This window comes from Lithobates pipiens, unplaced genomic scaffold (genome assembly GCF_037356315.1).
Source record: "Lithobates pipiens isolate NorthernLeopardFrog02 unplaced genomic scaffold, aLitPip1_a1.2 Scaffold_8, whole genome shotgun sequence".
Lineage (NCBI taxonomy): Eukaryota > Metazoa > Chordata > Amphibia > Anura > Ranidae > Lithobates > Lithobates pipiens.
Genome location: NW_027507903.1, coordinates 52,877,367 through 52,949,455, shown reverse-complemented (window position 1 = coordinate 52,949,455; position 72,089 = coordinate 52,877,367). Strand labels below are relative to the sequence as shown.

General features: G+C 42.8%; 4 long non-coding RNA genes across 4 annotated transcripts; 2 read left to right on the top strand and 2 right to left on the bottom strand.

Moving 5' to 3' along the window:
- Window positions 1–29,453: 29,453 nt before the first annotated feature.
- Window positions 29,454–31,218, bottom strand: LOC143960441 (uncharacterized). The gene is made up of 4 exons (XR_013270313.1): window positions 30,376–31,218; window positions 30,089–30,253; window positions 29,805–29,947; window positions 29,454–29,587 (listed from the first exon to the last, which is right to left on the bottom strand). It is a non-coding gene; the product is annotated as an uncharacterized LOC143960441 (long non-coding RNA).
- A 3,958-nt stretch (window positions 31,219–35,176) lies between these two features.
- On the bottom strand, window positions 35,177–36,016 carry LOC143964477 (uncharacterized). Its single transcript, XR_013271146.1, has 3 exons — window positions 35,831–36,016; window positions 35,547–35,689; window positions 35,177–35,329 (listed from the first exon to the last, which is right to left on the bottom strand). It is a non-coding gene; the product is annotated as an uncharacterized LOC143964477 (long non-coding RNA).
- A 3,659-nt stretch (window positions 36,017–39,675) lies between these two features.
- LOC143960395 (uncharacterized) lies at window positions 39,676–40,804 on the top strand. The gene is made up of 4 exons (XR_013270309.1): window positions 39,676–39,863; window positions 39,986–40,150; window positions 40,292–40,434; window positions 40,652–40,804. It is a non-coding gene; the product is annotated as an uncharacterized LOC143960395 (long non-coding RNA).
- Window positions 40,805–45,416: 4,612 nt separating this feature from the next.
- On the top strand, window positions 45,417–46,545 carry LOC143960294 (uncharacterized). Its single transcript, XR_013270293.1, has 4 exons — window positions 45,417–45,604; window positions 45,727–45,891; window positions 46,033–46,175; window positions 46,393–46,545. It is a non-coding gene; the product is annotated as an uncharacterized LOC143960294 (long non-coding RNA).
- Window positions 46,546–72,089: the final 25,544 nt, after the last annotated feature.

Sequence of the window (72,089 nt, the reverse complement as noted above, 5' to 3'; positions counted from 1 at the left end):
GCAGCTGGGGCAGGGACATTTGTCTGCTATAATCGGACGTGGATGTACCACTAGCAGAGTTCCCGGAAGCACTTGGCTGTGACACACCTAATTCTACACCTTCATTCCTCTCAGAGCAGGTTTCAGAGAGGACTGAAGGTCTAGTGGGGTTGGAGATGCCAGCTGATGAGGAGCAAGGAGAGGTCCGCTTTGTTCTTTGGTGTGGGTCTTTGAGGTATGCTTGCCAACGAGCTGCATGGCAGGTCAACATATGTCTGGTCAAGCATGTGGTGCCCAAGCGGCTGATGTTTTGGCCACGTGAGATACGCTTGAGACATATGTTGCAAATAGCAGCGGTGCGATCTGATGCACTCGTCTCAAAAAAGGCCCACACCAAAGAACTTTTAGAATAACGCGCAGAGGAAGCGCTCTGCGCAGAGGAAGCGCTCTGCGCAGGCGGAGCTCTACGGTGTGATTCAGTCGGTGTGCTGCCCCTAAGCTGGCCCCCGGAGGGCATCCTGCCTCGTTGGACATGTGCCTCCTCCTCCTCCTCCTCCTCCTCCCTCCTTCCAGGCACCCATGTGGAGTCAGTGCCCTCATCATCCCCTCCCTCTTCATCGCTGTAGCAAACCTGGCAGTATGCTGCAGCTTGTGGAACATGACTGCCAGATTGCTGTCCTTCTTGAGCATCCCCTCTCTCTGTGCTCACGCTACTGCCTTCCTCTAGCTGAGTGTCATCATCAGAGCCCACCAAACACTGGGCATCCTCCTGGAGCATGTACCCAACACTGTGCTCAAAGAGTTCAGGAGACTCCTCAGGAGGACGTGGTGGGTCTAGGGAAGGAGTCTCTGATGATGACATTGAGAGAAGGGACGACGATGTGTTGGCAGCTGCTTTTCTACTACCCTGAGACTGGGTGAGAGAGGATGAGGAGGATGAAGAGGGCTTGGTCATCCACTCTACCAAGTCGTTGGCATGTTGCGGTTCAACATGTCCAGCTGCAGAAAAGAAGGACAAGCATGTCCCATGGCCACGTGCTGATGACAATGCACCGCGTCCACGACCAGCACTGTTGTCTCTAGACACAGAGCCTGCTTGCCCTCTTTTATCGGCTCGCGCCTGTCTGCCTCTCCTTGCTGGCCTTCCAGACATGGTAATGGCCTGAAGGGAGTTGGGTAAAACAGTAGTTGGGTAGTTTATATTGTGCTGGAGGCACACAACACCCACTAACTCCTGCAGATGCCTTTTTTATAGAACAGCAGAGTTAAAGGGGTATATACAGATGTATACTGTGCTGTGCTGGAAGCACACACAACTTCCAATAACTCCAGCAGATGTCAATCGGGCCCAAATAGAGAACAGCTATGTAGGTGGATAATAGCGGTATGTACTGGGTACAGAGCAGGCACACAGCACGCACTATCTCCTGAGTGACACTACTGACTGCAAGCTCTATTGTTAAAGATGGACCACTAGCTATATAGGTGAGGTGAATATCACGGTGTATACTGCGGTCAGGGCACGCAGACAATAACCAGAAAACAGCAGAGTTAAAGGGGTATATACAGATGTATACTGTGCTGTGCTGGAAGCACACACAACTTCCAATAACTCCAGCAGATGTCAATCGGGCCCAAATAGAGAACAGCTATGTAGGTGGATAATAGCGGTATGTACTGGGTACAGAGCAGGCACACAGCACGCACTATCTCCTGAGTGACACTACTGACTGCAAGCTCTATTGTTAAAGATGGACCACTAGCTATATAGGTGAGGTGAATATCACGGTGTATACTGCGGTCAGGGCACGCAGATAATAACCAGAAAACAGCAGAGTTAAAGGGGTATATACAGATGTATACTGTGCTGTGCTGGAGGCACACACAACTTCCAATAACTCCAGCAAATGACAATCGGGCTCAAATAGAGAACAGCTATGTAGGTGGATATAGTGGTATGTACTGGGTACAGAGCACGCAGACAGCACGCACTAACACTACTGACTGCAAGCTCTATTATTAAAGCTAGATCACTAGCTATATAGGTGAGGTGAATATAGTGGTGTATACTGCGGTCAGGGCACAGACAGTAACCACTACACAAGAGCAAAATAGTAAATCAGCGAAAAACGATTGGTGTGTAACTGTGTTGAAGGTACACAGAACACCCACTGCTTCAGATGCTAACAAACACTACACGAGGCCGCCTGAAAGGCGGCTTTATATAGTGTGGGGCGTGCACTACACAGTCTGAGCTATGATTGGCCACAGGCAGGATGCCTGTGGCCAACCATTGCTCTCCTCGCTACTGGCGCTGCGATTGGCCAAGCATGCGGGGTCACAGTGCATGCTTGGCCAATTGTGAGACAGCAATGCATTGCGCCATCGCAGTGCATTGTGGGCCACACGAATTTTGCCGCGAACGGCCCAAACGTTCGGAATTCGGCGAACGCACGAACGACCGATGTTCGAGTCGAACATGCGTTCGACTCGAACACGAAGCTCATCCCTAATAGAGAGCACTGGCATCAGCAGCGTGACATAAAGCACTAACACCAGCACCGTGATATACAGCACTGACAGCAGCAGCGTGATAGAGAGCACTGACATCAGCAGCATGACATAAAGCACTAACACCAGCACCGTGATATACAGCACTGACAGCAGCACCGTGATATACAGCACTGACAGCAGCAGCGTGACATAAAGCACTAACACCAGCACCGTGATATACAGCACTGACAGCAGCACCATGATAGAGAGCACTGACATCAGCAGCGTGACATAAAGCAATGACACCTGCACCGTGATAGAGTGATCTGACACAAGCACCGTGATAGAGAGCACTGACATCAGCAGCGTGACATAAAGCAATGACACCTGCACCGTGATAGAGTGATCTGACACCAGCACCGTGATGGAGAGCACTGACATCAGCAGCGTGACATACAGCAATGACACCTGCACCGTGATAGAGTGATCTGACACCAGCACCGTGATATACAGCACTGACACGTGCACCGTAAGCAGCCCCAGGAGTAAGTCAGCATAGCACAGGGATGGTGGGAGCCCCTCATAATGAGCATAGCACAGGGATGGTGGGAGCCCCTCATAATGAGCATAGCACAGGGATGGTGGGAGCCCCTCATAATATGCACAGCAGAGGTACAGCCCCAGGAGGAAGTCAGCACAGCACAGGGATGGTGGGAGCCCCTCATAATAAGCAGCCCCAGGAGGAAGTCAGCATAGCACAGGGATGGTGGGAGCCCCTCATAATGAGCATAGCACAGGGATGGTGGGAGCCCCTCATAATGAGCATAGCACAGGATGGTGGGAGCCCCTCATAATGAGCATAGCACAGGGATGGTGGGAGCCCCTCATAATGAGCATAGCACATGGATGGTGGGAGCCCCTCATAATATGCACAGCAGAGGTACAGCCCCAGAAGGAAGTCAGCACAGCAAAGGGATGGTGGGAGCCCCTCATAATAAGCAGCCCCAGGAGGAAGTCATCACAGCACAGGGATGGTGAACTTTACAAACCTACAGGTCATATTTGCAGCCACAAAATAATTACTAGCTGTGCACATATAGTCCCACCACATGGCCAATGACATATCACATGTATGAGGTGAATCTGGGATCGACAACTACAAGCATTCTTTTTTTATATGTGAAATTCTGAAAATTCAGGACTCTTGAGACAATGGAGGTGAGGGAAGGTCAGGGTAGGCAAAGAAGAGGGTGCAGGAGAGGATCACTAGCACCAGCACCGTGGTATATAGAGCACTGACACCTGCACCGTGATAGAGTGATCTGACACCAGCACCGTGATAGAGAGCACTGACATCATCAGCGTGACATAAAGCACTGACACCCGCACCATGATATACAGCACTGACACCTGCACCGTAAGCAGCCCCAGGAGGAAGTCAGCACAGCACAGGGATGGTGGGAGCCCCTCATAATGAGCATAGCACAGGATGGTGGGAGCCCCTCATAATGAGCATAGCACAGGGATGGTGGGAGCCCCTCATAATGAGCATAGCACAGGGATGGTGGGAGCCCCTCATAATATGCACAGCAGAGGTACAGCCCCAGGAGGAAGTCAGCACAGCAAAGGGATGGTGGGAGCCCCTCATAATAAGCAGCCCCAGGAGGAAGTCATCACAGCACAGGGATGGTGAACTTTACAAACCTACAGGTCATATTTGCAGTCACAAAATAATTACTAGCTGTGCACATATAGTCCCACCACATGGCCAATGACATATCACATGTATGAGGTGAATCTGGGATCGACAACTACAAGCATTCTTTTTTTATATGTGAAATTCTGAAAATTCAGGACTCTTGAGACAATGGAGGTGAGGGAAGGTCAGGGTAGGCAAAGAAGAGGGTGCAGGAGAGGATCACTAGCACCAGCACCGTGATATAGAGCACTGACACCTGCACCGTGATAGAGTGATCTGACACCAGCACCGTGATAGAGAGCACTGACATCAGCAGTGTGACATAAAGCACTGACACCAGCACCGTGATATACAGCACTGACACCTGCACCGTAAGCAGCCCCAGGAGGAAGTCAGCACAGGGATGCTGGGAGCCCCTCATAATGAGCATAGCACAGGATGGTGGGAGCCCCTCATAATATGCACAGCAGAGGGTGCAGAAGAGTAAGGCTGAGTGATCCACTCAACCAATTCTGGTGCTTCCTTTGACGTAATCGCACGCACCTTCTGCAATTTCCCACTTTGGCTCAAGCCTGTTACTCCTGCCCTACCCCTACCACCACTGCGGGAGGGCCTGCCTCTTCCTCTGCCTGTCATTTTTTAAATGACCCTGTGACAAAACTCTCTACAGAAGTGCAGTATGTATGTGGAAGAAGGTATATAACACCCCGCTTCAATCTATTGTTTTTGGGGGCCACTGGTCTATCACACCAGTTACAATACTTTTTTTTGGATTGCGCTTGTCACTCTTTGTAATATCGCTGCAGAACCGCTCAGCAGTCACAATGCTGGACAGTGGAAACGCACTATACTATGCTTTCTATATGTGCAAGTATTTTATACGTGTATTACACAACTATATGCTGCACACCAAATAGTACACCTATACCAGTCCTTAAGGACCTTTGTGGAACTAGTAGGTTGTGATTAGCAGACTGTACCTCACTGAACCCTATATACTCTAGTACGCTATACCTTAGCAGTCCTTATAAGGACCTTTGTGGAACTAGTAGGTTGTGATTAGCAGACTGTACCTCAGTCCCTATACTGATAAAGGACTGCTGCAGAATAGGGCAGCAGTCAGCAGTCAGCAGTAGTGCACCTCAACCCTATGTATTGTGGACCTATACCAGTCCTTATAGAATGGCAGACTGTACCTCACTCAACCCTATGTACTGTAGTACCCTCTGCCTTACCAGTCCTTATAAGGACCTTTGTGGAACAAGTAGGTTGTGACTGATTAGCAGACTGTACGTCAGTCCCTATACTGATGAAGGACTGCTGCAGTATAGGGCAGCGGTCAGCAGTAGGGCACCTCAGCCCTATATATTGTGGACCTATACCAGTCCTTAAGGATTAGCAGACTGTACATCACTCAACCCTATATACTGTAGTACGCTATACCTTACCAGTCCTTATAAGGACCTTTGTGGAACTAGTAGGTTGTGATTAGCAGATTGTACCTCAGTCCCTATACTCATAAAGGACTACTGCAGCAGAAGGGCAGCAGTCAGCAGTAGTTCACCTCAACCCTATATATTGTGGACCTATACCAGTCCTTAAGGATTAGCAGACTGTACCTCACTTAACCCCATATACTCTAGAACGCTATACCTTACCAGTCCTTATAAGGACCTTTGTGGAACTAGTAGGTTGTGATTAGCAGACTGTACCTCAGTCCCTATACTGATAAAGGACTGCTGCAGAATAGGGCAGCAGTCAGCAGTAGTGCACCTCAACCCTATATATTGTGGACCTATACCAGTCCTTAAGGATTAGCAGACTGTACCTCACTCAACCCTATATACTCTAGTACGCTATACCTTACCAGTCCTTATAAGGACCTTTGTGGAACTAGTAGGTTGTGATTAGCAGACTGTACCTCACTCAACCCTATATACTCTAGTACGCTATACCTTACCGTCCTTAGAAGGACCTTTGTAGAACTAGTAGGTTGTGATTAGCAGACTGTACCTCAGTCCCTATACTCATAAAGGACTACTGCAGCAGAAGGGCAGCAGTCAGCAGTAGTGCACCTCAACCCTATATATTGTGGACCTATACCAGTCCTTAAGGATTAGCAGACTGTACCTCACTCAACCCTATATACTCTAGTACGCTATACCTTACCAGTCCTTACAAGGACCTTTGTGGAACTAGTAGGTTGTGATTAGCAGACTGTACCTCAGTCCCTATACTGATAAAGGACTGCTGCAGAATAGGGCAGCAGTCAGCAGTAGTGCACCTCAACCCTATATATTGTGGACCTATACCAGTCCTTAAGGATTAGCAGACTGTACCTCACTCAACCCTATATACTCTAGTACGCTATACCTTACCAGTCCTTAGAAGGACCTTTGTGGAACTAGTAGGTTGTGATTAGCAGACTGTACCTCAGTCCCTATACTCATAAAGGACTACTGCAGCAGAAGGGCAGCAGTCAAGTATAATATTCTTTCTATATTTGGAAGAAAGAATATTATACGTGTGCAAGCCTATTACTATACCAGTCCTGAAAAGGACTTTTGTGGACCTAATAGTAACAGCTCATGATTAAACTGACTGTCCCTCTCTGCAACACACAGTGTCCTATCTGTCCCTCTCTCAGCACTGACAAAAGACAATCTGCTGCAACAATGACTTGAATAGCAGTGCCTCAAACCTATATCCTGAACTACACCTATACCATACCAGTCCTTAAAAGAACTTTTGTGGACCTAATAGCTAGCGATTTGGGTCACTGCAGTCTCTCCCTGCTCCACACAGCAACCTCTCCCTATAGTGACATACGAAAGAATGTAAAATGGCCGCCGGATCGGGTCTATTTATACGTTAGGGGGAATGTCTAAGTGTCCATGTGCTGTAACGTCTCAATTGGCTGTCCTGTACCCCTTGATGGATGTGTCATCATAGGTCAAAGTTCTTTTACACAGTAAACACGTAAGTCTGCCGGGCAAACAGCGGCAATAGTCCGCCGATCGGGCGGCCTGCGAACAGCCGAAATTTGCCACGAACCGACCGCCGGGCAAACAGTTCGGCCATCCCTATTCAGGACACAGGTCTACAGGATCACTAACACAGATCCCAATGGGAGCTAGAGCATAGATTGCCCAGGGCGCGGAGTCTAAGAGCCAGCAGGTGTTCGCCACAGCCTCCAGTGGTGAGGATGGACTTTGCTGCAGTCTGGCTCCAGGTCGCGGCCCCTAGGGTCTCACAGCTCACGCTCACAGTAGACTACAGGAGAAGGAAGCAGCAGGCTGGAACGACAAGGATAGTAAGGGGATACGGCAGAGGTCAGGGCAACTAGCAGACAGGAACAACAGAATACACGTCAAAGGTTCAGGGTCACAGGCAGACAGGGATGGTCGTGGACATGCAAAAGGTCAAGGTCACAAGCAGACAGGAATCGTTGAGAACACGCCAAGGTCGGTAACAGAGTCAAACGTAGAGCACACGGCAAGCAGGAAACAGGACGCCAAACACCCAATGATACACAATGGTTGATCAGCACCGCTGGCTTGCAGTGCACAGGTTAATATAGGGTTCCCTGATAGGGCCTGGGGTGGAGCCATGCTTAGAGGAGAGGTTATAAAAACCACCAGGTGGAAGTGGCTGGCCTCTTAGTCAGAACACATGAGGGGAAGTAAGCAAACAGAGGAAGATCACTGCATAACCATGACAGTTCCCTCCCTCTTACGAGGCCTCCCCCTCCCCCGCCTGGGTCCAGGCTTAAAGGGAAACTCCAGATGGAACCTCCTCAACAGACGAGGAGCAAAGACCTCAGATGCAGGGATCCAAGACCTCTCCTCAGGGCCAAATGCTTTACAATGTACGAGGTACTGAAGAATGCCTTTACGGAGCCCGGAATCCAAAACTTGACTATCCGCATATTTTAGATTATCCTCAGAGACCGGAACCGAGGTGGGGGGGGGGGGTGAGAGGACTAAAGGCTTTTTAGGAATGGCTAAGGGCATGAGAAGATCAGGAGTCTGAGCAGGGTCCCCCAGACCCTTAAAAATGAGATGGACATCCAGCACAGGACCACCAGACTGGGCAGAGGTCAGTGGATCCCTGAGGTCAGGTTGGTTAGAAGGTGACATGTCACAAGAGTCAAGCTGGATAGCTGAAACACAAACAGAATGCAGAGAGCCCTGAGAAAAAAATTGAAAACCCCACCTGGCTGAATGAGGCAGTCTATCCAAAGGATGAATTGAGCCTCTTAAACGGGTTTGAATGGACATAGTAGCAGTAGGGTGAGGCCAGGTTACAGAAGGTCCTGAACAAGAAGCAGGAAGCTCATTGAGCATGGGCTGGACTGGCATAACTGGTGAAGAGGCCGACTGAATAGTATTGTCAGGTGTAGCAACCATCTAAATCGCATCACATGGCATAGCGACTGTGGAACTTGAAGACAAGTTAGCCGGACACAATCCGACGCCGGCCACAATCCGACGCCGGCCACATTGCACCTATGGAAAGTGCCATGTCTATGCAATCACGAGATTACAGACGTGGGGTTCATTTGCGAGCGTTTAGCCCACCTTGCGCCGCTTTGTGAAGCGCCAAGTAGCTTCCGCCCATTCATAGTATATATTTCTACGGCCGGGTGGTTTGATTGACATCTGAGATGATGTAATTTCCTGTTTTCTCTCTCCAATTGCACCCAGGAGAGAGGAACCAGGAAGTATGAGGAGACATCGCTGGAGAGGACAATACACTGCAAGGTAAGTAAGGGGGGGTTTGATGTGAGGCTGCTGCAACTTGGTAACACATTCTGCTGCAACTTGGTGAGACATTCTACTGTAACTTGGTGACAAATTCTGCTGCAACTTGGGGACACATTCTGCTCTAACTTGGTGACACATTCTGCTGCAACTTGGTGACACATTCTGCTGCAACTTGGTGACACATTCTGCTGCAGCTTGGTAACACATGCTGCTGCAACTTGGTGACACATTCCGAGATGCCGAGATGCTGCAATTGGTGGTGACACATGCTGCTGCAATTTGGTGGGATGCATGCTGCTGCAATTTGGTGGTGGCACATGCTGCTGCAATTGACACATGCTGCTGCAATTTGAAGGTGACACATGCTGCTGAAATTTGATGGTGACACATGCTGCTGCAATTTGAAGGTGACACATGCTGCAGAAATTTGGTGGTGACACATGCTGCTGCAATTTGGTGGTGACACACACTATTGCAATTTGAAGATAACACATGCTGCTGCAATTTGATAGTGACACATAATGCTGCAATTTGTAGGTGACACGTGCTGCTGCAATTGATAGTGACACATGCTGCTGAAATTGATGGTGACACATGCTGCTGAAACTGACGGTGACACATGCTGCTGCAATTTGGTGACACATTCTGCTCTAACTTGGTGACACATGCTGCTGCAACTTGGTGACACATGCTGCTGCAACTTGGTGACACATGCTGCTGCAACTTGGTGACACATTCTGCTGCAACTTGGTGACACATTCTGCTGCAGCTTGGTAGCACATGTTGCTGCAACTTGGTGACACATTCCGAGATGCTGCAATTGGTGGTGACACATGCTGCTGCAATTTGGTGGGATGCATGCTGCTGCAATTTGGTGGTGGCACATGCTGCTGCAATTGACACATGCTGCTGCAATTTGAAGGTGACACATGCTGCTGAAATTTGATGGTGACACATGCTGCTGCAATTTGAAGGTGACACATGCTGCAGAAATTTGGTGGTGACACATGCTGCTGCAATTTGGTGGTGACACACACTACTGCAATTTGAAGATAACACATGCTGCTGCAATTTGATAGTGACACATAATGCTGCAATTTGTAGGTGACACGTGCTGCTGCAATTGATGGTGACACATGCTGCTACAATTGATGTTGACACATGCTGCTGCAATTGATGGTGACACATGCTGCTGCAATTTGATGGTGACACATGCTGCTGCAATTTGGTGATGGCACATACTGCTGCAATTGATGGTGACACAGGCTGCATTTGGTGGGACACAGGCTGCATGTAAGGAGGGACTCCACTGGGAACACCTGATGGAATCTGGTGGCAGGCGACATGGCTAGTGACACGCTCAGGGCTCCCACTGATTCTGCATTATGGTGAGTTGAATGATTTAATTTTATATTACAATGTTATAATAGAAATAATGCGCTTCAATCATCCTGACACCATAACAACCATGGTGCCGGGATGAATAAGTGCTAACACCAGGTGTTTGAAATATCTTTATCTACTTTATCTTTTAGAATACACATATTTCTATTGTTGTGTAGGATTTGTGCCTGCTGTCCCTCCATCCCTCTCACCCCACTCCCTCTGTCCCTCGTTCATCTCAGACACTAACCACACCACCTTAGAGCCACACCCACTATTTATCTGAAACCACGCCAGTTTTCACCAGGTGGGAGGGGTCAAAAAGGAAGGGCGGGGTCTAGCGCCCCCATCCTAAAACTTCACGAGACTCCACTGCTAGACTTGGAATAGTGATAGGGACAGTAAAGAAGGTCCTATACAACACCAGTATGATGGGCCCGGCTTCCCTGCCTCAATGATATCTATAGCAGCTGAAGTGTGGCAGTATATAGGCCCCTATTACTTTTAGTTTACATCCCCCTGTCCACTTGATGTCCTATACCTTTTCCAATAAGTATAGAATTTTAGCAATGAAAACTATGGGGAAACTAACCCCCCACCCCAACCAATACCCTCTGGGCAATGTACTACACTGTTTACTTGCTCTATTGTTTTGTAACCAGTCATTGGAATCCATTCTATCGGGTATAAGACTTCTCACTACAATATAAGTCACTGATTAAAATGTATGATCTGTACTGTAGAAGGCTAAATACTCTGCTGAATTCTTGTTAATGTTACAGATATTAACTGCTGAGACTGTACCGCTGTTTATGTGAGTTCTGTTCAAAATAAATAAACTTTATGTTACCCAGGATGGAAGTCTGGAGCAGCATTTGTCAATCTTTTCTCTGACAAGGCATCCTTTAAATTCTACACAATCCTGAGGCACCCCATTGTAATAAACTAAACTAATAGTTCTACATATTGCAACATCATCCACACACATAGGACACTCAGCATTAGAGGGGATTTATTATCACAAAGCAAATATACCTTTGCACACTGGTACTGACTAGTATTCCGGCATTTCTCTCTTCCCTCAGTTTCTTTCCCTTATTCAGCTAATCTGACCCTAGACTTGATCCACCTGCTGGCCTGTATACAATTTTTGGGTAATTGGGGCAATTTTTTGACATTTTGCCAGGGCACCCCTGAAGAACTCAGAATGCACCCCAGTGTGCTATGGCACCCTGGTTGAAAAAGGCTGTTCTAGTGCATTGGAGAATAATTTTTATTATTCCAGATTTCCAAATAGTAGAAGGTATAGCATCCAAATAGCATTTTAATTTTGACCTAAGATTGTTTACTGGGGTTGAAACAGTGGCAGAACAGAATTATAAATCAATTTGGGGATGGATGGAAAATCTCAGTTTTGTAGAAATATGGGGGTTAGAACACTTTATTTGTTAGGGTGGTTTTTCTGTGCCAGTTCAGAGTGAAGACAGGCTAGCAAACCTGTCTACTTGTCACTACATACATGTATAGGGCAATCTGGAGTATTTGGAAATGGAACTTCTGGATTTCCTCTTTCGCTCCATGAAACTTTTTAAGATGTAGGGTGTTCCCCCAATCACAGGGAGTCCTGGGCTGTATGTTAACCCTACAATTCCACATTACCTCTACTTAACTTGCCTTTTGCCAAGAACCAACCCAAAGGCTGTAAAGCACAAGCAGTTTTTTGAAGGATAAATGTAGTGTTTTGTAATAGAACATATTGTTGAGGCAAAATTACAATCTTGAAATGAAATAAATAATAATAATTTAGCAGTATAAGCAGCATCTTAGGACTCTGGGCCCAAGCTAGCCTTGTTGCCCTTCAGTTATGACCTTTGTGACTTTGTGCTATGGTAGTGACTTATACGCTTGTGGCATTTCAGATTGTGTATAGACCCAATGGGTATTTCTAAAATCAAAGCCACCCTTGTTTGCGCTTCCTGCTGCAGTTCAATTGGGGTGAAAATGCCAGGTATTGGTTACATAATTATTCTGTCAACTTCACCCAGCTTCCTTAATTTCCCACATATTAAATTATACCCAAACACACCTTATAAAACAAGAAACCACAGGGTCAGGATAGCCCCAAGTGAACAAAAAAAAATATTTCTACTTTAAATTCAAGTCTGCATATTCCCTGGGGACAGGAGCTGTAAACTCATGTTATTCCTAATGAACTGAGTTTTCTTATCATTAAGGTCTAAGCTTTTTATTTATTTATTTTTATCTATATTAATTGGCCCGATAATTAGATAGCCAGAGGCTGATGTTACCTTTTCAATGGAAAATCCGATTTTATTGAGGTAAATTGGTCCAAGTCTTCTTCCGGGAAAGGCTTATGTCCATGTCACTCACAATAAGGTTGAAGCCAGTTACTTCGGACTAAGAGATGGTAATACCCCAGAGCTCCTATGCAGCTTGTTAATATGCCAACACAAAACACACTGGCTTGCAAATAACACTATTTAACCTTTCTCTATTTGTAATAACCATAGCTTATGTATTGTGTTACATTTGATCGTTCAGAAAATGAGAGCATGTTTTTCAATGTCTTTCTCTATATTAAGGGAGAGCCACCCCCTCCTGCAGGCTCTAGCATGCCGCAAACAAACAGACAAGCGAAAAGTCTATAATTGGATGCTGAATCTGCGTCAGAAAAGACTTTTGCTTAATGAAATCCTACAAACCAAAAGAAAAAGCCTCTGTGCTAGTTTAACTCTTCACTGGTTTTGTTATATTAAAATAATACAAAGCAGGAAATTAAGATACAGTCCATAAAAACATCAACTATATCTTTTTATTAGGGCAAGGGTACATTGCTTATATTAGCAGATGTGGTGTCAAAGCTATAAATATAACATATTTATAGAGTGGTAAGGTCCCTTCTGAAAAATATTGTTAAAAAAAAAAAATTGCTAATAGCACCATATTTATAAATTACATTGTACCATGAAGCTGATATACTCATTTTGTAAAGTAATTGTTCCCTTACCTTTGTGCATAAGGTGAAGCTGAGTTAACTGCAATCACCCAATCTGCAATATGATTTTTGTAATTTATATTACTCATTACTGGATATTTAAATACATACAGTACTTTCAATACAGTGTATCTAAACCTAAGGACAATTCTTAGATGTGGGGGCTGCATTTGTTTTCTTTTTTTCAAGTGTCTTGGGCAGAAAGACTGCTTGAGATAACCTTTCAGTGTACACGGGGCAGCCCTGGATTTCTGGGAGAATCAGTAACTATTTTTTGCATTTGTCTAACAGATACAAACATACAGGCATACCCCACTTTTAAGTACACAATGGGGTTTATTACTAAAGCTGGAAAGTGCAAAATCAGGCTCACTTCTGCATAGAAACCAATGAGCTTCTAACCCCAGCTTGTTGAATTAAGCTTTGGTAATAAAACCTGAAAGCTCATTGGTTTCTATGCAGAAGTGAGCCTGATTTTGCACTTTCCAGCTTTAGTAAATGAACCTCATTGTGTACTTAAAAGTGGGGTATGCCTGTATTCATTTATATATTTAACAGAGCAAAGGGAGTAAATAATAGCAATTCATTGTCAGGGTTTATATACTCTTTAAAGTGATTGTAATGTCTAGTTTTTTTTGTTTTTTTTAAAATAACAGACACGTTATACTTACTTATACTTACCTTCTCTGTTGCAGTGGTTTTGCACAGGGCAGCCTGGATCCTCCTCTTTTTGGGTCACTGTTCACTGGTCCTGGCCCCTCCCTCCTGTCAAGTGCCCCCACAGCAAGCAGCCTGCTATGGGGGCACCCGAGCCATGCTGCAGCTCCGTGTGTTATACGGAGCTGCCGTTCAGCCCTGTCCTCTCTATCTCCTGATTGGCTAACTGACTTTGATTGACAGCTGTGGGAGTCAATGGCACAGCTGCTGTGTCTGAGCCAATCAGGAGGCAGAGTCCCGGATGGCCGAGGGATTTTGAACATTGCTGGACAGAGATGGGGCTCAGATAATTATTGAGGGGTGGGGAGGCTGCTACACACAGAAGGTTTTTTTTATCTTAAGATAAAAAACCTCCTGCTTTTACAACTCCTTTAAACAAAGTGACATCCTGTCCAAATTTAGTAAACCAATCCCTAAGTGTGCAGGATTTTTATTAAAACTAAGTACAAGGGCTGTACTGAAAGTATTACAAATGTGGACACTTTTTTTAATAATGCCAAAATGGCAGGGGGGAGTGATCATGGATTGGATATCGGTAATTTCCACCCAATCCCACATAAGAAATTTCTCAGCCAAAACTGATTTGTAGTTAGGAATGGCTTAAAACATTGATCTGAGACATTTTCACTTAGGGGTGTACTCACTTTTGTTGCCAGCGGTTTAGACATTAATGGCTGTGTGTTGAGTTTTTTTGAGAGGACGGACAATTTACACTGTTATACAAGCTGTACACTTACTACTTTACATTGTAGCAAAGTGTCATTTCTTCAGTGTTGTCACATGAAAAGGTATAATAAAATATTTGCAAGAATGTGAGTTGTGTACTCATTTTTGCGAGATACTGTATATATATATATATATATATATATATACACACACACACACACAATAGTTCATACGTGAATCCTATAAACAATGTATATAAAGTGGTCTGTTCTGGTTTCAGGACCGGGGTAGCCCCGTGAGGGGTCCCGGTCACGGGGTGTTCGACATCCCGCAGCATGTTCCTGTCAGAAGCCCCGTTAGACCCGACTGGTCTGGGGTAGGGATCTGTCTGCTCCCGAGTCTCGGGACCTGCCGGTCTGAGGCGCTATAACTGAGGGAGAATTCAGAGTGTCTGGGTGTGCTCTCAGCTTGCAGGGGCACCACAGCCCGTGCAAGTGACAGGGGGAGGTCTCTTCGGAGGAGGGCCGACAAGTGGCATCCTGAGAAGTGCCTGGTTACTGTGTTGGGAGGGACATTGACGAGGCCACACTTTTCCAGTACCACAAAGAAGCGGAAACGTTCCAGGTACAGTCGGAAAAAGGTTCCTGTTTATCTTTGGTTGATTGTTCAAGTTTGAGTCAACGTGCTGACTGCCATGACCTCTGGCTAGAAGTCTGTTCAGCCTTGAAGTACCCAGCCGCGAGTGGCTACTCTCTGGGTGGAAACAGAGACTTTGTTAGACCTGCAGTTCAAGGTACCTGAGTTCTTCACCCGTGCCCTCTGTTCCCAAAGAGTCTGTGTTTTGTGAGAGTTCTACTGCAAAATAAAACCTTTTGAAAGCACTTTATCTTGTCAGTGTACAAGTTTTTGGGTATCAACCCTGGGAACCCCTAGACGCGGAAGAGCAGGCCAGAAAACGGTAACCGGTAAGCCCATTCAGTCAAGGCCGCCCTGCAACGGGTTATGGCCGCTACATGATATCAAAAAAGAATAAAAAGAAAAATATTATATATATATATATATATATATATATATATATATATATATATATATATATATATATATATATATATATTATATATTTTTATTATTTCTGTGATAAGTTTGGGTTAGCATAAATTAGTGCGGGGATAAATATTTACTCATTCTCAATCAGTGGATGTGCTTTAACTGGAGGTAGCCATGTCCTGCTCAAGACCTCCCCAGCATTTCAAAGGCACCATGTTTATTTGAATCAAGGACCCTGCAATAATGAACTGCTTGATGATGTTTCAATAGGTCAGGGAAGAGTCAATAATCAATAAGAAATCCTCCTGAAACCATAGGACTTGAGGAAGTTAATGAACTCTGCCCTAAGAGAGTGGAGGAAGGCCCTGTGGACATGGATAGACATGTGCACTTCCAAAAAATTGTTTGTTTTCCTTTTCGTTTCATTTGTTTCTTTTTTTTTTCTTTTTTCCGGTCATTTGTTATGATCTCAAATTTTCAATTAGTAAATTTTTACATTCATACATTGGTAAATTTGTAAATTCGCACATTCGTACATTCGCACATTCGCACATTTGTAAATTTGTAAATTCATAAATTCATACATATAAATTAGAAAATTCATAAATTCGTAAATTCGTAAATGAGAAAGTTCAGAAATTTGGAAATTCAAAAACTCGAAAATGAGAAAATCTGAAATAGTAACTAATTATTAAATTATAGGTATTGTAATTTCTTTCAAATTTGGCTGGTAGTGACGTAACGAATACAAATTTATCCAAAGTTGAATTATCCAAAATAACAAATGTCGCATCTAAGCAAATGGAACTGAACAAATTAATAATAAATAATAATACATTTTTATTATTATTATTGTTATTTATTATTATTAATTCATTACGTTCCATTCGTTAGGATACGGCATGCGTTATTTCGGATAATTTGTAACTTCGGATGAATTTGTATTTGTTATTTTCGCTAACAGCCAAATTTGAAAGGAAATTACAATACTTGTAATTTATTCGTTAATAATAGTTAGGTTATTCTTAGTTAAGTATTATTTCAGATTTTGAATTTACAAATTTACTTACTAATTTACTAATTTTCGAATTTACAAATGTAGGAATTTATGACTGTACGAATTTACAAATTTTCGAATATTCGAATTTACGAATATTCAAAAAAATTTGTTAAACTGGTTTTCATGAATTCGGATATTTCTAAATTAAAGAATTTGTCGAAATTCATTAAAAAACGAATTTGGAACGAAACTAATTGCACATGTCTACACATGGAATGGAAAAGTGTGTAGCGAAAAAACCTTGGGGAAATATTCATTTTTAAATTGTTGCTCCTTCTAAATCAAGTGAAAGATTGAGAATGCCAACGTTTTAAATTTGAGCGGATCACTGTCAGTAACAGTGGAAAGTTTTCTTTAAAACTATCTACTAAAGATGGTGTAATGTTGACCCCCAGGTATGGAATTTCTGTAGATCATTGCCCATGTAAATGGAAATTTAGCTTGAATGACTCTAATGCCGCGTACACACGATCAAACAATCTGGTGGAAAAGTCCGGCAAACTCAAGTCCCCCGGACAATCCGCCCGTGTGTAGCCTCCGGCGGACTTTTTTTTACCCAAAAGTCCGGCGGACTAAGAAAGTATTTTTGCACTCCAATATGTCAGCCGGACTCGCTTTTCGGCAGACAGTACGGCCGTGTGTGTGCTAGTCCGCCGTACTTTTGAAATGAGCGGACTTTTCCCGTGCGGAGAAAAGTCAGCTCATTTTGAGCGCGTCTCCAGGTAGCCGGGGCCAGCGAAGGAGGCATCGCTGGCCCCGTCACCTGGTATGGACTTAAAGGGGAATCCCTACGCCGAAAAATAGGCGTGGGGGTCCCCCCTAGGTCCACATCAGACCCTTATCCGAGCACGCTACCCGGCCAGCCAGGAAAGGGGGTGGGGACGAGCAAGTGCCCCCCCCTCCTGAGCCGTACCAGGCCGCATGCCCTCAACATGGGGGGTGCCTTGGGACCGAAGAGGGGGAAAAGACCCCCGAAGAGGGGGACAAGACCCCCGAAGTCGGAAGAAGAGGGCGGCGGCGAAGAAGAAAGCCGGGCTCCTCCGCTAGCAAAAGAGCTAGCAGAAGATAGCGGAGGAGTCCGCCGAGAAGACCCCCGAAGACGGACAGAAGACCCCCGGAGCTGTGCAATAAACTATTTTAACCCTTGTGTGTTGTGTTTTTTTTTACAGGTGAATGGGTAGGGGTACATTGTACCCCATACTCATTCACATAGGGTGGGGGGGCCGGTATCCGGGGGCTCCCTTATTAAAGGGGACTCCCGGATTCCGATAAGCCCCCCGCCCGCAGACCCTGACAACCAATGGCCAGGGTTGTCGGGAAGAGGCCCTTGTCCTCATCAACATGGGGACAAGGTGCTTTGGGGTGGGGGCGCTCACTCGTCCCCACCCCCTTTCCTGGCCGGCCGGGTAGCGTGCTCGGATAAGGGTCTGATGTGGACCTGGGGGGGACCCCCACGCCGATTTTTGGGCGTAGGGATTCCCCTTTAAGTCCATACCAGGTGACTGGGCCAGCGATGCCTCCTTCGCTGGCCCCGGCTACCTGGAGACGCGCTCAAAATGAGCTGACTTTTCTCCGCGTGGGAAAAGTCCGCTCATTTCAAAAGTACAACGGACTAGCACACACACGGCCGTACTGTCCGCCGAAAAGCGAGTCCGGCGGACATATTGGAGTGCAAAAATACTTTCTTAGTCCGCCGGACTTTTGGGTAATCCATCGCTGGCCCCGGCTACCTGGAGACGCGCTCAAAATGAGCGGACTTTCCTCCACGCGTGTGGGCGAGTCCGTTCATTTCAAAAGTACAGTGGATAGTCTGGAGGACTTAGTACGCTGTATTAGTTCGCTGAAAAAGTGCCGTGTGGGGGCAAGTAGCTAGTTCGGAAAGTCCGGCGGGAAGACCGCCAGACTAAGTCCGCCGGATAGTCGGCTACGTGTGTACGCGGCATAAGTCTGGGTTTGGAGATGTTTATGTTCATTGCTTCAAACTTCCCTACATCGATCTTATAGTTCGAAAGAGATGCATAGTGTTGTAATTCTCACAGAACAATGGGGGCATAACTTTTTCTACTAACTTACATATGTCATTCAAATTTCACAGTTGGTAGAATATCTCTCAGGTGGTGGCCCATCCATTAGGGGGTGCCCAGGCACTGCCCCCTCTCTCCTTTCCCCTATATGGTAATGGATAAATTCATGCTTAGCACGAAATTTCCATGGCCACCGTGGCCACCCCCTATTCATGCGTCCGGCCTCTTTTGGGTCGCCAGGTACATGAATTATAGCGGCCATGTTTTTTTAAGCACCTGATTAGAGCCATAGCCTCTAATAGACTTCAAAATAGGGTGGGCCCGGGACACTGAGGATGCGTCCGGAGCCCACCCAGGTGTGTTGCAACAGCAAATTAATATTCGCTGTAGCAACACTGATTCTCCTCCCAGACAATCAGGAAGTGGGACTGATCATGCGATTGGCTGAAAGGACAGGCAATTCTATTGGATGCAAGAGGAGGGGAAGAGACGCACAACAGAAGCGAAGAAGATAAGAGCTGTCCGGTCCCCGCTGATGCCTGGTCCCTGCTGCAGCAGCATGGATGTCCAGTCCCCGCTGCCACTGCATGGATGCCTGTCCCTGGCGCCGCTGCATGGATGCCCGGTCCCCGCCACCGCTGCATGGATGCCCAGTCCAGGTCGCTGCTGCATGGATGCCAAGTCCCCGCCGCCTAGATAGTGTAAGTGCCGGTGGACTGACCGGCGGACAGCAGGTCGGTTGTTTGCCACCCCCCAAACAAATAAACACCAGCCACCACTGATAACTCTTCTTTTTATTATATTTCATTGCAGGTAAAAAATGGATTTCATTATAAAAGAAGAGAAGTTACTATAGAGGATGAGTTGCTCTACCAACACATGAAATGTGAACGAACTATGTAAATTCCAAAAAATTCTAAATCTTTTGTCAGCTTTTGCATTTTATTTCAGTACATCCCTCATATTATGCAGTTTACCGTGAACCTGTATTATAATAAGAAAGTTCAGGTTATAGTAAACATAATTTATTTACATTTAAATTGTCAGAAAGTATTCAAAAATGTGTTTAATTTGTGATGAATGCTTTTGCTATATTTCAAGTGAGACCCTGAAAGTGGTATTAAACCTTAGACCAAAATTTTAATTTACTGCAGCTTATCAATCATTAGATGTGGTGTTGGCATTTTTGGTGGGAGGTCTTCACCTCATAATCTGGCCAATAACACATCTCCTGTGTTAGACTGCCCTCACCCTGGATGAAGGAGCACAAGGGGCACATTCGGACAGCAGCATTGTCAGTCTGATGGGAGGGGAGTGTTAAGGGGCAAGCAGATTTAGATACATAGTTGAAGCCAAACTCCAGCTAATACTTTATAAAGAGTTACAGCAGTTTCCTGTTGGTATAAAGGTTTTTTTCATAAATAAATAAAAGCTGTTTATTATAAGCACTCCTGTCAGTGGTAAATGGTTTGTCTCATCCCTGTAACTGATACATCTGCAAGAGAGCTTGTTCTTTTAAAAACAACAACAGACTTGTTGTGTGATGGACCCCCATACTCAAAAAGAGTATCTCTGCCATAAAAGCTTCCTTGCCCGGTACCAGCACCATCCAAGACGCTTAGCTCACCCATTCATTTGTCGAGACATCAGTGTAGGGTGAAGAGAAGCATAAGACTATTTATTCAAACACAGGCACAAAGAGATATACACTCGAGGACAATCCCCCCTTCTTTGCATAACGACACAGGGCGAGGTAAACTTCACCTCCTCCAGTAACATGACACACAGTTGTATTCAACTTTCCAGCAGTAGACCGTCTGTGGGAGGGGCTGCTGGAGAAACCCCCCTCCTCTCTAGCATCTAATCGAGATACACATATACATCCCATAATACTTTGCTGCCAAGGCAGACAGAAGCAATAGAACAATGGGATACAGGCACTTAACAAACACATAACAACCCCCACCTCAAACTATCTAGCAATAGTCTGAGACGAAAGGTGGAATTTATCTTCATATATTTCCTGGGGGATATTGTTCAGAAATATTACTGTCCCAAGTGAAAAGGCCCATTCATTCTTTCAACACAAATCACATATATAAGACCCAGGATAACAGGGGTAAAAGGAAATGCTGAGTCTGGTGTGGTTGTACAGTGAGTCTGGTTAGTGTCCCTAATAGACACAGGGTTACTTACACATAGGAGGGGCCGAGATAGCTGGGCAAGGAGTTTCCCGACCTCTCTAAGGTAAGTTGTGTTCCACAAGCCCCCTGCCCAAAGTGACTCCTGCCACACATCTCTCCTTTTGGCAGAAGACTAACACAGAAGGAGACCCCAGATGGGTTGATATTGAAGTTAGTCCGAAGTTCCAGTCCCCAAATGTCTGTACCCACACAGTACCCCAAACAAATTGTCCCAAACAGAGTGTTACTTTGCCTCTCTTGTAGAACAGTAAATGGAGTTTTGAGGCAAAAAAAGGTTTCAATCAACATTGAATTAACCAAAAATAGAAAATGTGTTTATTACATAGATGCTATAAAACTATTCAAAACCCTGGGGCAAAGTCAGCCCTGTGGTCACAGTACAAAATAATTGTATGTAGAGGTTGCCTCTACATGTTTCCCCACAAATGTGGCTTCTTCTGGAGCTTTTGTAGGATCTTTTTAATACAATTTCACTAAAACAAATGTAGCGGCGGCTCCTGAAGAGCACGCGCTATGCATTTTTTCAAAGTTAAGGTTATACCTAAACTGCAGTTTGGTTTGGGTAAAATTGTATAAATTTGGACTTCAGCATCAGTCTGACTGGACTATGAGATGTTCAGCCTGGCCACAGGGGGGCACTGTCTCTTCTGGCAGGCATGGAACCATGGTCTGGTTAGGTGCTTAAGTTACTCTCTCTCGGAGCCTGCCCAGTGGGAGTGGCGCTCTTGCTGTGCTTTCTGGGAGAGGGTATTTAAGATGCGGACGTCACGTGGTTCGGGGTTCCGGTCCAAAATGATGTCCTGGTCCTCCTGATCAGCCCCCAGGAAGGCTATGGCCTGGGGTGCGGATCCACCCGATCTTGATGTCTCGGGGCTGGCTAGCCTGAGGCAAGGAAACTAAAGGAGGATTCTGAGGTGGTTGGGTGCCGTCTCCAGTTTGGGAGAGACTCAGTGACTTCAAGCATTCCAGGGGAGGACTCTTCAGAAGAAGACCACGTATGGTCTGGTTTCTTAGTAAGAGCCTGGAAGGGCTGGAGTACCCAAGAGAATCCGGTCTTGTGGATATCGCCAAGCTGGCTCAAAAATCCAGATATCCTACGGGTGTTCTTCAAGTTTAGTTTCCCTATGTGTTCTACAACAATGTCTGTGGCAGAGACATTATCTTGTATGTTCTACAACAACATCTGTGGCAGAGACTTGTTCCTGAGTAAGCACCTTGTTGGCTGCTAGGCCTTGTGAGAGAAGGATTGTCCAACTTGAGTGAACATCCAGTTGCAAATGGCTATTCTCTGGACGCAGTCAAAGTAAGCAAGTTCTTCAACATTTTGACTTGGACACTAAGAGTACCTTAACTTCCTTTCCAACCCTCTGATCCCAATTTAAGAGACTGTTCATTGTCTACGTTTTTTGCAAATAAAATCCATTCAAGTGGATCTGTTGTCAGTCTCTCAAGTTATTGGGCCATCTACCGCAGGACACCCCTAGACGTGGAGCAAGTAAAGTAGAAGGTAACGGTAAGCCAAAATCTAACCAGCAGCTCCTTCAGGGGTAGTGCTACACAAAGAAAAAAATAAAATCCAAGATGGCCTTGATGTGTCCGCGCATGCGCGGTAGGGTGCCACGAACGGCCACACACATACTAGCCACAGATTACCATTAGATTGCTCCCTCCCAGCAGTGATGTCAAACTCAGCTGGGATTGATATGAAGTATATAAGAGCTTTTCTTTATGGGATTCATTGCTGTGGCCACTCATCCTGCTATCAGTGAGGCTTTAATACCTGTTCAAAAGTAAGTAACTGTTCTATCTCACTCCAGCAGTAAGATCTCTGGTATTTGAGGGTCATTAATGATTATTGTAAATCTCTTTTAGGGGTCAATCCCTTGGGTGGATCAATTATTGTGTTGATCTCCCCAATTTTAACAGGTGTCTTATTAATACTGAACTAAGGAACAGGGGCAAGTTGATGGAGGGGAAGTGCTCAAGTAAGAACTGTTTTTCAGTCTATCAGAATCAAGATTGAGACACTGGTTTGATCAATTGGAGAAATTATTATGTGTAATAAATTCCATTCTTAAATTGCACAAGTTCCCTGAAATTTGCCATCGCTGTGTGAAGCTTGCATTAAGAAATAGGATGAGAATATTGATCCATCAAATTTGTCAAGTTTTTACAGAAATAACTGGTCAGGCATATATTACGATTGGATTGGATTTCAGATGATCTAGGCAATATTAGCAATGACCAATTTATTTATATGAATTTGCGGGTTTAATTGTGGGGCAATTGTTTTTCCCTCACTTTTTCTGGCACAGCCATCCCTCATTGGACCTTTTTGGAGGGTTTTGGGTATTATCTGGAACCGTGATCACCAATTAAGGGTGAGATTGTATCCATCAGATGATCTATATGTGTTGTTAATTATGTAAATATTTTTCGTCAATAGTGACCCTACTGGTCATTATGTGTATAGATTTGTGTTCATTGAATTGTGAAATTATTAAAAAGGTCCTACAAAGCTCCAGAAGAAGCCACGTTTGTGGTGAAACATGCAGAGGTAGCCATTCTTTTTTACTGTGACAACAGGGCTGACTTTTCCCCAGTGTTTTAAGTAGTTTTATAGCATCTATGTAGTAAATACATTTTCTATTTGTGGTTAATTCAGTGTTGAGTGAAACCTTTTTTTGCACCTCAAAACTCCATTTACTGCTCTTTGGGTATTTTTTGTCATATTTAAAGGAGGTGGTGCATATATTAAGATCTCCAAGTTCCAATACCAATACACTGATGACACACAGGTGTATTCAACTTTTCAGCAGTAGACCCTCTTTGGGAGGGGCTGCTGGAGAAACCCCCCTATCCTCTAGCATCTAATCCACATACACATATTCATCCCATAATACTTTGCTCCCAAGGCAGACAGAAACAGATAATAGAACAATGGGAAATAGGCGCTTAACAAATACATAACAACCCCCACCTCAAACTATCGAGCAGTGGTCTCAGACGAAAGGTGGAATTTATCTTTATATATTTCTTGAGGGATATTGTTCAGAAATAGTGAAAAGTGAAAGAGCCCCTTCATTCTTTCAACACAAACCACGCATATAAGACCCAGGTGTCAGAAACCGTGAATCAGGCTGAGACAGAAGTACAGTCAAATCACACTTGTTTACGAATAACAATAGAAAGAAGGAAGGGCTGAGCCCAGCCCTGACACCAGGATAACAGGGGTAAAAATAAAATTGTGGTTGTACGGTGAGTTAGTGTAGACCTGACTGGGGTTCTCAATCACCCTGTGCTCCTAATAGACACAGGGTAGCTCACATATAGGAAGGGGCCGGGGGAGCTGGACTAGGAGATTCCTAACCTCTCTAAGGTAAGCTGTGTTCCACATGCCCCCACCCCCCACCCAAAGTGACTCCCGTCACAATTAGAATCAGGGTTTTTTCAGAATCATACTTATCTAGGTGAATGCAACCTTGATCCGATGCTGCATCTGCCCCCCGGCGGCCCCAAGACTTTGAGCTGAGCGATAACACTGCCGATCACTTGGTTCTCAGGGCTTCCTGAGCACAGAGCTTATGACTGTCAGTCAGCAGCTATTTGCTCTGCCCACCCCCCCCCCCCCCCGCGCTCATTGGAGCGCTAGGCTGTGGAGGGGGCAGAAGCATTCAGCTCAGGCTCTCAGCGAGCTGAGAGCCTGACCCGGGTGCCAGTCCAGGTATATGGAACAAGATCTTTCCTGAGCCTGGACAAGCTCTGTGACATCAGCTGACAGTGAGTTTTAGCCTGCCATTTTTCTGAAAATGGGTCACAGGAGTGCAGAACAAACTGCGATCCACAGCAGGAGTACAGCCAATTGAGCTTTGGCTGTATTTTTCCTTTAAGACCACTGACACCAATGATGGGGTTTCTTCTTCATTCACTGACATTAATAATGATGGTTAGTCTTGCACCCACTGACTAGCAATGTAATGAATACTATGAGGTTTATTTACTAAAACTGGAGAGTGCAAAATCTGGTGCAGCTGTGCATTGTAGCCAATCAGCTTCTAACAGCAGCTTGTTCAATTAAGCTTTGACAAAAAAAAATGGAAGCTGATTGGTTTCTATGCAGAGCTGCACCAGATTTAGTACAGTCCAGTTTTAGTAAATCAACCCCTGTTTCACATACTACACAAGGAACTACTGTATCTTCTGTAGCGCCAGTACTCCTAACGAGTACTATATGTTAAATTTAGTTTTTTGCGCAAAACTGTAATAAGTTTTGGGGCTAATTGTGCTAAATTGTGCTTTGGCATCAGTTTGGCTGGGCTGTATAGAAGTCATAGGTGGGGTTGTACACCTGTGGGAGGCTGGAGAACACAGTCTGGTTGGACGCATTGGGTACCAATCTTTATCTCAGAACCAATCAGTGGGAGTTTGTCTCACTGCGTAATCAAGGAAGGGTTACTTAAGGTGCTGAAGTCATGTGGTTCAGGTTTCCGGTCCAAAAGTTGTTGCTGACTCCATGGTCCTAGTCCTCCTGACCAGTCCCCAGGGGCCCTCATGGCCTGAGGTGCAGATCCATCCGTTTCAGAGCCTCAGAACTGGCTAGTTTGAGGCGCAGTAACTGGAAGGAGGATTCTAAGGTGTTCAAGGTTGGGTGCTCAGTAAGAGCCTGGAAGCAGAGCTGCCATGGACACTGACTGAATCCACAATTCTTATGGTATCGCCGGACCAGCTGAAAGATTCTGGTACAGTAAGAAAAGTTCCTACTTCTACCCTTCCAGTTGTAACTAAGTTTCCAAGTTTCCAACCAAGTCTGCTTGAAAGACTTTGAAAAGCTAGGATTACCTGTTGGCTGCTAAACCCAAAGCTTAAGGATTTATCCAACAGTCGAGTTGCGAGCGGCTGTTCCCTGGACTGTGTACATAGAGAGAGACTTTGATTGAAGTCAACAGTTTCAAGCACCTGGGCTAAACTCTACACTGATACCCTCTATTCCCAACTTAGAGACTGAGTTTGTTCAACCGTTTTATGCAAAATAAAAATCCTAACAAGGAATTCAGGTGTCAGACTCTACAAATTACTGGGTTATCAACCCTGGGAACCCCTAGACAAGACCAATGAGTACAAGCTGGAGGAGGTAATCGGTAAGCCCAGAAAATTCAGCAGCTCCTTCGGGGGTAAGTGCTACATGTGGGGGCTCATAGTCCAGGATTTGCCATTACCTCCCGCAACAGAGAAAGACATACATGTGAGTTGTTACATGTGACTTTAATGGAATAGAGGGTAAAGTTTTTGAACTACGCCATCTTACTAAGGTAGAGACTTTCACTGTGGTGCGTAAGCGTGGGAGGAGCTTTACAAAAAGCCCGCAAAATTGTGCAACCAGAGGAACCGGTGGGAGGAGTCTATGCCTGTTTCGTCTTCCAGCGCGAGGCACCGCGTGAGTGTGTCGCAGGAAGAGAGTGGAGTTGGTCACGCTTGCTGAAGCTGCAATTAGGTTTCGTGTTCCTGGTGTGCCATCTGTTCCAAGACCTAGGATGCCATCTGTTAGAGGTCCTACCAGTATACAGATGACTGGCACCGTATTGACAGACACAGGAATCCGCCTGCTGCCGCGGGGCGGTTCATACTTTATACCACTGGGGATGTTGAGGCCCTCGGTACACTTTGTGAAGGTTGTGATGTCCTGATCGTTAGTCCTTGGCCGTTTGCTCTCTGTCGGAGGTGCAGGGACTATGCTTTTAAAGTGGAGCAGCCTACCGAATCGCCTCAGGCCTACCATATGGACTGGGTCACGGGTGTGGCAACCGAGGAGACTATCGTCTATGCTCCAGCCATGAGGCCTACTGTTCCGGCTTCATCCACTGTTGCTGGTGCCCTAAACAAGGACATTGCTTCTTCTCGGGTCAGAGAATCTACTCCCGAGGTCATGGATACAGCTTCGTCCACTACCATGCCTGCTCTAGAGAGAGTGGGTCCGTCAAAGCCTTCCCATAATTGCAAGAAAGGACCACACCCCAGTCCGGTTGCCGTTCATCGGAAGAAAGCAATCACCCCTGAGAAATCAACCCAAATTACTGGTGAGCAACCTGGGGAACATGTGGGCAAAGAAACTGAAGGGGGTTATGTGTTAGAGGAGGAATCACTAGACTCTGATTTAGATTCCTCGTATACCTCTTCTGAAGCTGAGAATGTTGAGGAACTGTTTGACGGAATGTCTCAAGAACTGTTGTGTGCATGTGGGGATGATGTGGCCGCTACCTGTGCTGACATTTTGGGCTGGCTAGCCCTTACCTCAGGGGACGCAACGCCACAAGCGGAGATCCTATCTGTGAGTAGTGCATTGTTGCCAAAACCTGTGAACTTACCAACGCTTACAAAGGATGCTAAAGCCCTAGTGAAAAAGTCTCCGAACTCTTGCATACCCCCTGGGGATGGAACTGCTCGCAATTTGCCGAGACTAGCCAGGTCTCAGAGACTTTTGAACAAGCGAGTGGCAACAGAGTATGGACTTGAATTTCCTTATGTGCCCAGGGAAATCATGGACATTATTGAGGAAAATTGTGAGAAGTGGTATGCAGAAGATGTCTACTACTTTAAAGTCCCAAAGCCACTTCGTAAGAAGGTATTCTTCCGGGAACTGTATGAACGTTTTCTTGGATGTCTACAACATTGAAGCTATGGTCGGCACATTTATGCAAAGTGGTCATTTGCAGGCCAGATAAAGACAGTGCCGTAGACTTTATCACAACCGTGGATTAACATGGAAAAGACTTCGTTTTGCCAGATCCCGGTTTTACTGGTGAACCGTTTTTTTGGACTGAGCCTTTGATTGCAAAAAAGAGTACTTCTTGCTCTTCATTGCATTCTTCTTAAAAAGTATAAGAACTGTGGGTATTTTAGGCAGGTCAGCTAGTGAGAGGGCTGCGTGTCAAGATTACCAGCTAGGTCACAGTACTTATCTTAAAGAAAAGGACTTGTAGTTACAGTGGCTCTGACCACTAGGTGGCATGGGCCAGCACAAATCACTGTGGTTCTTAGTTATTTTAGAGAAAAGCAAAATTTAAGTACTAAGTCATTTTAGGAAAAAGAAAAAGTTTTGAACTTAGAGAAGAGGATTCTGTTGAGTCTGGGATAGAATTCTGCTCTCTAATAAATAGTGTAATGTGTTGTATTGCTGTTGTGTTCTTTTTCAGGATTCACCGAGATCGTCTTTCAAGCTGCCAGAGAGTGGGTGGTGTAGATAGATTTTGGGTGGTGCGTGCATATTCTGCTGATGTGAAATGTTTTACTGTGAAAAATCTTATACCTGTTATTACCTTTCCCTTTTCTTCCCCTTTCCAACACCTTTAAACGCTCAGGTTCTTAACCACATTTTTTTGTAGTGTTAGGAAGTTCTTCTCCTTAGAGACAATGAGGACATTGTCTCAATGACCGAGGGGCGTGTGTAGCGCCGGTACTCCTAACGAGTACGTGCTATATGTTAAATTTAGTTTTTTGCCCAAAACTGTAATCAGTTTTGGGGCTAATTGTGCTAAATTGTACTTTGGCATCAGTTTGGCTGGGCTGTATAGAAGTTCTGCTTGGTCATAGGTGGGGTTGTACACCTGTGGGAGGCTGGAGAACACAGTCTGGTTGGACGCATTGGGTACCAATCTTTATCTCGGAACCAATCAATGGGAGTTTGTCTCACTGCGTAATCCGGGAAGGGGTACTTAAGGTGCTAAAGTCACGTAGTTCGGGTTCCGGTCCAGAATTTGATGCTGACTCCATGGTCCTGGTCCTCCTGACCAGCCCCCAGGGGCCCTCATGGCCTGGGGTGCAGGTCCATCAGTTTCCAAGCCTAAGAACTGGCTAGTTCGAGGCGCAGTAACTGGAAGGAGGATTCTAAGGTGTTCCGGTGCCGTCTCAGGGTTTGGAGAGGCCCAGCAACTCTACACGCGACCAGGGGAGGACTCTTCATTAAGAGAGCCACGCACAAGGCTGGCTGCTCAGTAAGAGCCTGGAAGCAGAGCTGCCATGGACATTGATTGAATCCACAATTCTTACGGTATCGCTGGACCGGCTGAAAGATTCTGGCACAGTAAGAAAAGTTCCTACTTCTACCCTTCCAGTTGTAACTAAGTTTCAAAGTTTCCAACCAAGTCTGCGTGAAAGACTTTGAAAAGCTAGAATTACCTGTTGGCTGCTAAACCCAAAAGCTTAATGTAAAACGAGAAACAAGGGGGGGAGGTGACTAACCTCAACGGGACTTTTACCGGTATCATATAATAACCAAAAGAAAAAATCAAATAACAATCATTCAAAAAGATTTCTTAGAGAAGAAGAAAGATGGTTATTTTATATAGAGACAATTTTTATTATACAAAAAACATCAAATTTTTGTTAAAAACACAAAAATACATGATTATTTCCATACAGTACATTCGGATCAGGAAAGAACACTGATAAATTCGATCAAAATAACGAGGTGCTCGACATGTTTCACTCATAAGGCGAGTTTCTTCAGGAGCTTTGGATACTTTAAATAAATGTACAACTGCATGAAAAAGAAGGATATATAGAACAAAATAAAGATTAAATAGTACATTGTATCATTGTATAGAATAGACTGGTGGGCAAGACAAACAAACACACCAATTAAACTAATTGCTAATTACATAGGATTGTTATAGATTAAATATATGCATGTAAAGAAAAGGGGAAACAAAACAGGTTGGTCAATAATCGAGAAGACTGAGGGGTCATACACTCACCCAGTGTGTATTCACATATCTGAAGGAGATCACATAGTGTACTGCAGTATGGAAATCCTCAATAAAAATGGAGAAATAAGGAAAAGACACCCAGTTCAAAAGGGCCTGTAAGGAGGTGCTTCAAATAGCGGTTTACAAATATGCTGAAAGAAGAAAGAAAAAAGATTTCCAAAGTGGATTAGGAAAACTAAAGTATGTGCTAACAAAAGGTCGCTCAAATTTTGCAACTTCAAGAGTTGCATAGGTTAGTGTATGATTTGAGTAATAAATTCAGAGTTAACTACCTGATCAGATCCACATTGAAAAGCCTGAAAATATGTCAGGGAATCCGAAAAAAGCCAAAGGTGTAACAGCTGGTGTCCAGAATAATCAATGGAGAGTATCATCCTATTCAATTGCACAGCAGGTAGAAAAGTGCTTGATGTTCACATAGGGCTAGCGAATCTGGTCTGCATAAAAGAGACAGACCAGCAAACAAAGCCAGAAATTAGTTACATTACACAGTGTTGCTGAAGTTCAGTATCAAATGTGAGGCTGAAGCCTTAATATACCAGAGAGACCTCAAACATACCTGTTAGCACAGACAGAATAACCAATGTCAAAACCTCCACTGAGAGAGAGTAAGGCAGACAAGCTGCTGCCTTATGAAGCCCTCCTCCCAAATTAGCAGGCGTCTGGGAACGCCCCCGATGGGCGGGCGGAAATACTATCCACAGCTGAGTCTCGGAAGGAACCGAGGGGCCATTTTGGAAAGTCCACAAAGCCATCCACAGTGATGGCAAAGAGGAAACTTCCCAAAATACACCTACCTACGTTCTGTGTACAAACGGAGACACAGAATAAGCCACATACACTGGGGGAATCTAAAGAAAACTGTGCATAGATTAGAATGAAAGAGCAGTGAGAGGAAAAGCCAGGTAGTGAGAGTGTTACATTCCTAAGCTCTGATGCTGAACATCAGTGGAAAGGAACAATACCGCTGTCCAAATCATCTGCTCATTGATTACTAACAGTGAAGGACAGTGATCCACCTTCATTGAGGAGCATATAAAGCTGCTTCTATATGAAGGGGAGACTGTCCTATACTATGAGACATTATAGTAGCCAACCCAGTGCAGAACAAAAAAGGGGACTTATATACATACAGCTAAGTTCCAATGGATCAGGTTGGCACGGGTCTGTCGTAAAGCCCGGGGCGCCCATACAGGCTTCAATTCTAGGGTGTCTCATCCTTATATTTCTGAAGTTTAAATTTTAAAGATATTCTTAAAAATAGAGTATATAACCAAATAAATTAAGGCTAGAATAAGATAGCAGAGAATTTATCTCACTCTAAAGTGACACAATTACTGCCAGGTGAGTATTTAAAGATACCCCAGTCTCTCGATTAATCGACAATTGAGTCATGTAAATTTATACATAAGTGCATAAAAGCGCATCTAATCAATAACAGAGGAAAAGAAGCAGAAAAAGAAAAATTCAGAATAGAATTGAATAAAATAAAAAAAAAAAAAAAGGAAAGAAAAAGAGAAAGAAAAAATCAAGGAGAAATAATATAAACCTCAGAGAAAAGGTTTGTAGCTTAATGAGTCATTCAAGCCAGGGGCATGGGTAGCCCCTAAGGTGTAAATCCATCGAGCCTCATTTTGTAAAAGTATACGATCAAAGTTACCACCCCTCTCACCTGGGGGATATGTTTCCAGTGCAAAAAAGTGCATGCAAGTCTCGTCAAATGCATGAAACAGACCCATGTGCCTGCTAATGGGTGTCTCCATTTTTTTAGCACGAACAAGGGATACATGGTCCCTAATTCGGCAAAAAAACGGACGTTTGGTCTTTCCTACATAATAAGCCCCACAGTTGCACATCATAAGGTAAACAATACCAATCGACTGACAGGTGGCTAGAAATTTCGGTTTGTAAATTTGACCATTAGGCAACATTATGTGTCTAGAGGCAAATAGAAAACGGCAGTAATTACACCTATGGCAAAGTCTAGTGCCCATGTCCCTATTTTTTGTTGTTATTTTCGCTTTTGCCGGAATATAATGACTCCGGACCAACTTGTCACGGAGTGATTGAGGCCGTCTGTATGTAATAGATGGGCCATCTCCAACAAACTTGCAGATTTTAGGGTCTGCACGTAGCAGGTACCAATACTTGTTTAAAATATTACGTACCTGCTGATGTTGCCCCGAAAAGCGTGTAATCACTCGAGTCTGGACATTGTCTTTGGGAGTTTTATTGCCATAGATCAATGTAGATCTAGTTTGTTTTTTTGCCTTAAGATAAGAGCGCTTGAGACACTTATGGCTGTAGCCACGTTGCCGCAAACGTTCCTGTAATAGTTTAGCCTCTCTCTCGAAAAGTTCATCACTGCTACAATTTCTTCTAACCCTGAGATATTGACTGTAAGGTATACTGGACACCAAAGGAGGGGGGTGGGAACTGGTAGCGTGTAGTACCGTATTAGCTGCGGAGGGTTTACGGAAAAGAGTGGACCCCAGGCTTCCATCAGAATTGATGAAAATCTGGAGATCCAGAAAAGTAAGGGAGGTTTGGCTCCTCTCCAACGTAAATTTCAAATTAAATTCATTGATTTTCAAATTTTCAAAGAAAATCAGAAGATCCCCCTCGGTTCCTGTCCAGACAAAGAAAATATCGTCTATGTAGCGCCTCCAGATTGGAATCTGATCAAAGGCACCACGCAGACTTTCCTGTGCAAGAAGGTGACGCTCCCACCCCCCCAGGTACAGGTTGGCATACGATGGGGCACATTTGGTCCCCATCGCAACCCCCTGCACCTGGAGGTAATGGGAGCCACCGAACATGAATATGTTGTTCTCCAAAATGAACCTAAGGAGATTCAATATGAAATTAGAATATAGGGGGGTACAGTTGCCGCCCTCGGAAATGAAAACCTCCACAACTTGAACCCCAGCTAAGTGGGGTATGGAGTTGTAGAGGGCCTCAACATCAAGGGCGACAAGCCATGCATCCTGAGGAACAGATATGCCCTCCAGGGCCTTGAGTAAGTCCAACGTATCCTGTAAATAGGAGGCCAAGCGCTCAACATGAGGACGAAGAAAATCGTCTACAAGCTCGCTGGCCTTCTCAGTTAGACATTCATTACCGGAGACAATGGGGCGTCCAGGCGGTCTGGTAGGGTGTTTGTGGATTTTCGGCAGTACGTACAGGGTGGGAGTTTTGGGTTCTCTGGGGCATAAAAATTCCCAGGTTTGTTTAGTGATCACACCTTGATGATAGGTAGCATTCAACAAGTGTCTAAATTTGTCAATAGTGTATTTAACATGGCTGTCAGGAATTTTCTTGTACCATTCCTTATTAGATAATAGTTGTTTAGCCATGTCTTCGTACTGCCGATTGTCCATCACCACCAAATTACCCCCCTTGTCCGACGGTTTAATTATAATTTGTGTTTGTGATTGCAAGGAGCGGAGGGCTTCTCTTTGCTCACTCGTAAGGTTGGATTTCTCAGAATAGTGCCAACGTGTTTTTTTGATTTCTCCAATTACTTGCTGGGTAAAAGCCCAGATATTGGGATTCCCCTGGAGAGCCGGGAAATTGGTGGATTTGGGTTTATAAGTTTTGACAACTGGAGCCAAAGGAGGAGGGGCAGACAGACGAGGCAGAGGAGGGGAGATGGACAAAGCTTCAGCCTCCAAAAGATCAGTCTCGTCTATGTGGCCCTCCTCCCATAGCTCCATAAGTTCCTCCATTGCCTTTATATCATTAAGACTCATTCCCTGCCAAAGTGAATTGGCAGGTTTAGAGGTATTAATTTCTAACTGAGGTTTGTCATATAAAACCCTGAACATAAGTTTGCGTGCAAATAGGTTAATGTCTTTAACTAACTCAAATTCATCCACATTCTGAGTAGGGCAAAAAGTTAGGCCCAAACTCAGGACAGATAATTGTGCTTCAGTGAGTGGGTAAGAAGAAAGATTAACTACTTCAAAGTGTTTTTGGGAGGTTTGGATTGAGTGAGATTGAGATCTGGTGCTTTCCTCGCGTCGTGAGGGGTTTGGGTGAAGATGGGGGCCGTGCGAAAAATTGGTTCAATAGTGCTATCCCCACCTTTACTGGGGGGTGGTAGTGAAGGGACAGGTACGTTTGGGGTAGTGTCTGAGGGGCCAAAGGTATCTGCCTGGGTTCCTAATTTGGTGCTGTTCGACGATTTAAATAGTGAAGAACGTGTGTTCATCGGTGTGCGCGGGGGATTTGAAAGCCCCTTAAGTTTGGTTTTGTGCGAATTAGTGTTACCGTCATTACGTCTGTGACCCGAAGATTTTCTAACCGAAGTGGCACATTCGGATACCTGAGAGGGAGACAAAGAAAGTAAAGATGAATTGTCAGAATCACTTAGTTCAGGGCAGGTGTTGGTGGAAACCAATTGTTTAAATTTTTTCCCTTTCCTTTTATTGTGGGGGGACCAATTGTAGGCAGTGTCATTGTCATAAGAGAGCTTATCACGCATAAACTTCTTCTCCTTGGTTTGGAGTAGAGTTGCTACATACGATTCTAAGTTAATCTTTAAAGTTTTTTCTCGTTCTGAGAAGGCCGCATCCAAAGTAATGGTTTTATTATCATCATATAATTTTTTTAAATCATTATCAACATTTGTTAGCTCAAGATTGTAATGAGAGCATAATAATTTCATCATTTGTGTTGAGCATAATTGTAAGTTGGATTCCCAAGTATTTTTGAACTCAGGTTCCATTTTTTGAACTGTGGGGAAAATCTGAATTCGAAGTCCCCAAGGTACCATATTATCCTCAATATATTTAGAGAAATACCATTTATTCCAATAGATGCGTGCCTTCTTTTCCAGCATGCGCTGTAATCTGAGAAAAAAACGATCCATAGATAAGCCTCCAGTGGTGCCATTGTGGGACCTATGGAAAGTATCCATAAGTCCCTCAAAGGCTCCTCCACAATAATTGGCCATAGGGAAAAAAAAAAAGAAAAAAAAAGGAGAAAATGAAAAAAGAAAAGTTTGCTACAGAGTAGATGAGCCAGCAACAACAATAAAGTGGGAATAAAATTATGGGTTTGGATAGAAGGCTGCTCTTCGAAAGCAGTGATGGGTGGGTAACACCCTGAGTTTACAAGATTAACAATATGAAGAGAAGCCTACCAAACTGAATGATACCACATCCCAAAATTCAAATGTAAAACGAGAAACAAGGGGGGGAGGTGACTAACCTCAACGGGACTTTTACCGGTATCATATAATAACCAAAAGAAAAAATCAAATAACAATCATTCAAAAAGATTTCTTAGAGAAGAAGAAAGATGGTTATTTTATATAGAGACAATTTTTATTATACAAAAAACATCAAATTTTTGTTAAAAACACAATAAATACATGATTATTTCCATACAGTACATTCGGATCAGGAAAGAACACTGATAAATTCGATCAAAATAACGAGGTGCTCGACATGTTTCACTCATAAGGCGAGTTTCTTCAGGAGCTTTGGATACTTTAAATAAATGTACAACTGCATGAAAAAGAAGGATATATAGAACAAAATAAAGATTAAATAGTACATTGTATCATTGTATAGAATAGACTGGTGGGCAAGACAAACAAACACACCAATTAAACTAATTGCTAATTACATAGGATTGTTATAGATTAAATATATGCATGTAAAGAAAAGGGGAAACAAAACAGGTTGGTCAATAATCGAGAAGACTGAGGGGTCATACACTCACCCAGTGTGTATTCACATATCTGAAGGAGATCACATAGTGTACTGCAGTATGGAAATCCTCAATAAAAATGGAGAAATAAGGAAAAGACACCCAGTTCAAAAGGGCCTGTAAGGAGGTGCTTCAAATAGCGGTTTACAAATATGCTGAAAGAAGAAAGAAAAAAGATTTCCAAAGTGGATTAGGAAAACTAAAGTATGTGCTAACAAAAGGTCGCTCAAATTTTGCAACTTCAAGAGTTGCATAGGTTAGTGTATGATTTGAGTAATAAATTCAGAGTTAACTACCTGATCAGATCCACATTGAAAAGCCTGAAAATATGTCAGGGAATCCGAAAAAAGCCAAAGGTGTAACAGCTGGTGTCCAGAATAATCAATGGAGAGTATCATCCTATTCAATTGCACAGCAGGTAGAAAAGTGCTTGATGTTCACATAGGGCTAGCGAATCTGGTCTGCATAAAAGAGACAGACCAGCAAACAAAGCCTGAACTAAGTGATTCTGACAATTCATCTTTACTTTCTTTGTCTCCCTCTCAGGTATCCGAATGTGCCACTTCGGTTAGAAAATCTTCGGGTCACAGACGTAATGACGGTAACACTAATTCGCACAAAACCAAACTTAAGGGGCTTTCAAATCCCCCGCGCACACCGATGAACACACGTTCTTCACTATTTAAATCGTCGAACAGCACCAAATTAGGAACCCAGGCAGATACCTTTGGCCCCTCAGACACTACCCCAAACGTACCTGTCCCTTCACTACCACCCCCCAGTAAAGGTGGGGATAGCACTATTGAACCAATTTTTCGCACGGCCCCCATCTTCACCCAAACCCCTCACGACGCGAGGAAAGCACCAGATCTCAATCTCACTCAATCCAAACCTCCCAAAAACACTTTGAAGTAGTTAATCTTTCTTCTTACCCACTCACTGAAGCACAATTATCTGTCCTGAGTTTGGGCCTAACTTTTTGCCCTACTCAGAATGTGGATGAATTTGAGTTAGTTAAAGACATTAACCTATTTGCACGCAAACTTATGTTCAGGGTTTTATATGACAAACCTCAGTTAGAAATTAATACCTCTAAACCTGCCAATTCACTTTGGCAGGGAATGAGTCTTAATGATATAAAGGCAATGGAGGAACTTATGGAGCTATGGGAGGAGGGCCACATAGACGAGACTGATCTTTTGGAGGCTGAAGCTTTGTCCATCTCCCCTCCTCTGCCTCGTCTGTCTGCCCCTCCTCCTTTGGCTCCAGTTGTCAAAACTTATAAACCCAAATCCACCAATTTCCCGGCTCTCCAGGGGAATCCCAATATCTGGGCTTTTACCCAGCAAGTAATTGGAGAAATCAAAAAAACACGTTGGCACTATTCTGAGAAATCCAACCTTACGAGTGAGCAAAGAGAAGCCCTCCGCTCCTTGCAATCACAAACACAAATTATAATTAAACCGTCGGACAAGGGGGGTAATTTGGTGGTGATGGACAATCGGCAGTACGAAGACATGGCTAAACAACTATTATCTAATAAGGAATGGTACAAGAAAATTCCTGACAGCCATGTTAAATACACTATTGACAAATTTAGACACTTGTTGAATGCTACCTATCATCAAGGTGTGATCACTAAACAAACCTGGGAATTTTTATGCCCCAGAGAACCCAAAACTCCCACCCTGTACGTACTGCCGAAAATCCACAAACACCCTACCAGACCGCCTGGACGCCCCATTGTCTCCGGTAATGAATGTCTAACTGAGAAGGCCAGCGAGCTTGTAGACGATTTTCTTCGTCCTCATGTTGAGCGCTTGGCCTCCTATTTACAGGATACGTTGGACTTACTCAAGGCCCTGGAGGGCATATCTGTTCCTCAGGATGCATGGCTTGTCGCCCTTGATGTTGAGGCCCTCTACAACTCCATACCCCACTTAGCTGGGGTTCAAGTTGTGGAGGTTTTCATTTCCGAGGGCGGTAACTGTACCCCCCTATATTCTAATTTCATATTGAATCTAACTTAGGTTCATTTTGGAGAACAACATATTCATGTTCGGTGGCTCCCATTACCTCCAGGTGCAGGGGGTTGCGATGGGGACCAAATGTGCCCCATCGTATGCCAACCTGTACCTGGGGGGGTGGGAGCGTCACCTTCTTGCACAGGAAAGTCTGCGTGGTGCCTTTGATCAGATTCCAATCTGGAGGCGCTACATAGACGATATTTTCTTTGTCTGGACAGGAACCGAGGGGGATCTTCTGATTTTCTTTGAAAATTTGAAAATCAATGAATTTAATTTGAAATTTACGTTGGAGAGGAGCCAAACCTCCCTTACTTTTCTGGATCTCCAGATTTTCATCAATTCTGATGGAAGCCTGGGGTCCACTCTTTTCCGTAAACCCTCCGCAGCTAATACGGTACTACACGCTACCAGTTCCCACCCCCCTCCTTTGGTGTCCAGTATACCTTACAGTCAATATCTCAGGGTTAGAAGAAATTGTAGCAGTGATGAACTTTTCGAGAGAGAGGCTAAACTATTACAGGAACGTTTGCGGCAACGTGGCTACAGCCATAAGTGTCTCAAGCGCTCTTATCTTAAGGCAAAAAAACAAACTAGATCTACATTGATCTATGGCAATAAAACTCCCAAAGACAATGTCCAGACTCGAGTGATTACACGCTTTTCGGGGCAACATCAGCAGGTACGTAATATTTTAAACAAGTATTGGTACCTGCTACGTGCAGACCCTAAAATCTGCAAGTTTGTTGGAGATGGCCCATCTATTACATACAGACGGCCTCAATCACTCCGTGACAAGTTGGTCCGGAGTCATTATATTCCGGCAAAAGCGAAAATAACAACAAAAAATAGGGACATGGGCACTAGACCTTGCCATAGGTGTAATTACTGCCGTTTTCTATTTGCCTCTAGACACATAATGTTGCCTAATGGTCAAATTTACAAACCGAAATTTCTAGCCACCTGTCAGTCGATTGGTATTGTTTACCTTATGATGTGCAACTGTGGGGCTTATTATGTAGGAAAGACCAAACGTCCGTTTTTTTGCCGAATTAGGGACCATGTATCCCTTGTTCGTGCTAAAAAAATGGAGACACCCATTAGCAGGCACATGGGTCTGTTTCATGCATTTGACGAGACTTGCATGCACTTTTTTGCACTGGAAACATATCCCCCAGGTGAGAGGGGTGGTAACTTTGATCGTATACTTTTACAAAATGAGGCTCGATGGATTTACACCTTAGGGGCTACCCATGCCCCTGGCTTGAATGACTCATTAAGCTACAAACCTTTTCTCTGAGGTTTATATTATTTCTCCTTGATTTTTTCTTTCTCTTTTTCTTTCCTTTTTTTTTTTTTTTTTTATTTTTTTTTTATTTTATTCAATTCTATTCTGAATTTTTCTTTTTCTGCTTCTTTTCCTCTGTTATTGATTAGATGCGCTTTTATGCACTTATGTATAAATTTACATGACTCAATTGTCGATTAATCGAGAGACTGGGGTATCTTTAAATACTCACCTGGCAGTAATTGTGTCACTTTAGAGTGAGATAAATTCTCTGCTATCTTATTCTAGCCTTAATTTATTTGGTTATATACTCTATTTTTAAGAATATCTTTAAAATTTAAACTTCAGAAATATAAGGATGAGACACCCTAGAATTGAAGCCTGTATGGGCGCCCCGGGCTTTACGACAGACCCGTGCCAACCTGATCCATTGGAACTTAGCTGTATGTATATAAGTCCCCTTTTTTGTTCTGCACTGGGTTGGCTACTATAATGTCTCATAGTATAGGACAGTCTCCCCTTCATATAGAAGCAGCTTTATATGCTCCTCAATGAAGGTGGATCACTGTCCTTCACTGTTAGTAATCAATGAGCAGATGATTTGGACAGCGGTATTGTTCCTTTCCACTGATGTTCAGCATCAGAGCTTAGGAATGTAACACTCTCACTACCTGGCTTTTCCTCTCACTGCTCTTTCATTCTAATCTATGCACAGTTTTCTTTAGATTCCCCCAGTGTATGTGGCTTATTCTGTGTCTCCGTTTGTACACAGAACGTAGGTAGGTGTATTTTGGGAAGTTTCCTCTTTGCCATCACTGTGGATGGCTTTGTGGACTTTCCAAAATGGCCCCTCGGTTCCTTCCGAGACTCAGCTGTGGATAGTATTTCCGCCCGCCCATCGGGGGCGTTCCCAGACGCCTGCTAATTTGGGAGGAGGGCTTCATAAGGCAGCAGCTTGTCTGCCTTACTCTCTCTCAGTGGAGGTTTTGACATTGGTTATTCTGTCTGTGCTAACAGGTATGTTTGAGGTCTCTCTGGTATATTAAGGCTTCAGCCTCACATTTGATACTGAACTTCAGCAACACTGTGTAATGTAACTAATTTCTGGCTTTGTTTGCTGGTCTGTCTCTTTTATGCAGACCAGATTCGCTAGCCCTATGTGAACATCAAGCACTTTTCTACCTGCTGTGCAATTGAATAGGATGATACTCTCCATTGATTATTCTGGACACCAGCTGTTACACCTTTGGCTTTTTTCGGATTCCCTGACATATTTTCAGGCTTTTCAATGTGGATCTGATCAGGTAGTTAACTCTGAATTTATTACTCAAATCATACACTAACCTATGCAACTCTTGAAGTTGCAAAATTTGAGCGACCTTTTGTTAGCACATACTTTAGTTTTCCTAATCCACTTTGGAAATCTTTTTTCTTTCTTCTTTCAGCATATTTGTAAACCGCTATTTGAAGCACCTCCTTACAGGCCCTTTTGAACTGGGTGTCTTTTCCTTATTTCTCCATTTTTATTGAGGATTTCCATACTGCAGTACACTATGTGATCTCCTTCAGATATGTGAATACACACTGGGTGAGTGTATGACCCCTCAGTCTTCTCGATTATTGACCAACCTGTTTTGTTTCCCCTTTTCTTTACATGCATATATTTAATCTATAACAATCCTATGTAATTAGCAATTAGTTTAATTGGTGTGTTTGTTTGTCTTGCCCACCAGTCTATTCTATACAATGATACAATGTACTATTTAATCTTTATTTTGTTCTATATATCCTTCTTCTTCATGCAGTTGTACATTTATTTAAAGTATCCAAAGCTCCTGAAGAAACTCGCCTTATGAGTGAAACATGTCGAGCACCTCGTTATTTTGATCGAATTTATCAGTGTTCTTTCCTGATCCGAATGTACTGTATGGAAATAATCATGTATTTATTGTGTTTTTAACAAAAATTTGATGTTTTTTGTATAATAAAAATTGTCTCTATATAAAATAACCATCTTTCTTCTTCTCTAAGAAATCTTTTTGAATGATTGTTATTTGATTTTTTCTTTTGGTTATTATATGATACCGGTAAAAGTCCCGTTGAGGTTAGTCACCTCCCCCCCCTTGTTTCTCGTTTTACATTTGAATTTTGGGATGTGGTATCATTCAGTTTGGTAGGCTTCTCTTCATATTGTTAATCTTGTAAACTCAGGGTGTTACCCACCCATCACTGCTTTCGAAGAGCAGCCTTCTATCCAAACCCATAATTTTATTCCCACTTTATTGTTGTTGCTGGCTCATCTACTCTGTAGCAAACTTTTCTTTTTTCATTTTCTCCTTTTTTTTTTTTTTTTTTCCCTATGGCCAATTATTGTGGAGGAGCCTTTGAGGGACTTATGGATACTTTCCATAGGTCCCACAATGGCACCACTGGAGGCTTATCTATGGATCGTTTATTTCTCAGATTACAGCGCATGCTGGAAAAGAAGGCACGCATCTATTGGAATAAATGGTATTTCTCTAAATATATTGAGGATAATATGGTACCTTGGGGACTTCGAATTCAGATTTTCCCCACAGTTCAAAAAATGGAACCTGAGTTCAAAAATACTTGGGAATCCAACTTACAATTATGCTCAACACAAATGATGAAATTATTATGCTCTCATTACAATCTTGAGCTAACAAATGTTGATAATGTTTTAAAAAAATTATATGATGATAATAAAACCATTACTTTGGATGCGGCCTTCTCAGAACGAGAAAAAACTTTAAAGATTAACTTAGAATCGTATGTAGCAACTCTACTCCAAACCAAGGAGAAGAAGTTTATGCGTGATAAGCTCTCTTATGACAATGACACTGCCTACAATTGGTCCCCCCACAATAAAAGGAAAGGGAAAAAATTTAAACAATTGGTTTCCACCAACACCTGCCCTGAACTAAGTGATTCTGACAATTCATCTTTACTTTCTTTGTCTCCCTCTCAGGTATCCGAATGTGCCACTTCGGTTAGAAAATCTTCGGGTCACAGACGTAATGACGGTAACACTAATTCGCACAAAACCAAACTTAAGGGGCTTTCAAATCCCCCGCGCACACCGATGAACACACGTTCTTCACTATTTAAATCGTCGAACAGCACCAAATTAGGAACCCAGGCAGATACCTTTGGCCCCTCAGACACTACCCCAAACGTACCTGTCCCTTCACTACCACCCCCCAGTAAAGGTGGGGATAGCACTATTGAACCAATTTTTCGCACGGCCCCCATCTTCACCCAAACCCCTCACGACGCGAGGAAAGCACCAGATCTCAATCTCACTCAATCCAAACCTCCCAAAAACACTTTGAAGTAGTTAATCTTTCTTCTTACCCACTCACTGAAGCACAATTATCTGTCCTGAGTTTGGGCCTAACTTTTTGCCCTACTCAGAATGTGGATGAATTTGAGTTAGTTAAAGACATTAACCTATTTGCACGCAAACTTATGTTCAGGGTTTTATATGACAAACCTCAGTTAGAAATTAATACCTCTAAACCTGCCAATTCACTTTGGCAGGGAATGAGTCTTAATGATATAAAGGCAATGGAGGAACTTATGGAGCTATGGGAGGAGGGCCACATAGACGAGACTGATCTTTTGGAGGCTGAAGCTTTGTCCATCTCCCCTCCTCTGCCTCGTCTGTCTGCCCCTCCTCCTTTGGCTCCAGTTGTCAAAACTTATAAACCCAAATCCACCAATTTCCCGGCTCTCCAGGGGAATCCCAATATCTGGGCTTTTACCCAGCAAGTAATTGGAGAAATCAAAAAAACACGTTGGCACTATTCTGAGAAATCCAACCTTACGAGTGAGCAAAGAGAAGCCCTCCGCTCCTTGCAATCACAAACACAAATTATAATTAAACCGTCGGACAAGGGGGGTAATTTGGTGGTGATGGACAATCGGCAGTACGAAGACATGGCTAAACAACTATTATCTAATAAGGAATGGTACAAGAAAATTCCTGACAGCCATGTTAAATACACTATTGACAAATTTAGACACTTGTTGAATGCTACCTATCATCAAGGTGTGATCACTAAACAAACCTGGGAATTTTTATGCCCCAGAGAACCCAAAACTCCCACCCTGTACGTACTGCCGAAAATCCACAAACACCCTACCAGACCGCCTGGACGCCCCATTGTCTCCGGTAATGAATGTCTAACTGAGAAGGCCAGCGAGCTTGTAGACGATTTTCTTCGTCCTCATGTTTAGCGCTTGGCCTCCTATTTACAGGATACGTTGGACTTACTCAAGGCCCTGGAGGGCATATCTGTTCCTCAGGATGCATGGCTTGTCGCCCTTGATGTTGAGGCCCTCTACAACTCCATACCCCACTTAGCTGGGGTTCAAGTTGTGGAGGTTTTCATTTCCGAGGGCGGCAACTGTACCCCCCTATATTCTAATTTCATATTGAATCTAACTTAGGTTCATTTTGGAGAACAACATATTCATGTTCGGTGGCTCCCATTACCTCCAGGTGCAGGGGGTTGCGATGGGGACCAAATGTGCCCCATCGTATGCCAACCTGTACCTGGGGGGGTGGGAGCGTCACCTTCTTGCACAGGAAAGTCTGCGTGGTGCCTTTGATCAGATTCCAATCTGGAGGCGCTACATAGACGATATTTTCTTTGTCTGGACAGGAACCGAGGGGGATCTTCTGATTTTCTTTGAAAATTTGAAAATCAATGAATTTAATTTGAAATTTACGTTGGAGAGGAGCCAAACCTCCCTTACTTTTCTGGATCTCCAGATTTTCATCAATTCTGATGGAAGCCTGGGGTCCACTCTTTTCCGTAAACCCTCCGCAGCTAATACGGTACTACACGCTACCAGTTCCCACCCCCCTCCTTTGGTGTCCAGTATACCTTACAGTCAATATCTCAGGGTTAGAAGAAATTGTAGCAGTGATGAACTTTTCGAGAGAGAGGCTAAACTATTACAGGAACGTTTGCGGCAACGTGGCTACAGCCATAAGTGTCTCAAGCGCTCTTATCTTAAGGCAAAAAAACAAACTAGATCTACATTGATCTATGGCAATAAAACTCCCAAAGACAATGTCCAGACTCGAGTGATTACACGCTTTTCGGGGCAACATCAGCAGGTACGTAATATTTTAAACAAGTATTGGTACCTGCTACGTGCAGACCCTAAAATCTGCAAGTTTGTTGGAGATGGCCCATCTATTACATACAGACGGCCTCAATCACTCCGTGACAAGTTGGTCCGGAGTCATTATATTCCGGCAAAAGCGAAAATAACAACAAAAAATAGGGACATGGGCACTAGACCTTGCCATAGGTGTAATTACTGCCGTTTTCTATTTGCCTCTAGACACATAATGTTGCCTAATGGTCAAATTTACAAACCGAAATTTCTAGCCACCTGTCAGTCGATTGGTATTGTTTACCTTATGATGTGCAACTGTGGGGCTTATTATGTAGGAAAGACCAAACGTCCGTTTTTTTGCCGAATTAGGGACCATGTATCCCTTGTTCGTGCTAAAAAAATGGAGACACCCATTAGCAGGCACATGGGTCTGTTTCATGCATTTGACGAGACTTGCATGCACTTTTTTGCACTGGAAACATATCCCCCAGGTGAGAGGGGTGGTAACTTTGATCGTATACTTTTACAAAATGAGGCTCGATGGATTTACACCTTAGGGGCTACCCATGCCCCTGGCTTGAATGACTCATTAAGCTACAAACCTTTTCTCTGAGGTTTATATTATTTCTCCTTGATTTTTTCTTTCTCTTTTTCTTTCCTTTTTTTTTTTTTTTATTTTATTCAATTCTATTCTGAATTTTTCTTTTTCTGCTTCTTTTCCTCTGTTATTGATTAGATGCGCTTTTATGCACTTATGTATAAATTTACATGACTCAATTGTCGATTAATCGAGAGACTGGGGTATCTTTAAATACTCACCTGGCAGTAATTGTGTCACTTTAGAGTGAGATAAATTCTCTGCTATCTTATTCTAGCCTTAATTTATTTGGTTATATACTCTATTTTTAAGAATATCTTTAAAATTTAAACTTCAGAAATATAAGGATGAGACACCCTAGAATTGAAGCCTGTATGGGCGCCCCGGGCTTTACGACAGACCCGTGCCAACCTGATCCATTGGAACTTAGCTGTATGTATATAAGTCCCCTTTTTTGTTCTGCACTGGGTTGGCTACTATAATGTCTCATAGTATAGGACAGTCTCCCCTTCATATAGAAGCAGCTTTATATGCTCCTCAATGAAGGTGGATCACTGTCCTTCACTGTTAGTAATCAATGAGCAGATGATTTGGACAGCGGTATTGTTCCTTTCCACTGATGTTCAGCATCAGAGCTTAGGAATGTAACACTCTCACTACCTGGCTTTTCCTCTCACTGCTCTTTCATTCTAATCTATGCACAGTTTTCTTTAGATTCCCCCAGTGTATGTGGCTTATTCTGTGTCTCCGTTTGTACACAGAACGTAGGTAGGTGTATTTTGGGAAGTTTCCTCTTTGCCATCACTGTGGATGGCTTTGTGGACTTTCCAAAATGGCCCCTCGGTTCCTTCCGAGACTCAGCTGTGGATAGTATTTCCGCCCGCCCATCGGGGGCGTTCCCAGACGCCTGCTAATTTGGGAGGAGGGCTTCATAAGGCAGCAGCTTGTCTGCCTTACTCTCTCTCAGTGGAGGTTTTGACATTGGTTATTCTGTCTGTGCTAACAGGTATGTTTGAGGTCTCTCTGGTATATTAAGGCTTCAGCCTCACATTTGATACTGAACTTCAGCAACACTGTGTAATGTAACTAATTTCTGGCTTTGTTTGCTGGTCTGTCTCTTTTATGCAGACCAGATTCGCTAGCCCTATGTGAACATCAAGCACTTTTCTACCTGCTGTGCAATTGAATAGGATGATACTCTCCATTGATTATTCTGGACACCAGCTGTTACACCTTTGGCTTTTTTCGGATTCCCTGACATATTTTCAGGCTTTTCAATGTGGATCTGATCAGGTAGTTAACTCTGAATTTATTACTCAAATCATACACTAACCTATGCAACTCTTGAAGTTGCAAAATTTGAGCGACCTTTTGTTAGCACATACTTTAGTTTTCCTAATCCACTTTGGAAATCTTTTTTCTTTCTTCTTTCAGCATATTTGTAAACCGCTATTTGAAGCACCTCCTTACAGGCCCTTTTGAACTGGGTGTCTTTTCCTTATTTCTCCATTTTTATTGAGGATTTCCATACTGCAGTACACTATGTGATCTCCTTCAGATATGTGAATACACACTGGGTGAGTGTATGACCCCTCAGTCTTCTCGATTATTGACCAACCTGTTTTGTTTCCCCTTTTCTTTACATGCATATATTTAATCTATAACAATCCTATGTAATTAGCAATTAGTTTAATTGGTGTGTTTGTTTGTCTTGCCCACCAGTCTATTCTATACAATGATACAATGTACTATTTAATCTTTATTTTGTTCTATATATCCTTCTTTTTCATGCAGTTGTACATTTATTTAAAGTATCCAAAGCTCCTGAAGAAACTCGCCTTATGAGTGAAACATGTCGAGCACCTCGTTATTTTGATCGAATTTATCAGTGTTCTTTCCTGATCCGAATGTACTGTATGGAAATAATCATGTATTTATTGTGTTTTTAACAAAAATTTGATGTTTTTTGTATAATAAAAATTGTCTCTATATAAAATAACCATCTTTCTTCTTCTCTAAGAAATCTTTTTGAATGATTGTTATTTGATTTTTTCTTTTGGTTATTATATGATACCGGTAAAAGTCCCGTTGAGGTTAGTCACCTCCCCCCCTTGTTTCTCGTTTTACATTTGAATTTTGGGATGTGGTATCATTCAGTTTGGTAGGCTTCTCTTCATATTGTTAACCCCAAAAGCTTAATGATTTATCCAACAGTTAAAGAGTCCAGTTGTAAGTGGCTGTTCCCTGGACTGTGTACATAGAGACTTTGATTGAAGTCAACAGTTTCAAGCAGCTGGGCTAAACTCTACCCTGATACCCTCTATTCCCAACTTAGAGACTGAGTTTGTTCAACTGTTTTATGCAAAATAAAAATCCTAACAAGGAATTCAGGTGTCAGTCTCTACAAATTACTGGGTTATCAACCCTGGGAACCCCTAGACAAGAACAAGTAGGAGCTGGAGGAGGTAATCCATAAGCCCAGAAAATTCAGCCGCTACTTCGGGGATAAGTGTTACACTTCTATGTTGTATGTTACATTATATGGACCAAAGCATGCGTTGCCTCAACAATTCCTGGTTTCCCAGTAATCGCAAACTATTTTAATATAGTTGACCTGAGGTTTATGTGTGTCTGTGAGACTGTTGCTTGCAGAGTAAATGAGGAGTATTTTTTGGGTGTAAGGACTGTGGCATGTGTATGATGTATAAAGTTCTCTTTGATTTCTATAAAGCAGGACAGTTGACCTGTTGGCATTTTTTACCTTTCACAAACTGTGTACAATGTTTAAATATTGATTGTTTAGTAACTAATAGTAGTTCATTTTATATTTCCTTTTATAACCAGGGTGATCAGTAAAAATCATGCTCTTTCAGTAAATTATCTAGGTGGATGAAAAATGATCTAGGAATTTATCTAGGAAAACAAAATGAATCTAGGAAGATATTTGGGTTGACAACCCTTTTCTTAATGTTGAATTTAAATCGTGGGGTTGGAATACAATTTTAATTATCTACAGCCCGACTCCATTACCAAGGAGAATGTAAAAAAAATGCATTTTGTATTCAAATGATTGGATGATGGAAGTCAGCAGAGCTTAACTTCATTTGCTAAGAACTAGAGCAAATTCCCTTGCAAAGTGCAACTGCCCTGCCAAAGTCAGCAGTTTTAATAAATTAACCCCAACGTTTGTCTCAGGCACTTTTTATTTATTCCCCAATGTTCTTGGGGGACATATCCATTCCATGGATTTTCCATGGATCCTCCTGGCAGAAAGCTACTGTCCCCTCGGAGCCATATGCTCAGTGCAGAAACATTCTTGGGTAACATCAGTGTGCACGTTTATGTGCACATATTTGTTTAAAGCGGGAGTCCGCCGGGACTCCGCGTTTTTTTTTTTTTTTAAAAGCCAGCAGCTACAAATACTGCAGCTGCTGACTTTTAAAATAGTGACACTTACCTGTCCAGCGCGCCCGCGATGTCGGCACCCGAAGCCGATCTGTAGATCGTATCTCGGGTGCTGCCTCCGCCATCTTGGGTATGGGAATCAGGAAATGGAGCCTTTCGGCTTAATTTCCCGGTTCCCTGCTGCGCATGCGCGAGCCGCGCTGCGCAATAAGCACGGTCCCCGCTGCCTCTGGGATCTGTGTGTTTTCCCAGCAGGCATCGGGGCACTTGCGGGAAGGGGCGGGCACTTGCGGAAAGGGGCGTAATATACGCCCCTTTCCGCAGAGAGCTATCCCGGAAGTGGGTACAGATACCTGTACTGTACAGGTATCTGCACCCCCCTCCCCCTGAAAGGTGCCAATTGTGGCGCCGGAGGGGGGGAGGGTTCCGATGAGCGGAAGGTCCACTTTAGGGTGGACCTCCGCTTTAAACTCAACAATTAGACTGCATTGTTTCTGTGACCAGTTTTTGAATTTCCAATCACTTTTGCTTTCCCTTATACAAAAGATTCCATCACATTTTATTTAAAGAAGTTTCAAACTTTTATTATCTTATACTATAGCCACACTCATTTCACTTAGGAGATAAAAATTTTTTTATAGAAATATCTCTTTCTATGTATGGGGACTCCTTTTTCCTACATTGAAGAACAAGGCCGTTTCCAAGAAAAATGGAGCCTCAGGTTTAATTCAGTGGAACATAAGATGTGTTTGACTCCTGTGCTCTGTGCTGTGTGGGTGGATGAAAGCTTTCACAGTAGCTCCAAAACATTCTAATTGGAAAGGAGACAGTCTTGTAGATAGAGATGGAATAGATCGATCTAGGATTTGAATAATTGTGTAACAAGAACAGAATTATTCAGCATCTTTAAAGGTCCAAGGTTCTCAAAACTATCTTTTGATTTCATGATCTATGCCAACTGCAAAGGATTTAAACACATAAAAATAGCCCTTTCTGTATTCATTTTCCTTTCAGAAAAGTGAATTCACTAAGATCAGGGTTAAACTAAATCAGCCTCCAAGGATGTCAGGAAAAGATGTTTATTTGCAAAGCATTCAGCTGGATGTGCAAGTTGAGCTGATCTGGATTTCATGCTTTATCGATTCACTGTATTAATTGCATGAGAAATAAAACCAAATCCTCCTAGACCAATTACCAAGATTTATAGACTGAACTTGGAGGTATAGCAAGCCAGTCTTTTCTTGTCATTTTGAACTGTGCCTTAGTACAGCATTTTGATATATGTTTCCTAAAGCCCCTCAAAAACAACCAAATATTATTAGAATGTTATAACAAAGCTATGTAATGCCAGCACAAAAATATTATTTTGTACGATTGATTTTTATAGAAAAGAGGCATCTACAATGGATTTATGGATACTAAACACAATAGGATACGGATATCAATTGTGAGGTCTAATCTTCTTAATGTGAAACTCCATTTGTTCTCAGAAAAATCCACAAACAGTTAGCTATATACATTGAAAGTTTTTTTTTTTTATCAGATTTGATGCAGAATCTTACCTGCTTCTATTGTTTGGACATTTAGACGGATCACAATGGGGAGTTTGTTAAAATTCTTCAATCTGAGTGATGAATACGTTTCTATCTTTACTATAGTCACATGATCATTCCCATTATTGTAATAGGAACCAGTGACCGCCAGGTTCTATATACATATGCAAGTACATTACTAATATGCATAGAAAAATAATGCGCTTAATGTACAAGCGAATAGATTCAAATTAAATGATCAAATTGACAGCAACATTCACAACATTGTACACAGCAACATCCAAAAACATGTCTTAAGGATGTGAATCAGAAATCTAAATAAATTATAACATACATCATGAAAATGTATTATACATATTATAATAATAAAAATTTATATGAAACACCAAAGTCCATAAAGTGATAATGTGCAAGGTCTTTGGATTCAGTGCAACACCCAGTGCTTAGATAAATGAGGCAAAAATATCTTCTTACCAGATCCAAAGACCTATCAAGGTCTATATTCGCATCTGTGAGCTTTATTAACCCTCACATTAGGAATAGGGGCAGGTCATTTTAGCTTATCTGGCTTCCTCGTGGGGAACTGTTGGTGAAAATAAGCCAAAGATAATAGTCACAAGATATCCACTGAGGGCAATCCAACTTTATCTCTAACAGAGAAGACCTGTTTCCTCGCACCGTTGCAGAGGCTGCAACCTGGGGAGGAAACAGGTCTTCTCTGTTATAAATAAAGCTGGATCGCCCTCTGTGAATATCCTGTGACTATTATCTTTGGCTCATTTTCACCAATGGTTCCCCCACGAGGAGGCTGGATAAGCTAAGATGACCTGCACTTAATGTGAGGGGTAATAAAGCTGACAGATGCAAATATAGACCAAAGTACATTACTAAACCTAAAACTCTTATTGCAGTAAACCTTAGAATATCACTGGAGAGGCCATATTCCATGCAACAGGACTCTGTGGAGATGTCTGGGAGACAGTGAACGAATTACAGGAGCAGGGGATGCAGATTCTGAGAAATTCTGTCTATGAAGTGTTGCCAGGTTTGCAAAGAAGAGAGATTTAAATTTTGTTGGCATTTTTACAGCATCATGGTTTGCTGTAGATTGAGATGGAAAGGAGATGTTCAGAAATACAGTACTGTGCAAAAGTTTTAGACAAGTATGATGAAATGCTGTAAAGTAAGAATGCTTTCAAAAATATATATTTTAATTGTTTATTTGTATCAATTTACAAAATTCATAGTGAGCAAACATAGAAAAAATGTAAATCAAATCAATATTTGGTGTGACTACCCTTTGGCTTTAAACCAGCATCAATTCTTAAGCTCTTGCACAAATTCTGATTTTTGTAGGATTAGAGTGAGGTGTATGATTATCCAATAATAGTATGCCGGTGCTATTAACCATCAATTTCACATATAGGCTGAAACACGTCATAAGTTGAAAAAGAAACAGCTGTGTGGGAGGCTTAAAACTGGGTGAGGGACATGCCTGCCAGAAGAGACAGTGCCCCCTGTGACCAGGCTGAACATCCCATAGTCCAGTCAGACTGATGCTGAGGTCCCAATTTAGACAATTGTACCCAAACCAAACTGCAGTTTAGGTGTAACCTTAAATTTGAAAAACCCATAGCGCATGCTCTTCAGGAGCCGGCGCTACAATATACATACAAGAATTTGTACACCTACACCATAGTGGAGGATTGGAGCAGCCCCCTTGGACTTTTTAGGCAGAGATGGTCATAGAAACAATATTACAGTAAAATGCAATATAATGCCACTTTTATTAGTACAAAACATAAAAAAACTTTATATTAGTATGTCCTGTGCTGCCAAAGACGAGCTGTGGTCAGTCAATTGGGATTTCTTGTGTATGGAATGAACAGTGTGTATTCCTTCATTAGGGAAGATTATGGCTGGGTGACTTTAGTTCTCATTGCCTGGAATGTAAACATAATCACATGATAATCACACTATAAGGTTCAATGTGAACATAACATGTAATATAGGAGTATGAATTTTGTACATATATAACTGTTCTGATACTTACATGATGATCCACAATACAAAAAAAAAAAAAAGGACTCCCAAAGTGACTGAAGCAGTCTGCAGAGCAGCAGATGGATGGGTGTGTATCTCTGGAAAAGGAAGGAAAAAGCAATATAGTGGGTAGGAAAATGACCAAGGAGCCAGCCCATGGGGACCCACCCACACCAGGGAGCCAGCCAGCCACAGCATGGTGCCGGCCAGCCACCAACAGGTGCCAGCCAGCCATCCAGAGGAGGCAGGAGCCAGCCACCCTCAGGAGCAAGCCACAGAGGGTGCGAGAGCAAGCCAGCCACAGAGGATGCGGGAGCCAGCCATAGCTACAGCACCTGTAGTTAAGGTAAAAGGATCTCTACACAGTGCCGATTTTATTTCTACTTTGTGAGAAGTTGGGGCAGGGGTGAGAGTTATGGCACAAGGAGGGGCCCCATGAGGTGTTCACTGTACACTGATATGAAAAGGCCCCCCTTCAGGTGCCATTATACTCCTTTTCTGTCTCTAATGGGACCTGGAGGAGGGGTCTCTCTCTAACAGAGACTTTCTAATGGACACTGTTAGAGAGAGACCCCCCCTCCAGGTCACATTAGACAGGGGCCCTGGGTGTTGTCAGTCCACCTCTGAGAAGCAAGGCGTGCCAGGCAGTTGGGACCCATGTGACTGGCTCGGCCTGCAAGTTTACTTGACCCCAGGACAGGAGATCAGACTGCACTGATGGGCACTGGTGAGGTTGTGCTGATGGGAACTGTTGAAGCTGTGCTGATGGGCACTGGTGAGGCTGCGCTGATGGACACTGATGAGGTGGCATTGATGGGCACTGATGAGGCGGCACTGATGAGGCTGCACTGATTGGCCACACTGATAGGTGACACTGATGAGGCACTGATTTGCAACACTGGTGGGCACTGATTGACAGCACTGGTGGACATGGATTGGCAGAACTGTTGGGACTGCACTGATAATCAGGACACTGATAAGCAGTGCCCTGATTATCATTGTAGATGTCCCTTTAATACAAGCTTGTTATCGGCTCTCTTCTCCCCTCCTCGCGCTGTCCATGCGAGGAAAGCCGATAACTAACTTGTGTTTGTATCATGATCTTCTGTCATTAGACACAGCTGGTCACCTGGTAAAGGGCCGATGTGATTGGCCCTTTACACCAAACTTTGATCAGCTGAGTAGGAAGGACTGAGCAATCACAGGGAGCGCACTGGTGATGGTGAGCTTATTCGGTGGTTCAATGGGCCACTTGGCTGGACTTGCCCCCCCAGGCTGAAGGCTGCCAGCCCTCCCTGTAGTTTCATAACCACTACAGGTTTGGTCTACAGGTTTGGAAATATCAGTTTGTAAATGGATAGTCTACAGGTTTGGAAATATCAGCTTGTAAATGGATAGAAAATTGGCTAAAAGACAGAATTCAGAGAGTAGTGATTAATGATTCTTACTCTGAATGGTCTATGGTTATTAATGGTGTACCCCAAGGTTCAGTGCTGGGACCCTTACTTTTTAACATCTTTATAAATGATATTGGGTCTGGGATCAAAAGTAACATTTCTGTCTTTGCAGATGACACCAAGATATGCAGTGGAATAACGTCCTTACAGGATGTCTCCAATTTACAAGCCGACCTCAATACACTGTCTAATTGGACGACTATGTGGCAGATGAGGTTTAATGTTGATAAATGTAAAGTTATGCACTTGGGGGCTAAGAATATGCATGCATCATACATGCTAGGGGGAGTACAACTGGGGGAATCCATAGTCGAGAAGGATCTGGGGGTTTTGGTAGATCATAAGCTCAATAACAACATGCAATGCCAAGCTGCGGTTTTCAAAGCAAGCAAAGTACTTTCTTGTATTAAGAGAGGTATGGACTCCAGATAGAGAGATATAATTGTGCCCCTTTTCAAATCATTAGTAAGAACTCACCTGGAATATGCAGTTCAGTTTTGGGCACCAGTTCTCAAAAAGGATATCGGAGAACTGGAGAAAGTGCAGAGAAGGGCAACCAAACTGATAAGAGGCATGGAGGAGCTCAGCTATGAGGAGAGATTAGAAGAACTAAATTTATTCACTCTTGAGAAGAGGAGAATAAGGGGGGATATGATCAACATGTTCAAATATATTAGGGATCCATATAGTGAACTTGGTGTTGAGTTATTCTCTGTACGGTCAACCCAGAGGACACGGGGGCACTCTTTACATCTAGAGGAAAAGAGATTTTATCTTCAAGTACGGAAAGGTTTCTTCATAGTAAGAGCTGTGAAAATGTGGAATAGACTCCCGCCAGAGGTGGTTCTGGCCAGCTCAGTAGAGTGCTTTAAGAAAGGCCTGGATACTTTCCTAAATGTACATAATATAACTGGGTACTAACATAGGTAAAGTTGATCCAGGGAAAATCCAATTGCCTCTTGGGGAATCAGGAAGTAATTTTTTTCCCCTACTGTAGCAAATTGGAGCATGCTTTGCTGGGGTTTTTTTACGCTTTCCTCTGGATCAATTGTGGGCATAATTTACGTATTTGGATTGTACGATTATTTTTTATTTTATTTATTTGTTTTTAAGGTTGAACTGGATGGACTTGTGTCTTTTTTCAACCTGACTAACTATGTAACTTTGTAACTATGTAACTAAAATGTACCAAGGTGTTTCAACTGTATTCAGTCTTTCTCAGGGGATAGTGAGGTGGAAATATTGCCCACGGGCCACTCCACCAAATCCACACACGACCACCTCACCTGTACGCTCTCAGCCCCCCTCAATCCTGTATGTATGCCAGCCCCCTCACACCTGTATATATGTCAGCCTCATACCCCATCTGTATATACGCCAGCCCCCCCCCCCCCCCCACACCTGTATATATGCCAGTCCCCTTCTGTGTATATGCCAGGCCCCCTCACACCTGTATATATGCCAGCCCCCCTCTGTTTATATGCCAGGCCCCCTTACACCTGTATATAGGTCAGCCCCTTGTATATATATGTCAGCCCCACACATACACAAATCTGTAAACACACAAGCCTCTGGCCCCTCTGTACACAAACAGCTCCCCTCAATTTCCTTCACAGCCCATACTTATCAAGGAAATCTTCCTACAATGTCCCAGCTTGTTTTCACAAAGCTGACATGTTGCTGACACAGAGAACACAGTACAGGCAAATCACACAAGGGGTGCACATAGTAGCCAGAGGTGGCAGTAAAGAGCTCAATGTCTAAGCTCAATGACACAGGGAGCAGCAGAAGCTGTGAGATCATTTCTATAGTGCACAACACAGCTCTCCTTCACCAGACCTGCCTTACAATTGTATCGGTTGTACCCCCCCTGATAGCGGCCCTGATTGGATCATACTCATACTGACAATGCCTGATTTTTCATCATGTGAAATAATAGATCTGAAGAGTCTGTCTGGGAATGTCAGGGCCACCAAATGAAATAAATTGTATTATAGCTATTTGTAAGCTGCTTCCACTGTTGGCCCCCACACTATCAGTATTAACATGTTTTTCTGGGCGCCATGGCCAATACTGTACACAATGGACCTACCTAATTTCTATAGATTTGTCTGCAAGCTGGAAGGATATGCCCAAGCTCGGCAACAATTCTGCGTCAAGAATTGGTGGTTGGTGAAACCCCCTCCCCCCCAGCACTGGGGGTCACATAGGTGGAAGATGAAAAATATTTCTCTCCCATGTTACACAATTACCGCTTTCTCCTAATCTCCTAAGCATTGGTTGTCAGAGGCACTTGAAATTCCTCTTCAACACCTCTTCCCCAAAACATTGGCCCCCAATTCTCCTCTCACCTTACTTCCCAAGCATTGGTGTTCAGTGGCACTTAAACTGACCTCCCTCTCAGCATTATTATTATTATTATACAGGATTTATATAGCGCCAACAGTTTGCGCACCGCTTAACAAAATGAAGGCAGACGGTACAATTACATTACACCTATAATGAGTAGTTAACCACTTGCCGACCGCCGGCCATCAAATGATGGCCAGGCGGCGCATCTCTTGTGGCGGGAGGGCTTCATATGACGTCCTCCCATTTAGACAGGGAATGTGCATGATCGTGCGCGCGCATCCCTGTTCCTTCGGTGGTGGCGTGTGACGGAGACACCACTCGCCACCAAGGGGGGTGAACAGCCATTGGGTATGGCTGTTTACCGCGTGATCGGCCGTGATGAAGTCACGGCCGATCACAGATGGTTACACCCCCACTGTGCACGGCGCGATCGCGAGTGTGCTGCGCGTGTATGCCGGTGGCAGCATGTTCCCAGGAACACTGCTCGTCACCGATCCTGGTAAACAGCCATTGGCTGGCTGTTTACCCACGTGATCAGCTGTGATCATTTCACAACCGATCACTAAATGTAAACAAACCGTGGTAATGAGATTTTACTGGATTCTCCTCCTCACACACCGATCGCGTGTGAGGAGGAGATTGCGGTAACATCTCGTTACCGCTTACAGTGTACACCAATCAAACTGATTGCTCCCCCAATAAAGAGGACCTGTCACCACCCATCATAGTACCTGTCACTCACAGTCCATCAGAGTACCCGAGCACCTGTCACAGTCATTCAGAGTACCCGAGTACCTGTCACAGCCCATCAGAGTACCCAAATACCTGTCACAGCCCATCAGAGTACCCAAGAACCTGTCACCAGGCCATCAGAGTACCCGAGCACCTGTCACGGCCCATAAAAGTACCCAAGTACCTGTCACCACCCATCAGAGTACCCGAGTACCTATCACAGCCCATCAGAGTACCCGAGTACCTATCACAGCCCATCAAAGTACCCAAGTACCTGTCACAGTCCATCCAAGTACCCGAGTACCTGTCACAGCCCATCAAAGTACCCAAGTACCTGTCACAGCCCATCAGAGTGACAAAGAAGGCCTTCGCGCTACTACTTAATGTGTAAGATAACAAAAACTTTTTGAAAGTGATAAATATATGTATAAATGTGATAAAAAACCTCATACATAAAGATAAATTAAAAAAACGCACTTAAAACAAACAAGTGTCACTAAAATGTGTAAACGTGCAAATAGCAATTAAAGTGCTAATAACTGCAGCTGGACCTAGTAGTATTCACATAATACCAGTAGCAGTAGCTGAGAAATAAAATAAATAATGGTCCTGCGCAAATACAAAATGTGATAATAAAAGTGCTAGTTCTTGAATAAATAAATGAATATATAAAAAGTGAGTTCAAATTCTAGTCCATATAGCAAGTCTTTAGGTATAATTCAACGGCACCAAAGGTATTCTGATAGACTCAACTCAGAGGGGAAGTGGTTAAAGCATATTCATGTAGAAAGGAAAGGATATGAGCTCCCAGAACTCAAATAGAACTCAAATAGAATAGGCAGCCTCCGTTCTCTCTTTAACCAGCAGGGGGTCCTCAACAGTGAATATCTCCCAAATTATGAACATCCACCACGGGCCACCAGAGGGCCATTCATTCCTGTAATAGTTGTACTGTGGTGTAGGCAGTGGTGTCCATAAACAAATGCCACTCCACATAAAAGAGAAGAGAAGGCTCCAATGGTGCAGTATTTTTAAAAGCGAGAGGTTTATTAAATCAAAAAACGAATAAGACTCTCACATTTAGAAATAAGTAAAACAGCACACAATGAAAATGGTGTCCTGGAGTCTTCCGCCAGTCTTATGCCACTTCCGGTATTGCGACGGCCACTTCCTACGCGTTACGTCAATCACGTGACTTTTGCCCTTCACAGATCAGCGTTGTCTGTGTTTTCTAGGCAAATGAGATACACCTTATGTACTGAAGGCCTGATCAGATGTGATCAATTTTCAGTGATTGGCACCATAGTTTGTAGACTCTATAACTTTCACAAAGACCAAATAATATACACTAATGTGGGTTATTTTTACCAAAGATATGTAGCAGTATACATTTTGGCCAAAATGTATGAAGAAAAATTACTAATTAGCAAAAATGTATGACAGAAACAAAGAAAAGGGCATTTTCTTCACAAAATTTACATTTTATTTTATTTATAGCACAAAAAATAAAAAACCCACTAGTGATTAAATACCACTAAAAGAAAGCTCTATTTGTGTGGAAAAAAGGACGTAAGTTCCATATGGGTACAGTGTTGCATGACTGAGTAATTGTCATTCAAACTGTGAGAGCGCTGAAAGCTGAAAATTGGTCTGGTCAGGAAGGGGGTGTAAGTGCACTGTATTGAGGTGGTTAATAATAATTCGGGTTCTCTGACAAGTGACAATTCAAATGGACCAGCTAAGACTGACTGTCTTCTGAAATGATTCAGTGTCTGTGTCTCTCTCTCCTGGCAATCGTAAGTGAAAGTAAGTTGGCTGTACGTGTGTACTTAGTTCTAGCTATTTTACTGTTCCTCCTCTTTGGTTACAATCATCCAATAACATTCATCATCATCATTATTGTTATTTTACTTCCCCCACCCAATTCCAGAATCTTTTCTCTCTGTTGAATCTTTTCTCTCTACGTCGAATATTTTCCCTCTGTCGAATCTTTTCTCTATATAATCTTGGACTAATAGAGTTAAGGTTAGGCACATTCGACCATAGGTTCAATAGACACAAATTGTTATTGTCAGAGTCACGTTGCATCTCCTGTTCTATAGCAAACTTGTAACAACGAAAACAAAAATAAAGCATTTATATGTGTCAGATCTTTCATTTTTCGGATTCTGTGCATTCGTTATCGTTTGTCAAAATGAAAACAGAAATACCTGAAATTTGGATGAAAATGCATTCGGACGAAAATAAATGCACATGTCTAGAAAATATATAAAAAAAGCTCTAGCAGCCTATATCAAGCAATATACATCCTAATACACAGTGCCTAATGTATCATTGTTAAGAGAAAACAAAAACATAAAATTTAAAAGTGCTCAGGTACTTTAGTGAAAAGTGCAACGGTGCTCCAAAACTTTTGAATCAGTGAAGCAACTCCCCCTTTGGTGTCCCCACTCATCAAAATTATTGGATCCTCAGCTTCGCAGTCTGGGATCAATAAGGCATTGATCAAATGATCTGGGCATATGCTGGATGGTTCCTCAGTAAAATCTTGCAGGGAGATATTTTAAGACAGGAAGAATATACCACACTCCATAGATGGGGAAACTCATGAGAGAACTCATAGTGAAATAACGCTTGGCATCAATTATCAAGCGAATTCAATGCGCCACTTAAAGGATTTTTGCCAAAAATAGGTATCAGTAAAAAAATCATCCGAGTTCGCAGCTGAATGGCGTGCGTTCCACAGAGATGGAAATTTGCATCAATGGTTAACACGAACTGAAAGTACATTGACGCGTTTCACCCCTCCTCCAGGGCGTCGTCAAGAACATCAATTCCAGTTCCATTAGAATCTACTTATACCCTAGGAAAGATAGAACCTCCCTCTATGCAGTGAAAAATGACCAATTACGATCTGAGTATGGAAGACAGAACTCTCCCTCTATATACAGTAAAAAAATGACCAATTACGATCTGTGTATGGAAGACAGACACTTACGTCCTCCTTTTATATAATTTCCTGTTGCCAAGAATAAAACTTTAATAACAAAAACTTTAAAAGAACAATTTATCTGTTTAACTACAGTATATGACAACAATGAAAGAAACTAATGCAATAGACATATGCAAAAGATTTCCATTATATAAAGAACAATGAATAAACATTATTTGAAAAAGAAAGAAAGAAAATAAAGAATGAAAAAAAAAAATAACAATAAATATAAAAATCAAAATCAAAATCAAAATAAATAAAATAAAATAAAAATAAAACAAAGAAATGTATTTTAATTTTTATATGTATTTTTTATTTTCTTTCTTTCTTTTTGAAATAATGTTTATTCATTGTTCTTTATATATTGGAAATCTTTGCATGGTCATTTTTCACTGCATAGGGAGGTTCAATCTTTCCTATGGTATAAATAGATTGTAATGGAACGTATGTGCCATTGCTTCAGTTTGCTTAAGCACGCATGTGCTGATGATGTGGGCACATGCAAACACAGGTATATCTCCTAAACCGGTTCAGGTTTAGGAGATATCCAGTGTAGCTACAGGTTAGCCTAATTATATAGGCTTGTCTGTAGTAAAAACTGGTTGTAAAGGGTTTACAACCACTTTAAAACCCATTCATTATATTGAAAAATTAAATAATGGTTTCTTTTGACCTTTTCACTTCTCATATTATCACGCTTATTTTCTATGTTTAGCTAACTTTAATAGTCTTTAAAGTACTCAGAAACCAAACCCCCAAAGTGCTGAAATGCTCAGGATATGTGGTAAATTAGTGCAAAGTTAATTAAGTTGTGTCTTACATAGTAAAGACATCTTTTTTTTTCAGTCCTTTTAAACTCATTAACTGCTGCCTTCTCAGTTTCTAATTATACAATTGTAATTGTTAATGTATGTCATCAGAACATACTGAACTTTTTCAAGGGAAAACAGCTATAGCCGTCTATTATATGCATTTACTCTGTTCAACGAAAACTGCTTATTTAAGGTAAAACTGTACTGGCCAAATATAAAAACGTGACACCTCTTCTGAACATACTACTTAGCTGGCTGTCTAGCTGATTTGAATGGCTTTAGTGTCTCTATGCCCTTGACTCAGAACAAGTATGCTGGTTTCAAGCATGTACCATAAGTATGCAGTCTAACTTGGTTGGTTGGCATTTCAGAAGCAGATTACCCTCTCTCTCAGTACATAATATATTGGTGAGCAACAAGAAAATATAACCCAACAGGTTAGGGTGAAGTGGGCCAAAAGTTACCATAAACTCTCCAATGAACCAGTGTGAAGCACAGTAGATTACCGTTGTGGTATTAAAGCAGAAATAAGCTGTATATGAGCACCTAAACTGAAAATACTATTTAAAGTGATATTAGAAAAAAAAAAACAACCGTGTCATGCTTACTTGCGCTGTGTAATGGTTTTGCACAGAGCAGCCCTGATCCTCTTCTTCTCTGGTCCCTGACCAGTCCTCCCAATAGCAAGCTGCTTGGTTTCGGGACACTGGTGCGCATGCCTCCCCACTTTTAGAGATTGGAACAAGGAAAACCTATTGGCAAAAGTATATAGGTATTGGACACACCCCTGCCATGCCCCCTAAATGAAAAGTGTATGAAAAAATATGATTAATTAACCACTTTAATACAGGGCACTTAAACACCTTCCTGCCCAGACCAATTTTGAGCTTTCAGCGCTGTCGCAATTTGAATGACAATTGCGCGGTCATGCTACACTGTACCCAAATGAAATTTTTATAATTTTTTCCCCACAAATAGAGCTTTCTTTTGGTGGTATTTGATCACCTCTACGGTTTTTATTTTTTGCGCTACAAATAAAAAAATACCGAAAATTTTGAAAAAAAATATGTTTTTTTTTGTTTGTTTCAAAACTTTGTAAATAAGTACGTTTTCTCCTTCACTGATGGGCACTGATGGGGCTACACTGATGGGCACTGATAAGGCGGCACTGATGGGCACCAATGTGGCACCAATGAAGTGGCACTGATGAGGTGGCATTGATGGACACTGATATGTGGCACTGATAGGCGGTACTGATGGGCGACACGGATGGGCGACATGGATGGGCGACATGGACGGACACTGATAGGTGGCACAAATTGGCACTGATAGCTGGCACGGATTGGCATGGATGGGCGGCACAGATGGGCATGGATAGGCGGCACAGATGGGCATGGATAGGCGGCACAGATGGGCATGGGTGGGCATGGATAGGCGGCACAGGTGGGCACTGATAGGCGGCACAGGTGGGCACTGATAGGCGGCACAGGTGGGCACTCATAGGCGGCACAGGTGGGCACTCATAGGCGGCATTGGTGTTATACTGTAGTAATGGATGCCAATCAGTGCCAAACAATAATGCATGCCAATCAGTGATGCCCATTGTGGGCACTGATTGGTATCCATTATGGGCACTGATTGGCATCCATTGTGCTGACTGGCATCCCTGGTGGTGTAGGGAGGATTACCTTTTCCCTGGTGGTCTGGTGGCGTCCCTGGTGGTCCAGTGTGGGCATCCTCGGGGGGGCTGTGCTGATAATCGATCAGCACAGACCCCCCTGTCAGAGGAGCAGCCGATCGTCTCTCCTCTACTCGCGTCTGACAGACGCGAGTGAGGGAAAGCCGATCACCGGCTCTTCCCATTTACACTGTGATCAGCCGTGATTGGACACGGCTGATCATGTGGTAAAGAGTCTCCGTCGGAGACTCTTTACCGAAATCGTAGTTGCCGGGTGTCAGACTGACACCCTGCAACAACGCTCGTCGCGATGCGCGCCCCCGGGGGCGCGCAGCGGCTCATAATCCTGATCACGTCATATGACGTCCGGTCAGGATTATGCAACCACTTTGCAGCCGTCAATTGCCTATAGGGTGGGCGGCAAGTGGTTAAACCCACAAATGCTTTTTTTTTTACGACCACTATTCCTTTATACTGGATTTTGAAATGACCAAATGCAGCAATTTAGAAATTGGATGAATGGTTTACCACTAGGAAACACTTTTTGAATCAGATCAGGCCAAAATGAGGTAAAAGGGACTTTGTGCCAAAAAAAGGGACTTTGTGCCAAATTAGAGACAGTTCTTCGAAATCAGGGACAGTTGGGAACTATGCTGGTGCTTGCTCGTTCCCGAACCCCGCTCTGTGTATCCATAAGACACATAGAGCCATGGCTCGGCTCGACTCGGCCCCACCCCCTGCTCTCTCCTCATTCGATTCTCCTAGATTTGATTTGTTAATCTAGTTATTTAGTTTAGTTAAATTTGGTTGATTCGTTCAATTCGTATTTGGGATTCGTATTTGGAATTCGTATACCGAATTTTTTGAATTTTCTTCAAATTTACTGTTTTTTTTATGATTTGAAACATTCAAATTGATACATTTTGAATTGGTCGAATCAAAAACTTTAGATTAATTAATTAATTTTATTCAAATGTGGCAAAGTGAACAAACAAAAAAGAAATCTTTATCAATTGATTACAATGACTCTTTAAATAACCATTGACTTAACTAAAACAGCATTATTTCGAAATGCTACTCTAATAACACACACAGTCTTTGATTTCAGCGATATGTGTACAGTTAGAATTCGACTGGAGTTCAATGTAAAATTCTTATTGAATTTTAGTCCAAATTTAATTTCGTTATTCGGAGCATTGGGTAAAATTTGTTTATACTATAATTCGGGTATTCCGATATATCCAAATCTCTGAATAACAAAAACATTTTCCGAATATTAATTCGGAAATTAAATTAATCGCACATGTCTACTGCTCACGGAGCTCTGAAAAGCAAGCAATCAGCCATGTTCGATCGCTCAGTCCTCAGTGCAGAGGTGCCAGGGAGACAGATGCAGCACCGGACTGGTGCTGCATCCACGAGGTAAATATGATTCAGAAAAAAAATATTCCTTTACTTCTCTTTTAACCGCTTGCGGACCAGCCGCCACAGTTTTACTGTGGCAGGCTGGCTCTGCTGCACGAAATCAAGTTATTGTACGTGCTTTTGCAAGGCGAGGCTTGGCTAGTGGGTACGTGCGCACGCCCGTCACAAGCTCTGTGAGTCTGACAGTGGGTCCCGCACACATACCCGCAAACGCCTCACGGAGAGGAAGAACGGGGAGATGTTAATGTAAACAAGCATCTCCCTGTTCTGCCTAGTGACAGTGCCACTGATCAGCTCTCACTGTGATCGAAGCAGAGATCAGTGTTAGAATAACAGTTAGAATCACTCCCTAGGGTACATTTAACCCCTACAGCGCCACCTAGTGTTAACCCCTTCACTGCCAGTCACATTTACTTTTAATCAGTGCATTTTTAATCACACTGATCGCTGTATAAATGTGAATGGTCCCAAAATCGCCGATGTGTCCACCATAATGTTTCAGTCATGATAAAAATCACTGATCGCCGCCATTACTAGTAGAAAAATAAATAAATAAATAAAATGCCATAAAACTATCCCCTATTTTGTAGACGCTATAACTTTTGCTCAAACCAATCAATAAACGCTTATTGTGTTTTTTTTAACCAAAAATATGGTTAAAAACCGAGGGAAAAAATGTTTTATATATATTTTTGGGGGAGATTTATTATAGCAAAAAGTAAAAAATAATGTGTTTTTTTCAAAATTTAAGTTTTTCTTGTTTATAGCGCAAAAAATAAAAACCGCGGAGGTGATCAAATACCACCAAAAGAAAGCTCTATTTGTGGGGAAAAACGCACGTCAATTTTGTTTGGGAGGCACGTCGCACAACCACGCAATTGTCAGTTAAAGCGGCGCAGTGCTGAATCGCAAAAAGTACTCTGGTCTTTGGGCAGCCGAATGGTCCGGGGCTGAAGTGGTTAAATGAGTAGAGCGGCAATCGCCAACATAATGAGAATCAAATACATAACTTGTGAATATGTAACCTGTGTGTATCTGGCTCTGATACTAGCCTGTGCCACTGACCTCACCACACGTCCCTGGGGTGGAATCAAGGCACAGATGCTCCATGCTATGTAGACATTCTTATACTAAAATGCCTATGGATATCCTAGCACTTTCATATGTGTTTATAACAGCATTTTAGTGCTCCGTTTTGAGTGTTCATGTAGCAAAGCTTTTTCTTCTACTGCATTGCCTGAAGCTTTTATAGATACATAAAATAACACTTTTCTAACAGGGTTTTACCCACATTAATCTACAGAATGACCTAACATGATCCTCAGAGTTTAACTACTATCATGAGCAAGATGATTAGCTATTTACCACTTCTATCGATCTAATCTTCTCAGCCATGTAGTGGTATAAAAACATACATGTTAATCAAGGATTCTAGAGATGGAAGCTTCAGTAAATGCATGCTAATAATTGATTTTTAAATTGTGTTAATCTGAGAATAAGCTATATATTTTAAATGACCATGCTATAGAGGATAATGTAATGAAATAACTGATTAGATTTTTTTTTTATGGGCAACACATGAATACAGTTTATAAGTAGAGGGGGTTCTGCCTGCAGAATTTCTGTGGGACTGATTTGATCATCGCTTAGTACTGACAAAGAAAATGCTAAGCATAAGTTTTAGCATGATATATGTTCACTTCCCTAATATTGGGACAGACCACAGGACATGCCTTGATAGATAGAGATGTGTGGATAAATCTGAAAATGTTCACTTGTCTACATAAATATGGCGATAATCTTCAAATTACAGGTTAGGTTGCCAAATCCTTCCTTTAAAGTAAACCTTTCGTAAGAGAAATGGGGGGGGGGGGGGCTGTCATTGATGGCAAACACTCGTTGTTTGACTTATATGCTGCCTCTCTGGCTTCAGTGCTTTCAAAGTCATTTTTCTGAAACAAGTACAGGCATACCCCACTTTTAAGTACACGATGGGGTTTATTTGCTAAAGCTGGAAAGGGCAAAATCAGGCTCACTTCTGCATAGAAACCAATCGGCTTCCAGGTTTTATTACCAAAGCTTAATTGAACAAGCTGGGGTTAGAAGCTCATTGGTTTCTATGCAGACGTGAGTCTGATTTTGCACTTTCCAGCTTTAGTACACAAACCCCATTGTGTACTTAAAAGCGGGGTATGTCTGTATGCATAGCAGCAAAGTAAGTTAAGAATTTTGGTATCTTCATGTATATTCTCGATTAATGACTCAAAGTACTAAAGCCAGAGGGTCAGTTTGCATAGGTGAGAACTTGCCAGCTTTTGGCCAAAGCTGATAACTAATTGTTATGATTACACAAACTCTGGCCACTTTGCTTCAAACAACATCAGCACACCTTCGGTTGACTGACTTCAGGATCACTCGGATTACTCCCATCGCTTTCTGTTGATTGATGTCAGCATCACTCTGAAGTCAGAGCAGGGACCGCTAGTGGCCTAGGGTTGTCCTATAGAATAGGCTTTTTTTAACCAGGGTTGCCTTGAGGTTTCTTCAGAAGTGCCTTAGCAAAATGCCTAAAAATTGTCCACAAACTGTATACAAGCTGGCGTGTGGATAAAGCTGCCTTTTAGTTACACAAAGCCAAGGTTTGTGCATAATTACAACCTTCTTGCTACTGGCATCTAAACAACTAATGGCATCACCAGTTAATAAGGAGAATGTCAGTCGCCTGAATAGCATTCTTGTTTGACCCTCCTCTGCCCCTCTTCATAACCATTATTTAGTGACGGTGAAAAACTGAGGGAGAAGAGAAATATTGGAATACTAGTCAGTACCAGTTTGCAAAAGTGTATTTGCTTTTAAAGAATAAATCATCTTTAACTACATCAATACTGGGCACTTTCGCCCCTTCCTTCCCAGACCAATTTTCAGCTTTCAGCTCTCTCGCACTTTCACTGATAATTGCGCGGTCATGCAATGCTGTACCCAAATGACATTTTTAACATTTTGTTCACACTTATAAAGCTTTTTTTTGGTGGTATTTATTCATGACTCTGTTTTTTTATTTTTTGTGATAAGCGAAAAAAAGAGCGGAAATTTGGAAAAAAAGCAATATTTTCTTCTTTCTATTTTAAAAGAAATCCTATAAAATAGAATTTTGTCATAAATTTAAGCCAAAATGTATTCTGCTACATGTTTTCGGTAATAAAAAATATTTTAAGTATATAATAATTGGTTTGCGTGATCACGGACATATGTACGCAAATGATCAAGTACAGATGTGTGCAGGTGATCACGGACATATGTGTGCAGATAATCATTAGGACATGTGATTTTACATGTGATTTTACTGGGACATATGTGGGCGACAGGTGTTTTTATTACTTGGGGACATGTGTGGTTTACATTGTGTGGTGACACTAGGTTGGTGATTAGTGAGTAAAAAGCTGTAAAAAACAGCTCATACTCACTGATCAGTGATCCGCTCTCCTCTCCTCACCGACAACTTCTGTTTGAGGAGAGGAGAGCCGATTGCCTAGCAACCCGGCTCTGTATTTACATCACATGATGGCTGTGATTGGACACGGCCGTCATGTGATCGGGCAGGCCAATCACAGAGCCATCCTGCCGATTACAAGATGTGGCGTTTTTCGGGTAACACAATGTCAGGCAAAATGGTCGGCCCTCAGGCATGTTCACTTCATTAAATTTGGCCCTCTTTGAAAAAGGTTTGGACACCCCTGGTCTAAGGTTATCAGTGGAGAATCATAGGTTTAGTGTTGGGTCCCTTACTTTAATTAGATTTTAAACATGAAGTTTTTAAAACATTTTTAAAATAAATCAATTATATGAAACTTATCTTAGAGCAAAGCCCTTATAGAGGCGAGCTCTCACTACTGACAGGGCTTCCATCTTCACCCAGTCTTCCTTTCGGGTTCACGGACTCCAGCTGTGTGAGTGGGCAAAGCTGCGATGATGTCACGCCTGCACATGCGCAGGGAGCCGCAGTTTATAACACAATACTCTGAAGGAACATCTCGAGTGGCCATTCCTTCAGAGCGCATGCGCCGATGATGTGACCGGCTGCATGTACAGTTAATATCTCCTCAACAGTGCACGTTTAGGAGATATTTACAGTACCTATAGGTAAGCTTTATTATAGACTTACCTATAGGTAAAATTCATGTATGGGAGTTTACTCCCACTTTCATGTTCCACAATCACAGTTTACATCTCATTCATGATGGAAACAAGGATGTACAGTGAGAGTACAGTGGATCTCACAGTCACATGTACTTTTATCAAGCAATCAGTGTGTAGCGGTACCCCCATGAGGGCTGCTAATTGACTCTATACCCCCACTGGCTATCCTCTCTTAACTCTGACACCTTGGTTTCCATACTAAAATAGGATGTTAGTAATGAGAAACTCACACAAAGTCACTGAACCACTCAGAAAGTTTTACTAGAGTGAATAATTTAACACAATGAACAGTATGAATGAACACAAGCAATAATCGACAGTTGGTATCAATGAATTCAAATATGAGAAACTGTTCACCTTATAGTCACTTCTGGGAGTATATATGTAAACAGGTGTACAGTGAGATAAGTGTTCAATATCTTTGAAACATATATTAAACACCTTCCCACTGAGGCCTCAACACACACACACACCAAATTGCAATACAATATTCCCTACAATCTACAATCAAGAACACAGTGTAATTTCTAACATATACTCAATGGTTCCCCCTAGGCTGAGTTCAACCTATAAGTAGAGCAGCAATGCTTGGTAAAAGAGGAAGATAAATGTTATTTAACTCCGGATATCTTCAGCTAACCTGATGTTTAAACTGCAGTATTTGTAATCCACAAAGCAAAGGAGAAGGAATGACTGTAGAATAAATTATATGTTGATAACGACTTAACTGAAGAAATATAACACTTGTAGATCCCTCCTTTTGTGTGAGTGAAATGCAGTACTGACTTTACAGCACAGGAAAAAAGACAGACCCAAAGTGCAGCTCTAGGATGCTTGTGAAGAAGAAGATTCACCTCTGTGGAACTACAAGTTTCACCAGCAGTCTATAGAAAAGAACTCACACAGCAAAACTGTACTGTATACTGGAATGGGCAGGTGCCCTCTCACCACAATAGACTCAAAGGCTGTGAGGCTCCATCCAGAATCCCCTCCTGATGTCTCTGTCTGGTGAAAAATGACACAGCCACGCCGTGTTGCAACTCTGGATGGGCTGAAATGCAGGGAGCTTCCAGTTGATCTGAAGCGCAGTCTGGTCCGCCTACTAGGACAGCAAAGAAGCACTCTGATATCCCTCAGAGGCGGGCAATCCGCCTCTATGCTTTATAGGCCGCAGTCTCTCACTCCTGGTCACACACAGACCTCCTACTGGCAGGTATAGAATGGCATCCAGAGAGGCTGAAAGATGGCCACGCGGGTCCTTTTATTACTGCTTCCAGTAGGCAGTGCTGCGTGCTTTGCATTGTTTGTATTGTAGTTGAGAGCTGATCCAGCTAACAGAGTCACTTCCTCCTGTAAACTACATCTCCCACAATACTTTGCTGCGTTCCTTCTCAAGGATAAAAAGAACATCCTAACAGAACCCAGCAGACACTAGAGGGAGTCAAACTCATTTGAAATAACAACAACTGTAATAACTATAGTAGAAACCCTTGGCTACACACTCCCCCACTTGAACATTTTGGTCCCCAAAGACATAAAGATTACCCACTTCAGCTTGCTGAAAAGGAAAGAATTAGTTATTGATGTTTTCTTTTCTAACAACAATCCAAATCTAGCAAATACTGGCACACTTCTGGGTTTCTTTGGGACCATCTATACACACTTTCAGTTAGATCAAAATCAGTCTTTGAACAGGCCAGGGCAATTGTCGTGTCCCACCCATTGGTGTTAGGGGATAAGGCAGTGTCACCCCCTACCCAATTAACAGTGGGGGGTGTAGCATCAGGAGCTGGCCTGCGGATGGTATGAATAAGTTCTTTAGAACTCTCTCCCAATGTGTCCTAGGTAAGTCTCTTTGGAGGGTGCACATCAAGCCTTAACCGCATTGGTGAATACGTTCCAGCAGTCTGTGTTAAATCTTGGGTTGATTCTTTAACACTGATCTGAACATCCAATTCCGGGGAAAGGTTTTCACTTGTTGTTTCAGAAGCTGATGAAAGTTCAGGGTCTTTACTGATGATCTCATAAGTTAATGAAGGTTCCCCAACATCAGGGATTGGTAACAATTCACTGGAGAAGTCTATCAAGTCTCTAGTCCCTTGTTCAGGGACAACTCCCTCTGCCTCGGGTCTGTTCACCCCCTCAAAAGGTGGCAATGTCTTGAACTCTGTTTGAAGGGACCTGCAAATCATCTTATGTGTATCCATTGGCCATCAATGCACCATCTTAGCTGTTTCTCTTTGCTGTGGTGGTACCATCTGAGCCATTTCTTCCTGCTGTGGTGGTATTATCTGAGCTGTTTCTTTCTGCTGTAGTGGTAAGGCCTTATAAGCTTCCATCCTTTTCTTCATCTTCTTCAAAGGGCTGGCTATTAAGCTGTCTTCAACAGGCCACCACCAGAAAGGCACACTCACCACCTCATCCTCCTCTTAAATCCTCCTTCTTCCTGATGAGGACACTGGGCCTGAGGACACTGGGCTAGAAACTAGGGAGAACACATAATCTTCTTCAAACGCTTCTTCTTCATCTGTCACATCAGCTTAAGTCAGCGTTTTCTTTTGTGAGCGTGTTTGAAGTCCAAACTTCTCATCTTCTTCATCCATCATATCAGCTACGGTCAGTGTCTCTTTTTGTGAACGTGTCCGAGGTGGAGTTGGCTTCAAAGGAGTCTGAGGAGGTGCTGGTGGCACCCTCACTGAATCCAATAGTGGTAACAAGTGATTCCTGTGCCCTTCTCTCCGTCAGGTCTGATCTGATACACAGGTAAACCAGGGAGTTGTTTACACACAATATAGGGCTGTCGTCTCCACCGATCCGCCAGCTTATGTTTTCCTGGTACTCCTACATTTTTCAGTAGTACTCGATCACCCGGTTGCAAGTCTTGCATTTTCCATCTTAAATCAAAGTTTTATTTTAAGATTCTCTGGTAGAAGCATGTTCCGTAGCTTTCTCATAGGCTTGTCATAAGTTCTTCCGTAATCTATTTACATAACCCTTATGTGATGTTAAAGGGGTATCATCAAGGCAGGTTCCAAAAGCCAGATCAGCAGGAAGATGAGCTTCCCTCCCAAACATCAGACGGTAAGGTGAGTAACCAGTTGCATCGCTCTCTATACTATTGTAAGCATGCACCAGTGCTGCTATGTGATTTCCCCAATGCTGTTTCTTGTCTAGGGTTAGAGTTCCCAACATGTTTAGCAAAGTCTAATTGAATCCTTCAGGTAGAGGATTTCCTTGAGGGTGGTACGGTGTAGTACAAGACTTTTTGATACCCAATAGGGCACACAATATTATTTTTAGTATGGAGGGTAATAGTTTATGCACATGTTAAAAGCAATGATATTATGTTATTGAACTGTTTTTTTTATATATGTACAGTATATTGAACCACTAATATCAGGTGATAGAATAAGGAGTATTGTTAAAGATAAGTAAGCTGCACTGGTTTAATATTGTATATTGCTTATCAAGGAGCCTTATAATGGGACTGAAGTAAGGGTTTATAGTAAAATTGAAAGCAGAGTGCACTTCAGTTTATTGATTTATTTATTGTATCGTAAAGTAGGATGGGCATTTAAAAAAAATCAAAATGGTTTTCTTTGTAAACCGATTCCCCGCTAAACTGTATTTGTATAGGTGAATTTTTTGCCCTGTGTAACATTATTATGTTCAGCTGTTATGTATTAGTAACACTGGATCACAGCTGAGAATATCACTTAACCACCTATTTGATAGAGCAGCTTATCAGCTATCAGAATTGTCAATATGTAATATTGTAAGAGCCCCACAAATTGTTTTATAGCAGGCAGTGAGGGATCTGCACATAAGACAGCTAAAGCTTAGATGCACACAATAAATGGAGTTGTATTACAGATTCAAAATGTTGTTGTTCTGAGCAAATCTCATTTAGAGCCTCGCACATAGCCCCATTAAGAGTTACAGCAAGACAGAGTCTGATGTTTTTCATCACTAACAAACTACATGAAGCTGGTTTGAATTGATGGATGTGACAGGCCCTTAGGTGGACATACCTGTTTTACTAATCAAGGTGGTCTCTGGAGAGAGTTGTAGCTCAGCTCAGCCTAGTGTAGTGCTCTGATGGCATACATTAACGATTTATTGGAAGTGGCAATTATCTGATATGGATTGTGGTAACAAATCAGGTCAAAAGGCTAAAATAGAGGAGCTCTTGGGATTGTGCTGCTGCCCTTTTAGAGATACATAGACATTAAAATATTCTTTATAGGGTTTGTAACCCACTGCTTTACATCCTGTTTCTTCTTTGTTTTTTTTAAATATAATCGACTGCTTGGCACTATGCAAACTAAGGTTTCCTTTAAGGCAATTCCCAGAATATCTGGGGGTTTATATTACTGCAGATGCCTGAAAACTGAGTTTAAATTCTTTCCTGGCAAAAACACAGTGGGCTTTCTAAAAACTGGGCATCCCCTACCCACTGAATCCCTGCAGGCCAATGTGGTTATGATACCAAAACCCGACCTGTACACCTGGTCTAATTACCACCCTATAACCCTCCTGAACATCGACGTAAAAGTTCTATCCAAACTATTAGCAACTAGGCTCAATTCATTTCTAGGGAAACTGACACAAAGATCAGGTGGGGTTTGTTCCTTTGTTGGGTGTTGGGGACAATATACGCCAAGCTATACAGCTAATCCACCTTGCCAAATTCCAATCCATCCTGGCCATGCTACTGTTGCATGATGTCCATAAGGCCTTTGAAACTATCTCCTAGGGTACATGTTCTTCATTCTCTACCACTGGGGCTTTAGCGAGGCCTTCTATCCTGGGTCTCTGCTCTCTACACTCAACCTTCTGCATGTT